The sequence below is a fragment of the Bidens hawaiensis genome, unplaced genomic scaffold (assembly GCF_021521415.1).
Source record: "Bidens hawaiensis isolate Kalapana, Puna unplaced genomic scaffold, B.hawaiensis_p1.1 tig00012327_1, whole genome shotgun sequence".
In the NCBI taxonomy this organism is placed as follows: Eukaryota; Viridiplantae; Streptophyta; class Magnoliopsida; order Asterales; family Asteraceae; genus Bidens; species Bidens hawaiensis.
Genome location: NW_027492002.1, coordinates 511676 through 583764, shown reverse-complemented (window position 1 = coordinate 583764; position 72089 = coordinate 511676). Strand labels below are relative to the sequence as shown.

Sequence of the window (72089 nt, the reverse complement as noted above, 5' to 3'; positions counted from 1 at the left end):
TGTAGACAACCTTACCTTTGACCCGTAGGAATAGAGAGGCTGCTTCCAGCGATGGTTAGATGGTTAAACTGAAACCATCACAACAAGAGCACACTGACTTTAAATATTCAAAGCTAGAATTGTAAAGGTCTGGTTCGGTTTCAGTTAAAGTCGGTTAACAACTTAACATACACATTAACTGTAACCATAGGCTGCCGGTTAGCCAGATTCACTTAACCACCATAACCGATCGGTTCATGGTTAATTTCAGTTACTATAACTCAAATTTGGTTGTCAAATATACAAATCATCAATTTACACATAAATGATAAAACACATCAACAATAGTATGTACATATATATGAATTAAAATGTTTGAAGCCAGTGGCGAAGCTTGGACTGAGGCAGTGGGAGGGCCGAGCTCAAAATGTATACAAAATTTCACAAACGAGGGGGGGGGCTCAAATTTTCGGCCGAAGAAGGCTAAACTTACACTACGTATAAAAATTTTCGACCGAAAACGGGTAAATTTACACTACTGCGCAAAAAAACAGGGGGGCCGGGGCCACCCCGGACCTCAATGAAGCTTCGCCCTTGTTTGAAGCTATAAATGGAGGTATAAAAGACGGAGATAGACGCACAAATTTTTTAATTTTTTGAAAAAACACAAACACACAACGCTCGGTTAAAGTCGATAAACATTAATGTTCAGCTACTTTTGGCGTTATTTTACTAATTTCGCGAAACGTCGTTAAAAGTAGCATAAGGTAAATCACGCATCACGTGGTGGCGTTGAAATCCGAAAGACAAAGGTACATGCACCAATCGGCCAGTGTCCGGATGGTTGACTCATGTGTGTCTTATGCCCAAGGTTTGATGCAAAACTACTATCGAGCTAGGCAACCTCTCTATTCCTATGGGGTAGAGGTAACTGGTAAGGGTTGTCTACATCTTACACGTATTGGTGGGATTTACTGAGACGATGATGAAGTAAACAAATTCATAATCAAAAGTATATACCTTTCAAGAAGAGGAGTGTTTTTTACTACCCTCACACTGAGGACTCTCATCAAAATTCTTAGACGGATACTTAGCCGTGACCATCCCAACTTCAAACACCAAATCATCACCACTAATCTTAATCCCAGTGATCCCCCACCACTGGAAGAAAGCCCTAACCCTAATTCCGTTCAACTCAGCGATCCGATTCTCCACGATCTTACCGGTGACCTTCTTGGAGTAGGTGGCGAGGTAGTTGTCCGGCGGGAGGATGAGGCGGCATGGGCGGCCGAGGTGGACGGCGAAGTCGCCGGAAGTGGTGTTGAGGTCGTAGGAGAGGACGTCGGTTGGGAGGAGTCCGATTGGGAAGCCGTGGTAGGTCAGGACGGAGTGAGCGGTGGGGAGTGAGTTAGGGTTAGGGTTAGGGTTAGGGTTAGGGTTTGGGTTTGATGATAATACAGAGATGATGAAGGTGAAGAGGATGAAGAAGAAGATGATGATAGGTTTGGACATGTTGAGTTTACAGAGATGAAGATATTATTATTATTATTATTGTTGTTGTTGTTTGTTTGGATAATGATGAAAGGAAAGAGTTTGTTTGTGTGTAGGTGGTGATGATATTTGTGATGATGGCATGTGCAAGTTTGACCAAGGCAACAAAGTTTAAGATAAGTGTATACTTTAAACAAGGTTTGAAAACGGATTTGATCTTGATAGTGACTTATAGAGGTTTAAATCGCTCATATACAGCCTGATACAAACTATATATTAGGGTGTTTTTCGTGTTTTTCGAGTCAGGTTTTTCGGGTTTTAAAGTTTTAAATCTTAACCCGAAATCCAACCCAAATCTTTCATGGGTTTTCGGGTTCGGGTAATTTGTGTTCGGGTTTCATTGGGTTGGGTTAATTGGGTTTCAAGTATCCTAGAAAACAAAACAAAAAACAAAAAACAAAATTAAAAACTTCAATGCTAAAATTAAAATAACATATTATTCTTTGCTCGTAACGCAAATAATCAAATAATAAACCAACATAACTTGATAAAACAATTCAAAAGAGAAATAAAACTAAGTAACTAACTCGAACCGTAATCTTTTTCAATCGGACATGATTTAATTGTTCGACTACGGTTGCTATTAGTAATAAATGGAAAACACAGATTAACAATAAACAATCGATCCATAATAGTTGGAATGACAAAAATCGATTAGGTTCAAATTCTGATAGATTTGTTTGCTAAAACTAAGCCTTACACCTAAAGATATATTTAATTTCAAAACTATAATTTTATTCGGGTTTTTCGGGTTGACCTGAAACATATAAATCAAACCTGAAAACCAGCCTAAATTACTTCGGTTCGGGTTCGGGTTAGTCTTTTCTCGTGTTCAGGTTTTTCGGTTCGGATTAGTTCGGGTTCAGGTACAAGTTTTTTCGGGTTGGGTTTCGGGTTTCGGGTAAAAGTGACAGCCCTACTAAACATAGCTTGGGTTCTATACAGTTTGTATAGGCGAAAAGTGATATGTACTGATCTATGATGGTATATAAAAATTTTGTGTCTTTGAAAATGTTAAAGAAATGCGTTAAGATGGATGTAGCCGAGACAAAGATGTGTGGGTAGATCATGGGGGTGTTTGGCCTAGCTTTTTATATTTTGGCTTATGCTTATATCCTTATATAGATAAGCTAAAAAACCATTTTCAAACAAATTTATTCAAATTAGCCTATATAAGATAACAAGTTTAAGCTTAAAAAGCTAAACCAAATATCAAATTAAACTTATTTTATAAAAAAAAAGCTAAAAAAGCTATAAGCTTTTTAAAAAAAGCTAGGCTAAACACCCCCAAGGTTGGACAGAGTAAGAAATGTGGTTGTGGGAAAGATTAAGTGTGAGTAGTATATTGTATTAAATAAGGGGTGACAGATTGAGCTGGTTTAGGTATAGAAAGAGGTGAGGAGACAATTAAGAGGCTGTTTGGTTCATTCAGATATGAATGAATCAGATCTCAATGAGCATCTGTCCCATTCAGCAACAACAGTAAGTCTGAATTATTCAGACCAAATTTTAACCATTCAGATGTTTTTCTGATTGGAACCAAACAGTCTGAAGTCTGAATGAAACAGATGTTTACATCTGAATGGTTCCATTCATATATAAACAAACAGCCCCTAACTCACTTGAAATTAGCGGATTAGGTGGGATTTGAGAGACATGCACCCTAAGGAGTATATGGTCAAGGATATTATTTTTCTAGGGGTTTATTATTATTATTATTATTTTTTATTATTTTGATGATCTTTGCATGTTACCTTCTACGTTTTGGTTTCATTATATGCCATATTTTATTTTAGTACTATTTGTGTTCCTGTTTTTTAGTTTTCTTCACTCCCATTATATGTTTCTAATACATTCTCATGCCCGAATATAGTTTTGAAGTCGAGGGTTTCATTGGAAGCTATTCTTAAGATAAATGTGTAGCTTGCCTACGTCACACCTTCTTTAAACCTTGTTAATAACCTAACTATGCATGATATTTTAGAGAATTATGGATTAAAAAATTAAAGATGGGTTAAAACTTAGTCGTTCAAATTTTACGTAGTAAATAGGAATAAATTTTAATGACTTAAGTACAAAATTTTTACAATAAATAAAAGTAACCAACCCACAAATTCACAAAAGATACATGTTGTTACTGGATTGCATTTTTAGTATGGGCTTGAAACAACTGAAGCCCACATCACTATTTGTAGGGCTTCAAGCTTTTAGTGTGTTCATCATGATTCATGATTATACATGATACTTATAGTATGATACAACTAGAGCCTAGAGGCGACCAATAAAAGTGATTAACAGCAGATATTATATAATGGATTAATGACATAACAATATAGCATGTCATTCGTGTGACATAAGTAAGTAGGTGGGGGTGGGGGGTTGATTCTCTCATTAGTTAACAAGTATCCTAATGGGGTACTCGAATGGAGCCCCTTCCTCCCTTAAGTTTAGTTGTCTTGAGTTTGTGAATGTATGTTACTAGTTTCAAGGACTGAGTACCCGAATCCGAATGGTGCTCCTTCCTCACTTAAGTTTAGTTGCCTAAGTTCGTGAATGTATGTTACTAGTTTCAAGGACCGAGTACCCGAATGGTGATCCCCCCCCCCCCTTAATTTAGTTGCTTAAGTTCGTGAATGTATGCTACTAATTTCAAGGACCGAACTTCACATTAATAAAATGGACATGTATAGAAATTTTCAAATCGTGTTCCTTGGTGATGTATGTTTAAAATCACCAAATTACATATAAATAAAACGTTTTACACGATTACATATTATAATATGTAAGCTAACGGACCTAGGTTATCAGGAAGAATAGATAAACACTTATCGACTACGTTTTTTACATCCAGCCACTACTTTAATAGCATAAAAAAGATGGACCTTTTTTAGTACTTACTGACGACAACCGAAGCCCACGTCAGTTATAGAGCTGCTACGTTTTTTGATACATTTGGGTCTCTTGCTCCCGATGCTGTTACGTTTCTAAAAAGAGTTCAGCGGTCGTGCATAGTAACTCAACGACGCCAAAGAACGATAATTTTATTTTCAGTAGGATCGATTTTGCCATTCAAAAGGGGGTGGCGGCGCAACTTGTTGCCCGCTTACCTGCCTCTTTATTGTAATTGGATCCTTTTATTTGAAATGACAATTTTTTTCTAATGAGTTAAATAAGTATTGTTCAGGTTTTATAGAGCTTGATGGCTTGTAATGTGTAGCTTGTAAGTATCAAACTTTGTTTTGAGTTCATAAGTTATAACATAACTATACTGGATCATACATACATAATAAAAGATGTTAAGCCGAAGAAGAAAGTAATTCAAACCATAATATATGGGATTTTATATATGTAAATAGATAAATAAAAGCAGTCACTAATATCAGTTACAATATTTCCAAATCTATGAGATAGGTTCAGTCCAAAGTTGTGCATTTTTGACCTTTGAAACACTCTCCAACACCTCAAATGGAACAATGTCTCCCATAACTACCACCATCTTGGTTTCCAGGTCCACTTGGTAGGATGTAACTCCTGTTTTTTATGACCAATAATTAAAAACTCTATTATTCTTATTGGGATAATAAATCTTAATAAATAGTTACATAAAAAGACAGAAAAAAAATCAATATTATATAAAAATGTATTTTATACCTTGGATATTGTTTTATTGTTAAAATAGTATTTAAATAGAAAAGATAAGATTAATAGAGAGTGATGATTTCATTTTCTATTTCTAATTATATCCAATTTAAAGTTTAAACTAGTGAAACGAGGGATGTTTTACAATCATTTTCATTTGTATCTTGATTTATTATAAGGATACTTTATATATTTATAATAAATAATATATATAGTGTTTAAATAAAACAATAAATGATTTGAAATGTTACCTTCCATTTTGGAGATGTGTTTTTGAACCTTCCTTGCACAACCATTACAATGCATGGATACCCTTAGCACGACCATCTATACACGATCCAAGATAAGAGGAAAGAAATGCATGACCGCTGCATAAGCATGTATTATATGCAATGCAATTTAATTCATGTTCGTTTATTAAGTTTTTATCTGACAAACGGACGGGTCACAAGCGCATAGCTTGAAAAATGTAAGATGACATATATTAACTTTTTAAACGAACGTAAACAAACATATATTAACCTGAAAATATAAATTAACATTGCTAATCTCGAACATTAGACATAAGTCCATAATCATCCAAAAAATAAATCAAGCTTAACTAAAAAAATACTTAACAAAATAAATCCTAATCACTATTTAAAAAAGTGTGAACGGTTTGAGTTCCCCAAAGTTTATATGATTGGATAATAAACTTAAAAATATAATATATAAAACCTTTAATAAAAGAATGAACGTATATAACATTAAATAACATACACAAAAATACACAAAAATGTCACCGAACGTTCATGGATATAAATGGACATAAATGAACGAACATGACTTTTGTTCATGTTCGTTCATTCAATTAATCGAGTATATTTTATTGTTCATGTTCAGCCGTTTACTAAACCAACAAAGGTAATTAAGTGAATTTCCTGCTAAACATTTCATGAACAATACGTTATTATAGTCGGATATCTTTGAACCCCTTTAGTAGTTTTACGACCCGAGGGTCAACAAACCCCTCACAACACCATCTGGTTGCGTTGATTACCCCATGTGAAGAATATGAGCTTTTGAATGCAACAAACCCAACTTGTTATGTGCAAAGAAGATAATGTTTAAATGTTTAGAATGGTTATGAAGTTCAAGTATTACCTTAGGCTTTAGAAAGAAGCCAAGCGTTTGAGGTTTATCTGATGCATCTTTGGACTGATCCACAAGTGGTTCTCTCTCAAACTCATAATCATCTTGGATTTCAAAGTTATTAATGCAACAAAGACAAGAACTTGCACCGCCATTTGTCAGACAAAAACTGTCTAAAAACTTGCCAAAACTCATCATCTTCTTCTTCCCCATTTCAACCAAGAAAACCAATATCAAAAGACAAGATTTGAAGTGAATATATATATAAAGATTTATTGAGGAAGAAAGCGGGTCAAGACCCGAGTTTCAAGGAGAAGATCAAGGTGTTTGATAAAGGGTGTTCATATAATATATAATGAACTTGTAAGTGTATATATATGTGTGTTTATGATTATATAAGTATAAGTATATATAATTGTGGTGTGATGAGGTAGAAAATACAAGTGAGAGAGCATCTAGTGTCATGTGGTTATGTGCTTTATAATAGGAGAAAGAATTTATAATGTTGCATATCTCACATGACCAAGTTGTAAAGAAAACCAAAGAGACAAGTGTTACAGCCTAGCTACCTTCATAAAAACATGTGAATATGTTTCTTCAACTATTTTATAAAATTAAGTCATATGGGTCATATTATCCTACTCTCCTTAATTTCATAGAGCCCTATACCGTTGAACGATTGAGTTATTTTACAAAGGCCAACAAAAATGAGAAGTGTGAGAAGGTATAATTAATTAACATGTGTCAGGTATGGACCAAAGGAAAAATGGTATAAAAGTAATAGTACACATTTTCTCTCTCCACATTCAAGTCAAATGTTAATTCCCCCATCATTTTTAAATGTCTATAATTTTTTCATATGATATTTTTTTAAAATAAAATTCATCATAATAACAAGCGTTTTTTTCTTTAATATGAGTATGATTTTGTTATATAAGAATTAAAAATAATTTACGTCATTGTGTCTTTTTTCGTCGTTGGGTATTTCTGTTTGTTATTGTGTTTTTTTGCCATTGTGTCTTTCAACTGATCATTGTGTTTTTTTAAATACAAACAACACTGTTGTGTAATAATATGTAAATATAATGAAAAATACCAACAAATTATCTAATACATAAAACACAACAATGACCTGAAACGTAAAACATGTAACGCAATGACCTGAAACGTAAAACACAATGGAATCTACATATTACACAATAACTAGAACGTAATACACAACGAACATAATACTATTTTTCTCAAATTAAGTGAATATTGAGCACAATGACTAAAACACAAAGATAAGTATAAAGACAAATGTTGAACACTAAGACACAATGACGAACGAAAGACACAATGACATAATCTTTGTTTTAATTTTTATATAATATGAGTATCGGTTGAAAAACACAACGACCAAGATTTATAACACAATACATTGAAAAACTGTCACACCCCGACTTAGGACCTATGCGTGTGACCAATAGTTGGTTTCTGTTTTGTAAATATATCAGAATTTGCGGTTATTTAGCGTAAGTCCTTATTAAGATTTACTTTGAAACATAAATTTATTTATAATAATAAATATTCAATTTATTTGAAAGGCTTCTTGGATAATAAATATCCAAGTGTTTACTTTATAAACCTTGTTTAAATGTTGTTTGCAATATTTTAATAATTTAAAAACCGAGTTATTTCTACCATGCGAGCATCTATCTTCTTTAATGACTCTAATTCCTTGCTACCTGTACTAACACGTTTCCCTGAAATATGGGGGAAAACTACGTCAGCGATATGCTGGTGAATCGTTGTCTCTAAAAACATTTTATAAATCTTTCTTTGACTGATAAGATAGTTTTCTTAAACAATCTCAGCAGAATCGTCTCTTATTTCTGAGATTTGCCACTGCCATACACACACAATTACGATTCTCCGGGAACTGATGCCCATTGGAGAAATTTTATTATGATCTCTACTATGCGGCCACGTAGCCTTGATTGAAAGACTAGATTAATTATGTTTGGATCCAGACACATGTGTACTCGGTCTGAGTTGCTTTTATTTTCTATATTATAAAATTAGGGATCACGTAATCCCTTAAATCTTTATGTAGAGATCACGTAATCTCATAAAATACTTGATTATCTTTGTTTGAGATAAACAACCTGTTTATCTTGAATGAAAAAGGTTTAACATATTCACCTGTGATTGTTTGTTCTGAATGATGTGGTGATCTTGTTTGAAAACCTTTATAAATGAATGATGATTGACCTTTAATAGAATAGGTTTATATAAATACCCGGATCGTCTCTTAATTCGGCTACAGTCCTTTAGTCCGATTTTGATAGCTTTAAACCTTGATTGCTTATTTGTTTGAATAAAATATTTTAGATTTGAAATCTTTCTCTTTGCTTGCCATGTTTCTTCTTCAAAAATAAATGTCTATGATATGTTTCTTCTTCAAGAAGAAACGTCATTTGTCTATAACCTTTGTATATAAAGTCTTAGGTTTCTTAATCATAAAGAAACACTATTTTGACTATAACTTTTGTATGTAAAATTTTACTTTTATTAAACATTTCAACTATATCATTTGTATGTAAAAGCTTAGGTTTCTTAATCATGAATAAACTATATTTTAGCTATAACATTTGTACGTAAAATTTTGTATTTCTTAATCATAAAAAATTATTATTTTAATAATTACCTTTTAATTTGATCAAGGTCTAGCTATACCCCCGACTAGGGTCTTAGTCATAATAATATTTTACTCAGACATAACCCCTACCTTGCTTAGCTTAATAATTACGTAGACTTTCGGCAGAACTTCCGCACTTGCACAAATATCGGGGTCGATCAACTTTTCTTGATACGCAAGTCGAGGTGACGTTCGGGGTTGCGGGTCACGCACGCACTTCGAGGAAACAGCAGGTATTTGGCATGAATTACGAGGTTCAGCACGCAAAACGAGGTAGAGAGTGAAAGTATTTTAAAGAGAGAGGGGTTTTTTGTATGAAGAGAATGAGCCGTGATGAGCCCTTTTTTATGGTCATCGCATATCGCGATGACTCATGTAACTTAGAGAGTGCCACGTGGCCTGTGACGTTTGTCACGTTTCGTCACGTGGTGGACACGCGTCATGATTCGTCAGACCACGTCATCGCGTATCGCGATGGCTTAAAGTCTAAATCCGTCGAGTATCGCGACACTGCCCTTTCTGGGGTTTGGTGAGATGCTCATCGCGTATCGCGCTTAGTTAAAATATCCGAATTTTCATTTTTAATACCTTTATTTTGATAACTTGTCATGTCTGGGTCCTAGTCGTAATGTCCAAAAGTACTTAGGCGGCTTTCAATGAAAATAAAAATCGACACTTATAAAATGAAGAAATGGAACCCTAAAATGAAGAAAATGAAGACCCGTCGAGTTAAATAAAAATTGAATAAGAGACATACCATTTTAATCACCCCACGAGTCCCTAATAGGTGCAGTATTAAATCATCCAAAACAATATTTATTTATTTATTATTTTTTTCCTCGCTATCGTAGGCTTTTATACACATTGTTCAAATAAAGTGAAATTTTTTGAAAATGCGAAGATTTAGCTATTGTTCATAATTTTGAGGGTCGATTGAAATATCCAGCTTCTTAGTCATTCCATGAGTCGTCGATAGCCCCGTTAACTAAAAACAAAAGCCCACCGGTTGTTGCTTGCCTCGCATAGTGAAAATAAAACTGACACTCATAAAATTAAGAAATGGAAGCCAAAAATGAAGAAATGAAGACCCGTCGAGTCAAATAAAATTTGAATAAAAGACCCACCATTTTAATCATCCCACGAGTTCTTACTAGGCGCATTATTAAAAAATTTCAAAAGTTATTTATTTATTTATTTATTTCTCACAATCTTGGGCTCTTATACACATTGTTCAAATAAAGTGAAAATTTTTGAATATGCAAAGATTTAGCTATTGTTCATAATTTTGAGGGTCGATTGAAATATCCAGTTTCTTAGTCATCCAATGAGTCGTCGATAGCTTCGTTAACTAAAAACAAAAGTCTACCAGTTGCTACTTGCATCGCATAGTGAAAATAAAACCAGGACTCATAAAATGAAGAAATAGAAGCAAAAAATGAAGAAATGAAGATTCGTCGAGTCAAATAAAATTTGAATAAAAGACCAACCATTTTAATCATCCCACGAGTCCCTACTAGGCGCAGTATTAAAAAATCCAAAAGATATTTATTTATTTATTTATTATTTTTTCTCACTATCCTGGGCTCTTATACACATTGTTCAAATAAAGTGAAAATTTTTGAATATGCGAAGATTTAGCTATTGTTCATAATTTTGAGGGTCGATTGAAATATCCAGCTTCTTAGTCATTCCATGAGTCGTCGATAGCCCCGTTAACTAAAAACAAAAGCCCACCGGTTGCTGCTTGCATCGCATAGTGAAAATAAAACCAACACTCATAAAATGAAGAAATGGAAGCCAAAAATGAAAATATGAAGACCCGTCGAGTCAAATAAAATTTGAATAAAAGACCCACCATTTTAATTATCCCATGAGTCCCTACTAGGCGCAGTATAAAAAAGTACAAAGGATATTTATTTATTTATTATTTTTTTCTCACTACCGTGGGCTCGTATACACATTGTTAAAATAAAGTGAAAATTTTTGAAAATGCGAAGATTTAGCTATTGTTCATAATTTTGAGGGTCGATTGAAATATCTAGCTTCTTAGTCATCCCATAAGTCGTAGATAGCCCCGTTAACTAAAAACAAAAGACTACCGGTTGCTGCTTGCCCCGTATAGTGAAAATAAAATCGGCACTCATAAAATTAAGAAATGGAAGCCAATAATGAAGAAATGAAGACCCGTCGAGTCAAATAAAATTTGAATAAAAGACCCATCCTTTTAATCATCTCACGAGTCCCTACTAGGCGTAGTATTAAAAAAACCAAAAAATATTTATTTATTTATTATTTTTTTCTCACTATCGTGGACTCTTATACACGTTGTTCAAATAAAGTGAATTTTTTTTAAAATGCAATAATTTAGCTATTGTTCTTAGTTTTGAGGGTCTATTGAAATATCTAGCTTCTTAGTCATCCCATTAGTCATCAATTGCCCCGTTAACTAAAAACAAAAGCCTACCATTTGTTGCTTGCCTCACATAGTGAAAACAAAATCGACACTCATAAAATAAAGAAATAAAAGCATAAAATGAAGAAATGAAGACCCGTCGAGTCAACGAGTTCCTACTAGGCGTAGTCTTAAAAAATTTAAAAAATATTTATTTATTTATGTATTTATTATTTTTTGTCAAAATCGTGGGCTCTTATACACATTGTTCAATTAAAATGAAAATTTTTGAAAATGCGAAAAATTAACTATATTTCAAAATATTGAGAGTCGATTGAAATAAACAACTTCTTCGTAATCTCATGAGTCGTCGATAGACAAGTTAACTAAAAAAAAGCCTACCGGTTGCTGCTTGCCCCACATAGTGAAAATAAAAACGACACTCATAAAATGAAGACCCGTCAGAGTCATCTAAAATTTGAATAAGAGGTTGTAAGGCCCCGGTCCCGGTGCCCTACTTTGGGGTTTGATTTACTTGTAAACACAGTTCTAAATAGCATAGTGAATTAAAACTTTTCGCGTAATAGATAAATGTCAACCATTCGTTACATAAATCTTAAAATTTAAACAATATAAAACATGTCTTTTAGTTTAACCATCATAAATAAAGTCTTCAGATACCGGCTTCTTTATTCTTTTTTCATGTGTCCCTCCTCAAGTCAGCTGTCTCATCCTATTCATCTGCGTGCGTATTAAAATGCAGCTACGCTAAGTGAGTTCTAATTAATCATGCAGCATACAATACATTCACATACTTACTTATACGTATCCGAAGACACATATTACTTACGTAACCTATTCGTCTTTCTTTCGTACATACATAAGTATATACCCTCATTCATACTTTCATTCTTTCTTTCTTTATTTCGTACTTTCATATATTAATTGTAAGGCCCCGTTACCGGTAGCCCTACTTTCGTGTTGGATTTACTCATAAACGCAGTTCTAAATATCAGAGTTAATTAAAAACATTCGCGGAATATAAAAACTTTAATAAAACATTTCATAACAATTCAAAACTTGTCTTAAACAACCAACTTGTCTTTCGAAAACTAAGTAATTAAAACATAACACGCCCTAAGCCTTCCGATGCCAGTCTCTTATTCAACGCCACGTGTCCCCTCAAGCGAGCTGCCTCATCCTACTCACATGCGTGCATACTAAAAGTCAGCTACGCCGAGTGAGTTCTAGTTAATCATACATTATACAATACACATAAACTTATATTCTTTCAATCATACTTTCATACTTTCTTTTGTACTAACTTGCTTTCATATCTTACGTTATAAAGAGCATTACGCCCTACATTCCTCGAGTATTATTAGGGCTCGGTACCCTCCTTCCTCGAGTATTATTAGGGCTCGGTACCCTCCTTACTCGAGTATTATTAGGGCTCGGTACCCTCTTTCCTCGAGTATTATTAGGGCTCGGTACCCTCTTTCCTCGAATATTAGTAGGGTTCGGTTCCCTAGTTCTCGAATATTAGTAGGGTTCGATTCCCTCTTCGTTACCATACAACCATACGTCATACCTCGAGTATTATTAGGGCTCGGTACCATTTTCGTAACCATACAACCATACAACCATCATTTCCTTCTTTTATTAACTTTATCACGTTCATACACATAAGCATACATATCATACTTACCTTATACATAGCGTTACAACCTGACGGTACGTGCAATATCCGAAGATCGTTCACGTACCATCAAGCCATCATTCATACATATCATTTTATTCACATAAGGCATACACTTATCTCTTAGGATAAGCGTATTAACAAACATATTGAGTATGCACACAGCCCCGAAAACATAACCCATAAATGGGGCTAGAAACTCACCTGGATCCTGTTACGCTCTCCGTTAATCGTTATTCCCTTATTGAGTTGTGCACGGCTAACTGTATAATATTTACATGTATCAATTAACTATCACTACTCATATCATCTTTCTAGTCTTAGCTACTACCCACAACGAACGGGGGTCCGGGGGCAGCGCCCCTGGCAGTGGGTTCTAGGGGCGGCAGCCCCTAGCAGGGTCCAAGGGGCAGAGCCCCTGGCTGGGGTCGAGCTGCCAGGTCAGCTTGGAAAAATTTTATTTCCACTAACTGTCTTAACACATTTTCCATTAGCATTTTGGATCATTGAATAATATGTTACCTAAAAGTTCAAGGGCTTATTTGAAATTAAATCATTCTTTTCTAAGTCCAGGGACCATTCTGTCATTATGTTAAACTTCTAATTCGTCCCAGTCCTTTAACGAATGGGGTTCATAACGAATGAACCCATTCGTTACCTTATAACGAATCGGGCCTTATTCGTTTGATCTGGTTAGCGAATTGAACCCTATGACGAATTGAACTCTTAGCGAATCAGTCCACATAACGAATTAGTCCATATAACGAATTAGTCCATCTAATTCGTTCTCTCTTCTAGCGAACTGGCTATAACGAATCAAGGGTGATTCGTCATCCCTTTCCCTTAACGAATTGAACACGAATTGTAATCGGTTCGCTATGTTCCCATGGACGAACTAGCTAGCGAATCACCTTTAATTCGCTATATTCCTGTAGCGAACTAGGGTTAGGTCAGGAATGTCAGAACATTCCCTGACATTCCCCCCTTAACCTCGTACCACTTTCCGGCGCCGTCATTGCCGGAAAGCCGCCGGAAAAACGCGATTTCGCCGGAAAAACGGTTTTTAGCTCGTTTTTCACCGTTTTTCGTCCCGTTCGATCCAGATCTGAGCTAGGGTGACCCCTAAGCTCATCATAGGTTCGGTTTATACCCGATTCCATCCGGATCTCGTGACTTAAACGGTTTAACGGTATCGGCTCGTCGTTTCGTGACTATATCTAACGAGTTTAAGCTAATAAAACATCATACTAGTATTACCTCGGGTCGGTGCTCGGTTTCCTTCTTGGTTTCGGTGTAGATAGGGAAGAACTAGAGAGAAATATTAAGTGTGTGTTTTGGGTGGTGTATGGAATGTGTGAGAATGAATTAAATGAGGGATTAATGGTTTATATAATTATGGATCATGGGCTTAAACCCATGGTCCTTTCCTTTATCTTTCATAATCCAAGTCCATAATCCATATCCATTTAACCCAACACTAGCCCAACTCGTATTCTATTTCTCTAAACCGATAACAACCCACTATAAAATAGACGATATTTATTCTATTAATAAAACCGAAATTAGGATGTTACATTAATCTTACTTTACATACATACTTATATGTAAAGTGCGCCATCAAAGCGCCACATTGTGCCCAACGCCCTTCGCCGTGGCCATCGTCCTCGTCCTCGCCTGTGAGCGTGAGCATCGGGTGCTCCGCACCCTCCGCTAGGACCACTGTGTGCATGCTAAACATAAAAGAATATTAATATGGAAATTTCATCTCTTATAAAGAGCTTCCATTTCATTCCCACTTTTTATGTGAGATGAGTTTTATCTTTCTTATTTATACTCATGTGGAATGTTCCACTTTCTTTTATCTTTCCATATGAGATGAATTCTTTTATGCAATATTTATATTTCCTTATTTTCTTTTTTTTTCTTCTTTATTTTCTTTTTATTTTCCTTATTTAAAATTTTCCCATTACTTATCTTTGAGAATATTTTTGATCCTTTAACTTTATTTAAGTTGTCTAATTTAGATCAAAATTTTGGGGATGTTACAAAAACCCAATTAAAAAACACAACTGACAACCAAATAATACAATATAAAAAAACCCACAAACTTTTTTTTATTTTTATATAACAACTAGTTTTTATCCCCCGTATTAAGGGGGTTGTTTTATATTGTTTGTTCAAATATTTATTAATTTTTTGAATTTATATTTTTTTATTGTATGAAAGTTAATAATATACTTATGGTTTGATGATAAATTGTTTCACATATACATGAGATTTTATAACTCGGTTTAAAAGCTATACGATTTTAATGAGACCAAAGACCCGTTTATATTTTTCACTATAAAATTGGTTTTTTAATTATAAATAATATTTATGAAAGTTAATAATATATTTATGGTTTGATGAGACCCAAGACCCGTTTATTTTTTTTACTATCAAATTGGTTTTTTAATTTAAATAGTATATATATATATTTTTTAAAATATATGGGATATTAATTTTATTATATCCTATTTTATAGGATTTTTGCATCAAAAATTTGGTGAGAATATTTTTTAATTTAATGAGATATTATAACCCGTTTAAGGAATATCTGGGTTTGGTAAGACCCATACCCATGAATTCGGGTCAATGCATGGTAAGCCTCTATTTAAAAATCAAACAAATCTGATGACTCCAAAAAAAGGGGGAGCGACCACATCGCGACACATAGGATTTTTATGTCTTCGTTTATATATATTATAGATATGACATTCATAGTAAATATAAGACTAACTTTATTCACAACCCAATTCAACCCAACTTTTTAATAAAAAAACTAATTTCTCTCTATTTACAAACCAACCTGATCCAACTTTTCATTTTTATTCACAACCCAACCCAAACTAATTATTTTAATACATATATCTTATTTAGATTTTATTTATTCTATAAATTTATTAAAATTAATAAAAAATTCCATTTCCATTCACAACCCAACTCAAACCTATTTTTTAACTACAAAATATGGTTTATTGTTTTCAAAATATATTTAAAAAATAGACGTTTAAGATAATAAGTTTACGAACTAATAATATTGTAACACAACCATACTTGAAAAAATACGTTTTTTATCGAAACTTCGTTTTTAGTAAAACTTATATTGGAATGTTAAAAAAAACGCTAAACAAGACTGCGTTCTTTTATCTTTTAAAAAGGTTAAATATTAATAGTTATTAAAGAAAAACTAGTTTATATGTGAAATTAATTTTTAAATTAAAAAAAATAGAATATATGGGCCAATTAGTTAGTGACATGTGACATATAATCAGTGGCGAAGCTTGGACTGAGGCACCGGGGGGCCAAGCTCAAAATATATACAAAATTTCATAAACGAGAGGGGGGGGGGAGACTCAAATTTTCGGCCAAAAAGGCTAAACTTACCCTATGTATAAAATTTTCGGCCGAAAATAGGTAAATTTACACTACTGCGCAAAACAACAGGAGGGGCTGGGGCCACCCTGGCCCCAATGAAGATTCGCCCCCGCATATATAGGTTGCAACCCAAGGTTGTCACCACAACATGGGTTGAGGAATAAAATTCATTTTATCTTTTATTTTAATTGATTGGGCCTAACACAATATAAAAAAACCCATCAATTTTTTTATATAACAATATGATATTTATATTAAAGATAAAGAATGCTTGTTATTATGGTAAAAAATTTTCTTAAAAAATGTCGTATGAAAAAGTTATAGACGCTTTAAAATGATAGAGTATTTGACATGTGCATTGCATGTGGAGAAAGAAAGTTATCATAAGTGAGTTATTACCTTCATGCCCTTTTCATCAATTTGTATTTTTAAATTAATTTTCATCATCCAAATATAAGATTAATGGATTAGATTTCTTTTCACCCTTCTCATTTGTGTTGTACTTTGTATTTTAACTTTACCCTATTATTGAAATGTATATTAAGGATTCCCACTCTTCTTGATCTCATAGAAACCTTAAAACATGTTTTTTAACTTTAAATTTTTATTAATGATTCTAGTTTTTAAAATTTTATACTTTTTGCATACAAGTCAACATGTTTTTGTAAAAGTATCGTGGTAGACAAAAATGTATAGATTTAGAGTAGGATTAAAAAGTATATCAGTTAGCCGGTTTTCTCTTAAAAGACTATCTCTTAACTCGGTTTCACCACATTCATCATAAAGCTATACTATATAACATAGTGTGTAACACTTAATTAGTTCTTTATATAATTATTTTCTACACGATGATTATTTATTTAGCTAGCATAAAAAATAGTATTTAACAATTCTTGAATAATGCAAGATTCTCAATTTTAAGTAGCTATATATAGATTAATGGGGGGTAGATATCTAATGATAATCTTAAATATTTGTGTGGAACATATATCTATAATATATATAAACGAAAACATAAAAATCCTATGTGTTGCGATACGGTCGCTCCCCCTTTTTTTAAAGTCACCACATTTGCTTGATTTTTAAATGGAGGCTTCTCATACATTTGACCCGAATTTATGGGTATGGGTCTTACCAAACCCAGATATTCCTTAAACAAGTTATAATATCTCATTAAATTAAAAATTATCTCCACCAAATTATTGATGTAAAAATCCTATAAAATATAATATACTAAAATTTAATATCTTATTTATGTTAAAAAAGATATATATATATATATATATGGGGGATGGATCATGCGAAAAGTGATTTTATAGCGAGAAGTGCGAAAAGTAATTTATAGCCATTGATAAGTTTGATCGATGGCCTACATTAGACATGGCAATCTTGTAATTATTTGATCATTTGTTTTAATGTCTTTTATTATAAAAGGGTATTGTTGTATTTTTCATTATACACAGATTTGTAAAGTGTGATTGAAAATTGTTCACAGAGTTCAAACCACCACCATCTTCCATAACATAATCAAAAGCTCCCTAAATTAAAAATGTGGGAAGAAATCGTCACATGCTCGTAGCGATTCATGCGATCTGCAATACTTTCTTGAAGATTAGTTTTAGTTTGTATATAAAAAGGGGTGTCTCTTAGATGGACCGCATCATTTTGAGGCTTTGCTGGTGTAGACATCTTCTATTGAAAAGGTTAGGTTTTCTTTATTGAACAATTTTCAGATTCAATATACATGTATTCATAATCTGAATCTTAATTTAAAATTTGTTGATTTAACTACTACTAGTATAGGAGGAAAAAGCTAGGGTTTTAGTATAATATAAATTGGGGAAAATTTCTCTGTTGTTCATCTAAACCTACACAAGTTAATCTTAATTATTTTTTTAATTTTAATTTCTTAAAAAAAATTCTTTAGTTGGAGAATAAGGCTCACAAACTGTTTATGTTTTATTTCATTTTAGATGTTAATCGATCTCCAACACAGCCAAGTTTTAATTTGTTTGTAAATTATATTATGTACTTACACATTATCAAACTCAAAAACTGCACTTTTACGTACACTGAAGATTTATGTAGTGTTACTTTGTGAATAATAATAATAATAGGTGAATTTCAAATGTTAGCAAAACACTTGTAATTGGTCCGCAAAGCCATACTGAAAATAGGTGTGTAGGTACAGAATACACTTCTTTTTGTGTTGGTACATGTATTTGTGTGTAGGTACATATCATTACCTATCTAGTTATAGTTCATCATGTGTAGTAAATTTTCATACTATTTTCAGATTTCTTAGTGTAAGTGGTTTATATTTTTATTTATAATTGTATTATGCAATTGTTCTTATATTCTTTCTTGATTATGTGTAGGATGTCTAAGTTTATATGTAACTGTGTAGATTATATGTATTATGTGTAGGAGTGTGTAAGTTCAAAGTTTAAATTGTGAAGGTAATCGGGATTTTGTTTAGTTATATATAAAAAATTGCGATTATTGTTTTGCAGAGAACTCGGCAGGATCAAAGACTATTGTGACTTATATGGGGACGTCTATAAGAAATTTGGACTATTGTTTTGCAAAGGACTCAACTGAGTAGGATTAACAACTATTAAGCTTAAGTTAAATCAGCGATTTTATTTTGTGTTGGAATTCTGAAATTATTTATATGTTTTGCGTTGGTCGTATAGTTTGTATTGTTATTTGAAATGGTTAAACATGAGCCATTGTATTTTGTGTAGCTTCCCAAATGGGCTGAATGGTATCTGTGGATATTGTTTAAGCCAATATATTATGACATTGATTTTTTTCATTTATGTTGTTATTTTAAATAATGCATTCATTTCTACTATGTGTAAGTGTAATATAAGCTTGTGTAATATAAGCTTGTGTAAAATACTTTTGCATTTGCCTTTTGCATTTGCCTTTTTCATTATCTATCCTCATTTTACCCGTTAAAATATTAGTTTAATATATTTTGCCTTTTTTGGTCCGTTTGATTTAATATTTACTACATCATACTGTGTTGCTAAATTTGACCCTACAAAAATACTTGTTTAATCCAACATTCTAGTGTAGCCATGAAACCTAACATTATTAAAAAAAAATGATATTGATTATGTTGGGAACTTTTTTTTTTTTTTTTTTTTTTTTTTTTTTGTAGTCAGTTAAATATCTTTGCCAAGTTTGTGATATTTGAGGTAGTAATTGATTATGTGAGACCTTATTTTTGATATATAGAACATATATACTTTATCCTAAACTGAATCATCTTGTCATGTGCAAATACATCGAAAATATGAGATAAAATTTATATTGAATTCTTGTTATGTGTAAATACATCGAAAATATGTTTCCGAGATTTAAATTTTATAACAAATTCTCTATAGGATAATGATATGAGATATATTAATGAAAAGTACACAAACATTCTATTATTCATACATATATGAAATAAATTAACTAAAAACTAATATTTGTAACTTCTTCAACAGTTATTATGGTTTACCATATATAAAAAGCCATATGTGTTTACTATTGTACCCCTGTCATTAAATAAATGATAAAACAAAAAGATAAATTTTGTTTGGTTGAATTTATTTCCCGCACCTCTCGCTACAAAAACACTTCTGTAAAGAACCAAATCATATATATATATATATATATATATATATATTATTTAAATTAAAAAACCAATTTTATAGTAAAAAAAATATACGGATCTTGGGTCTCATCAAACCATTGGTATATTATTAACTTTCATAAATATTGTTTATAATTAAAAAACCAATTTTATAGTAAAATAAATAAACGGGTTTAGGTCTTATCAAAACCATATAACTTTTAAATCGGGTTATAACATATCATTTATTTGTGAAACAATTTATCACCAAATCATAAGTATATTATTAACTTTCATTCAATAAAAAATATAAACTCAAAAAATAAATAAATATTAGAACAAATAATATAAAACAGCCCCCGTAATACGGGGGATAAAAACTAGTTTGTTATATAATTGACAAACCAACGTGATTGGTTCTACAATTTGAAGATATATATTTATTCTCATTAAGTAACATCAATTATCTGAAATTGCCGCTATAGGCCATGAGAGGTCTCATCCGTGTCATAATATGTCAATCAAGTACGTTGTTATAGACAATAGGCCTCTCGATCACTTATTCCTATTTATGTATGTTGAATTATATTTATGAAGTGTATTTACATATAACTCCATGTGACATATAATTGTTGTAGCCTGACACGACTTATTTTGTATGGACTCTTTTCCAACTCTCGGTTATGAAAAATTCCAGGCTTGTCAATATTGACACACAAAAAAAGTTATATTGGAAATAAAATTACCGCTTGACAAGTTTTTACTTACCTTAGTGATGGTGGTTTGTGCGTGACCAAGAACGATGGCGAGTCTGAAAAGATGGTATGGGTTCTGATGGTAACATAGTATATATTTTCCTTTACAGATTAAAGCATGCGCTAACAGTTAGAGTGAGGAGTGGCAACGGTGGTGTTCCTACACGAACCCAGCAAAAGATAGATTTTTTTGAAGTAGGTTTTTTAAGCGATTTATAGATTTTTTGATCAACTTTTTAGAAGCGGCCCAAAACCGCTTAAAATGATATTTTCACTGCCCCAAAAACAGTTGGGTACTAGTGTGTGTGTATTGTAAGGTTCGACTACAGATAAAGTTATCTCGCGAAGTGTACAAATCAAAGTATATATATAAAAAGGTCATGAGGTGACAAAATAGTACAGAACGGGATGTGTAATTAGAGTAATTATGCTATTTATATTAGAGCAATTACACTACAATTATAATTACTCTGGTTATAAATAACCTAATTATTGTAGTTATACAAAAAAACGCGTTATTTATAAATGGAGTAATTACTCGAGCATAAGAGTATATAACTAGAACACTTCCTATAAGTAGAATAAATGTTTTTCAAGTAATTACGCTCCTTATAAGTGGAGTAATTACACTAGGTTTTTTTTGGTTGTAACAAGAGCTTTAAGCGCCTTGTATAGAGGGTTTTCTTATACAAATAACAAATTTGTTGCCGCTATTTTTGTTTTCACATCTTCATTTCGCATGCTTTGTATAATACGTGTAAAGCGACTCTTCGTATATGACATGACCCTTGGCAATAAGATATAGTCAATGCGTAACACAAAAGATAACATAAAAATTATCTTCTATATTGAAGACAAAATTCTAAAATTTAAATAATGTATAACTTGCTATTCCATGATGTATAAACCCAAAATGAGGTGTATGAGTGGTTGAGACACCCTTGTCATGGCCCTCAATTAAAGCATAGTACTAGTAAGTTGAAATAGAGTATAGTAGTAGACAAATAATTATTAAAGAACATTGAGGTATTCAAGGTTCATTTAAACAATTATTGATGAATTGAAATAGGGGTTGTAGCTTTTTTCACCTTCTGTCTAGTGGGGTCTAATTTACATCATAATTTGGTATATTAGTTGGTCCATGTGCACATGGACTCTATGGTGGTAGAAAGAAAGAAAACAAGCCTTGAAAGATAAGCATGCTAAGTGACACACACACACATGATGAAAACTATTGACAAACATATGTGTCACAAATAATATGGTGCCTCAACTTAAATAAAATTGGGTCATCCAATGTTGCACCAAGTGAGGAACAACACAACACAATAGTACTTATAAGTCTTTACATTGAAAGATCTAATCATGACTTGCTTGATTTAACTATAGATAACATGAATTTATAAGCTCACATGACAATCGATACGACTTGATTTGCAATTTGCATGTTGTATAAAACGACAATCTATAATGTATCAAAATGAAATAGTCAACCGGCCATATTGTTTTGATAAGAAAACTCTCATTTAACTACATGTATAAATATTTTGCGCTAAGCCCGATCATGCCTAAACTAGAACTAAGCCAAAATCGGGCTCGTTCAAATTAATAACTTAAGCTATTGAAGAGGTAGGTCCCAGCAGAGCCCAGTTGTACCCGCAAGACTCACCTCAAACAGAGACGTCTGCGCAGTCGGACCCGCAAGACTCCTCAAAGAGGGACGCCTGCGCGGTTGGACCCGCAAGACTCACCTTAGAGGGACGTCTGCGCAAAGACCAACTGGATACGCAGGACCTACCATGCTCAGAGACGCGACGTCCTTACGCGCAGTACGCAAGCTGCTCCCGCAGGAAACGCCTCCCAATGGTCGACGTACTCCGCCTGTTCCCGCAGCTACGGATACTAGCCATCAGGGAAGGCAACCCGCACAGCAAGGCTACACGCACAAGGCACTAACTCTCAAATAATTCAGTAATGTCACCTGAAGAAGGAATGAGCAAGCCGGGAACACTCCCGCCCAAAGCCGGGAATACTCCCGCCCAAATGAGCCAGTCCGTACGATACTGGAGGATCTTTTGTACTGTACCTGCCAAGGTATGGACAAAAGATCTGACCAAAGCTGCGACAGCTCACTGACAACAGTACGACGGGCAGCACGCTCTAGTACTTAAAGTCACTATCAGCCGCTGCCTACTCACCAACCCCTGTCGGGGCACGTCCATAGCCTGCAGTTGGTGGAAAAGGAATAGTACACAGCCGGCCTGGTCACTATCAGCCGCTGCCTACCCACCAACCATCAGCATGGCACGTGCGTAGCCCACAGTTGGTAGAACAGGAATACTATTCAGCCGGCTGTACCTGCTTGGAAACCTACCTTCGGCTATAAATACTCCAACACCTTGGAACAGTATGATTATCTTATATCTCCATATATTATTTGATATCTGATCTAGTCATTTCTCTTAATATACACTTATATTCAAGAGCAATCTAGTCTGATTCTCACGCCGGAGGGTGGTCACAAGGAGGTACCCCCCCTTCTCAGTGACGAGCTCACGGTGTCTGTCTTGCAGGTCATCAGAAGAACAACCATCTTTGCCGGACCTAACCCTCGTGGGAAACATCTATTTAACCCCCAGATTATCCGTAATCTGCCCGGGGTCGATTAGTGTTTCTTCATTGGCGCCATCCGTGCATAAAAGCTAGAACTTATTCTCAGTTTTTTCAAACTTCTGGAAAGATGGTTAAGGTTACTCCGTTGCCAAGGCCAACGAGTGACCAAGAAACCCCGGTAACCACAACCCCAGCTACTGGGGGGAACACGGCGAGTACACAATATTTACGAACACTACCCCGTTACCCAAGCCGGGGCAAGTGCAGTAAATTTTACGAACACTACCCCGGTTACCCGAGCCGGGGCAAGTGCAGTAAATAATCCTTCACTGGGATTCACCGATGCCCAGATGGAGAGACAACAGACGAGGCTCCCCCGCCAAACACTCGATCAAGTTAAAGCGTGGGCCGAAGCACGTCAAAAGGAATTCCGAGCTGAGTTGGATGAACGCTTGCGTTCACTCCAACAGGTTGACGAATTCGGAAGCACTCGACAACAGCTCAACATGAGCAGTGAGTGCGAGTACTCGGACGATGATCGGGAGGAATCCGACACCGACGCAAACCCTCGTCATAGGGCAAAAGGGAAGCGTAAGGAAACGGACTTCCAACCGAGAAGGAATTTCGGAGACACCTTCAAACCAAGGAACGCGGGGGGAAACTCACGCACCTCGTGGCGTAATGAACGCTGAGCAGGCTAATGCGTGTTGAACCCCAGTTGAGAAAAACACGAATGAAACTGCAGCTTCAATGTTGGAGACTACATACTGCGTAAACAACGAGATTCCGAACCAAGTGCATATCGGCTCGAAAGGCTCGATGACACTCCCATCCCAAGAACATGGAAGGGAGCTCAATTACACAGGCTGCATGTAGATCAATTCCAAACTTGTAAAGAAACGGCCCAGAGCCACTTCTAATGGAAATGATTCTCCTTATCACATTGACGCTGATGATGTTACATTTATACTTATAAACTTTCCACACTGATATGCCGGTATTCACCGCATAAATAAGTGGGGAAGTAAGTCGTTGCGTGTGGACGGCGGCAAAACCCGCATAAACACAAAAAACGGCAAAAATTTCTAACAGATGAGGACAACCTTCACGCAGGTCAGTTATAGGTAAAGTTTGGTCATCCCACTAAATGAAAGTGCCGGTCCTATCCGCACAATCATGATAGAGGAAACTGAACTTTAACCTATTGACAGCCGCGCGTCAAAAGTGTAACACCCCGACCAAAGGCGGATTATACATCGGGGCGCCACATATTGTTTCACTACTCGTGACACTATTGGGTGTCAATATTTAATAAATATATTCATTCGCGCACGCGCAGAGTAAACACAAGATAGCATAAATCAACATAAATCATTATATTAAAAATCATAATAATAAAACAGCAATAACTTGTCTTGATACATTTTAATCTAGGTCCAAAATAAAGAAAACTTCCTACGTGTCCTCGAACTCCAAAACAGCTACTGCAAACCTGAACATGTGTTAAAATAAAACGTCAAACACTTGCGTGTTGGTGAGAAATCAAGTTTAATACAATACATAGATAACAATAAATCTGCGCGCAACATGTGTATGTCTGGTTTTCAACAAGGGTGTAATCTGATCGGGACCAACTCTAAGATTCATAGACTGCCAGTGCTCACAATTGAGCTCACAAACAAGAAAGACTGTGCAAGTGTAAACAAAAGAGAAAATCATAAACGATAGTTCTCCCGTGTTCATCTAATGGTACCATGAGAACTGCGGAATAGACCGACAAGACGGTTAATGATCCACACATACAAATAAACAGCCAAGTCTACGTCCTCAACACATGGGATACTGCGCGACTAAAGTTCATAAACAGTTTAAGACTCTAAGTTTGTATGAACACATGAACATCCCAAAACATTAAAAGCAAAAAGGGATTAGGTACGAGATTACTCACTTGATAAACGATGCGGTGTAAGATAAAGCAAGAACCAACTTTAAACAAGCACAAGTTAACCTATAAATAAGATTATTGTTTTAATGATTTGTTTTAAGTCTTGATTATAAGTTAGCATAATTAATAAGTAAATTATTATATATAATATATATTACCGGAAGAGCAGGGCAGAACAGGGAGGAAGACGGAGGCAGAGAGGAAGACGGCAGAGAGAGCAAGGAGCAAGAGAGAACATGAGAGATTAAGTGTTTTGTGTGTGTAGTGTTAGGAAAATAACATTATTATTTATAGAGAAACCCTAGGGAACACAATCCCTAGAAAAAGGGGAAAAGATCTCAAAAAGCAAAAGATTCCAAAAGCAAAAGATATCAAAAGATATGGCAGCTGCAGGGGGCAAGATAAAGCTGACAGGGAACAGTAAACAGGCGTGGGCGGGTCAGATAAAGGTACTGGTCAAGCATGGAAAAAGCAGATCTCCAAAGATAATGTCAGTCGCTTTTTCTGCCAACCAATGGGGTTGGTGCGCATGCTGCGCCGAAAGTAACTTTTCAGACATAAAGCAGATTAGGTCAACGGCTCAAAAGATAAGACATCACAAAAGCAAACGGCTAGATTAAACAGAAGAAAAGACTCAAGACATAGCGCGAGAGGGCTTGAGCGCACGCGCGAGGGCGAAGGCAGACAGAACAATCCTTAGCACGCCGCGGGAAGGACTATTATCCTTAGCGCGCCGCGGGAAGAACTACCATTCTTAGCGCGCTGCGAGAAGAACTACAATTCTTAGCGCGTCGCGGGAAGAACTACCGTTCTTAGCGCGCTGCGAGAAGAACTACAATTCTTAGCGCGTCGCGGGAAGAACCACCGTTCTTAGCGCGCTGCGAGAAGAACTTCAATTCTTAGCGCGCTGCGAGAACAGTTCGCCTCGCGTAACGCAGGAACAACTGGTCTTCACGCAGGCTTCCTTGTAAGGAGTCTGGCGCGTGGAGCTGCGCAGACAACCTTAGGCGGGAAGGAACAAAGAACAAGCAAAGAGTTGGAAGAAAAGAGGGAAACAAGGCGTAAGGGCGGGACGGCGACAAGAGGGAAAAGAAGGCGGAAAGAGAGAAGAAGAGGGACGGGACGGCGGAAAGAAAGAGAGAGAAAGAGGCGGGAAGGAAAATATATTATTATTATTAAAAGTAAAATATAAGTATAAATAAATACTAAATCATAAAAGAAAGAGATCGGGTCAGAGAAACGGGTACCTGGGTCGGGTCGGATCGGGGCAGATGTTACAGAAAGGTTTTAACTTATCCAAAACACTGATATGCCGGTATTCACCGCATAGATAAGTGGGGAAGTCGTTGCGTGTGGACGGCGGCAAAACCCGCATAAACACAAAAAACGGCAAACCTTCACGCAGGTCAGTTATAGGTGAAGATTTGTCATCCCACTAAATGAAAGTGACGGTCCTACCCGCACAATCATGATAGAGGAAACTGAACACTAACCTATGGACAACCGCGCGTCGAACGGTTAACTTATTCAAAACACTTGGAAAACTGCTAAGTTAAACTAAAGTATGCACGAGCGAATCATATATTGTTTATGCGGCAAAACAAGTGCCAAATTAAGCTATAATATGCATGAGCAAGTCATATAACGTTTATAAAGCAAGTCATCCAGTGAAATTGGCGGTCCTACACGCACAAACATTTATATTTCATAAAAAATTCAAGCATTACAAGAATGGCCGGGTACCTACCCGCCTACAGAAATATAAATCTATCCTAACGGTGGGAAGGGATCTCAAGGTTCAAACTTCAGGACCACTCCCTCCAAACCCACTTGTACCCGCACCATCAGTTGGCTATGGCAGTTCAAGGAAAGTCTTGAGAATGGTTAGCCCATCATCAGCAGCAGCAATTCCGTTCACCTTCTCTACCACCGGATGCGGGAAGGCAGCATACTGGTTCACTGCTTGGTCATAGGCAGCTTCAGTGTCCATGTTATAAAGAGGGAAGTTGGAAGGCGGGATGCCCTTCTCAACAAACCCCAGACTAAGCAAGAAACCGGCCTTTTTCCCCATCCTCATGAGAAGCGTTGAGGGCTGCACTCATGGCATCATCATAAGATGTGTTCGTGAAGATTCGATGCACAACCTACAACAAGAAAAAATACAAGTGTCAAAACCTTTTCTAAGTATCAAGAAAAGCGTAAAAACATTATGAAGCTATGCATACCTGCGACAACGCTTCTCGTAGAAGCCATTCCTTGGTAATCAGAGCTTCTTGGAGGGCAGCTTGAGCTTGGTTGCGGGCGCGTTCGGCTTCATTTTTGTTAAGGTTGGCAAGCAACACTTCCTTAGCAGCAGCCTCTTCAACGCCCTTCAGCTTACGCTCAGTATGGTCAAGCATACCCTCTCTGATCCAAGATCTCTTGAAGCTTCTTGGCTCTTCCATAGCCAAAGCATCATGAGCCTGCTGAAGCCTCTCTAGTTTGGCTTTAAGCTCCTCATTTTCGGCGCGCAGAGGTTCAGCAACGGCTTCAGCCTTGGTGGCCCTCTCGGTCGCGTTCCGCGCAGTTTCCTTAGCCAACCGAAGCTGTTCATTAACAGCTTGGGCAGCCTTGGAACGGGCCTCGAGCCGGGCCTGCACTTCAACCTCGAGGGCCTTGAAGGCCTTTTCCTTCTCCGCAGCAATTGCGGAAAGTCTCCTGTTCTCCTCCCGGATAGCCCGCGCCTGAGCCACTTCTTGGATACGCGCAGCCTTTAACTTTTCGTTTTCACGACAAAGCAACTCGACGCACGGTTGCATCCGGGCAAGGAGAATCCGAATCTCATTTGTCAGCCTACCCTCCTGGTAGCTAGACATGGCTTCCCCCAACGCGCCACTCGGGGCCGCGTGACGCGCCCACTCGACGCAGTCCACAGCCGTCCGAAGGGTTGTTCCCCGGCGGATGTTCCACCGTGGAACATACACCTCATTCGAATCCGACACTGCAAAGACAAAAAGCGGTTAGGAAAAGATGATACAAAAAAAGGCCAAAATAACTCTACGCACCTGTAGGGTCGACAACAGGCCGGTAGCCGCCAAACCCATCACCCGAACCTAAGGGATATCCATCCAAGAGGTCAGGCAGATGGGAAGGAGGCAGAGATTGGCTAGAAGCCCCAACGCTGAACATACCTGCTAAACCGGCCGGGGACGAGGTAGTCGCCGGTGCCGGAGGCACGGTTGAAGCCGCCGCGGTAGAGACCATCGGAGGTGAACTCACTGGAGGTGAACTCACAACCGTGGCCGCCGCTGCGGAGGAGCCCGCAGAAACAATCACCGCCGGCTCAGTGAAGGATGCAGTGAATATGGCACTGACAGCCGGCGGAGAGGACGTCACAATTGGAACAGTTGCCTCAACCGGATGAGCAACTGAACCAACACTTGAAACAGGCGCGGCCGCCTGGGTCATCGCCTCGGGTAGGTTGACCAAACCTACCGTCATGGGTCCAGAAACGCTCCTCCCCGCTCCACTCTGGAATGCGGTAGCATCCACGCCTGCACGAAGACAAGATATATAAGTATAATGGCGGAAAGATATGCAGTTAAGGTAAATGAAGTTTATAATTACGAGTCCTCTTGAGCTTGAAGGTGCGAACAGGCGGGGACGAACCCGATGGAACCGGCCTCTTCACGCAGGTCACCGTCGTCGTACGGGGCTGTTCGGAGGTGACAGCTGTCTCAACCTCCGGAACAGTGGTCTCACCACCACCAGGGTTCCCCGCCGCCTCCTCGCTCTCGGACTCCGAGTCAGACCGGCTCCCCGGATCGGCGGTGGAGGCAACCTTCGCCTTGCCCTTCCCGCCAGCAGCCTTCTTCTTCCTCACGAAGAAAGGACCATCTGCGGATTCCTCATCAGAAGATGACATAATTAGAGGAATTCCAGCAGAGGTTTGAGCATTGAGAGGGCGAGGGTTAAATAATCCCTTACCTCGCCGCTTAGCGCTCAGAATCTCGTGGCCCGGCGGGTATACCTCCACAAACCTATCCACCGTTTGCTCCAAGATGGGCAACTCGTTCTCGTCGAGAGCACGAGTACCCAGCCGAGCGGGACCACCGCTCTCACGCGGTTGCAGAAGCGACTGCAAATTGTTCCCCTCTGAAAATAAACAAAAAAGCAGTTAGAAGAAAAACCCTAAATCAACAAAATAATATGAAGCATACCCTAAGGGATAGAGTTCAAACCGTATTCAAGGACGATGGGAATCTGTGGCGCCTCTGCCCCAGCATCTTTCCATACCGGCTCATCCCAAGCATCACCATCCCAGACTCCGCAAAGCGGTAAACCGGAGTCTGGATCTGGGAGATCTTGGCGAACCATTCCGCCTCTTGGTAATTGGAGGCGTGAAGGCTAGGGAGTGCCCTCCCGTTTTTGAACGTCATTGCAATGGGGACGACACGGGCAGAGATGAAGAAAAACTCCCGCTTCCAAGACTGAAGACTGCGCTCGGTAGCGCAGATCTTCAAACCCTTGATTCGAGTGACCAAGGTATACCAGCCCTGGATGCACCTCCAGGAATAGAAGGTCATCAGGCAGTCGACGCGGGGATCAACGCCTAGAAAATGGCACACCCATTCAAAGTGGCGAACCTTTGCGATCGCCATCGGGTGCACCTCCGTCAGATATACATCGTGTCTCTCCAAAACACGGTACACAAACTTCGTCAATGGGAACCTGAGATTCCCATATACGAAGAATGCAGCATACACCCCTATCTTGCCCTTGGGGGCATCGTACACCGTCTGATGAGACTCAGGAAACTCAGGCTCGAAAGGCTCGAGCATGAACTTCCTGACGATGTACTGAAAAAGGTCGACGGGAAGAGCACACTGGCACTCGCCAGCAGTACTCTTATCGTCCTTATCAGAAGTGGACGTCGGGTTCTCGGAATACACGTCCGACTCTTCAGCAGTAACTTCAAGATCATGAGTAGAAGACATGTTTTGGAGGATGGAAAGAAGAACGATTTCAGGAGAATGCTCGACGGAAAAGTTAGAGTATTCGCCGGAAATCTCTTAGAAGAAGAAGGAAGTGAAACTGTGCAATGAAACTATGACACTTGGAAAAAGCAAGCTGGCAACAGCTGTCGACAGGACGCGCGCCGTAAACTTTGCGGCCACGCGCCCGAAAACTCGCGCCCACGCGCCTGAAAAAGCGTCTGGAATGACCATATACTGTCACATCGCCATAACTTCATGCACGTCCTGAAACTGTCAAATGAAACCGTCAGGCCACGCTGACGTCCCTTCAACGGTTAGACTGTTCTTATCCTTTCACCAACTCTTCGAATTTCAAAAAGATTCAAAAAGATTCAAAAGTAAGCAGGACTATACCCCTTACCTTGGCAACCAAGTAACTATAAGACGGATGCGGGTACAGTGTCAAGGCAAAACCCTTCACATACTTAGCACCCGCAGGGAATTGAAGCCAAGAATACCTCGGCAACCAAGTAACTATAAGACGGGTGCGGGTACAGTGTCAAGGCAAAACCCTTCACATACTTAGCACCCGCAGGGAATTGAAGCCAGGAATACCTTGGAAGTAAAGTAACTATAAGACGAGTGCGGGTACAGTGTCAAGGCGAAACCCTTCACATACTTAGCAGTCCGCAGGGAATTGAAACCAAGAAGGATCTTATGGGCCATGCTTGCGGAAAGGGATATAACATCCCCGCATAGCGGGAACGTTGAGAACCAGATTGTTGGAAGCTCCAAGATGGAATTGGTTGTTTAACATAATTGATCACTATGTTTAAAACTACCAAAAACCCGTGGAGAATCTACACAAGCGAAACTCAACGCTCCCGACTTGCGAGGAGGTTACACACCTACCCGCATCATACCCAAAGATCAAGCAGAACAGTGGGAAATTCTGCACGTGACATTAGGAAACCCGCGGGAAGAATCCCCGCGGAGAACCTTAAAACTAAACCCTTTTCAAAACCCCTTTGCTTAAGTCCAAAAGTTCACCTCACTTATTAACAATTCATGAGAAGAACATTGGACTGGGGGACTTGAAGAGGTAGGTCCCAGCAGAGCCCAGTTGGACCCGCAAGACTCACCTCAAACAGAGACGTCTGCGCAGTCGGACCCGCAAGACTCCTCAAAGAGGGACGTCTGCGCGGTTGGACCCGCAAGACTCACCTTAGAGGGACGTCTGCGCAAAGACCAACTGGATCCGCAGGACCCACCATGCTCAGAGACGCGACGTCCTTACGCGCAGTACGCAAGCTGCTCCTGCAGGAAACGCCTCCCAATGGTCGACGTACTCCGCCTGTTCCCGCAGCTACGGATACTAGCCATCAGGGAAGGCTACCCGCACAGCAAGGCTACACGCACAAGGCACTAACTCTCAAATAATTCAGTAATGTCACCTGAAGAAGGAATGAGCAAGCCGGGAACACTCCCGCCCAAAGCCGGGAATACTCCCGCCCAAATGAGCCAGTCCGTACGATACTGGAGGATCTTTTGTACTGTACCTGCCAAGGTATGGACAAAAGATCTGACCAAAGCTGCGACAGCTCACTGACAACAGTACGACGGGCAGCACGCTCTAGTACTTAAAGTCACTATCAGCCGCTGCCTACTCACCAACCCCTGTCGGGGCACGTTCATAGCCTGCAGTTGGTGGAAAAGGAATAGTACACAGCCGGCCTGGTCACTATCAGCCGCTGCCTACCCACCAACCATCAGCATGGCACGTGCGTAGCCCACAGTTGGTAGAACAGGAATACTATTCAGCCGGCTGTACCTGCTTGGAAACCTACCTTCGGCTATAAATACTCCAACACCTTGGAACGATATGATTATCTTATATCTCCATATATTATTTGATATCTGCTCTAGTCATTTCTCTTAATATACACTTATATTTAAGAGCAATCTAGTCTGATTCTCACGCCGGAGGGTGGTCACAAGGAGGTACCCCCCCTTCTCAGTGACGAGCTCACGGTGTCTGTCTTGCAGGTCATCAGAAGAACAACCATCTTTGCCGGACCTAACCCTCGTGGGAAACATCTATTTAACCCCCAGATTATCCGTAATCTACCCGGGGTCGATTAGTGTTTCTTCAGCTATATAATCAATTTCATATCAAAGAAATTAAACCAACCATTTTTTTTTAGTTACCATTGTGTTGGTTTAATTGTTTAATCAACCTTTACCACCGTTAATTATATTATTTGAAAAATAAGTTAAATATTAGAACTAATCAACTAAAGATGGCAGCATTTTTTAATAAGTTCTTAGTAAATAAATTGTAACAATGTATTATCATGGATTCATAGATGATAAAGGAAACTTGTCGTAATCTATATCAAAACACTTTTTAACAATATAAAAGAATGTATTTGTTGGCTATTTTATTTATTTGTCGGTTATATAAACAAAGTTTAGGATACATTCAAAGAATTAGTCGTCCAATTATTATAACTTGATCTCTTAAGACAAACTTTAGTGGCGTTCATTATCTAATTTGTTACATATCATTATCACGAAGCGTGACAACTTATTTTTCTCTTTAGATACACTAGATATCTGAGAATTTGACAAAGTGAACCAGGCCAAAAGTAATTTGTAATTTAAGAAACAACATATTTAGAGCAAGTGTAGTGATATAACGCTCCCCTGCCACAAAAGCATACAGGGCGTTAAACACCAAAACATTGTGGGTGTCAAGCCGTCAAGGGCCGATATGGGTAAGGGCCTAACCATGTTAGTGGGCGCGAAGGCAAGGGTGCATGAGGTCCACCAACTCTTAACAATTCTCTTCACACACTTATTTTTATTTAACTTACAAGTTAAACCATTTACACATAAACTAATAAAGTGAAAAAACAAGTGAGCGAGAGCCCCTTGCTTGCATGGCACTAACGTAGTGACATGTTAATAACTTTTTGACTTTATAGATATACCACTATATATAATCTTACATATATACTTGACTATCATGATAATCAAGGTTTTCCATCTTGATGTAGGCTTGACTTACACACGTCACACAACACACGGAAGAAATGTATAATAACACAAGTGCTATAAGCTATGCGAGTTTTGACATGTTTATTTACAAATGAAACAACCCCGGACCACGAACCTTAAAGTAGCTCACTAAAAGTGGCACACCCAACATTTATAGCATAAATCATCTGACCCCCTAAAAGCAAAATACTGTCTATGTACATTGTTATGAAATTAGTTTCGTGCCGTGTTAAAAGATATGGTAAAGCAGATAGACCACGCCAAACCGACCATAATAGAAATGTTATTGAGTTCGTTACGAGTATGATGAAACCCACCCTTATTGAAAGTGAAGTTATATTATATAACTTTTGTGGCGATAAAGGTGTCGAGAATAGAACGGTTGATGGGTGATGTTTGTCGCAAATGAGGTAATAAAGGTCAATGCGACTGAGTTGAGTGTCAGTAAAGATCAAATTGTTGACCAGACAAAATAAAGAAACCTACTTCCACTTAATGTTAGTGCCTAGAACTTGTACTCAATGTGATGTCAAAGGCTGCATTCTATTTCTATTTCCACCGTCAGTTTATATATTATTTTATTAAGCCGAAACATGTTTAGATTTTTTATTTTTAACCACCAACTAACTAACGCCGAGTACTCCGTACGCGGCCCCCATTGGCTAAAGGTAGCCCGAGCCAGCCACTAGTCCGAACGGACGGAGACCCTAGCGGTCCACCTATTGAGGGATTCACCGGATAAAACCCGACCCCCACGCCCGCCAAATGACACGACAACGAGGAGTCGGTAAAACTGTGTGAGATCAGGACTCGAACCCTGGCAAACCAGGGTCATCCCTCATATCTCCCGTATAAATTGATGATAGTGAGGTTTGAACCCCCTACCTCTCACTAATAAAGTGAGTGCTCTACCATTGAGCCACATCCAATTTATCGAAACATGTTTAGATACATTCAACTTTTTGTAATTTTATTTTTAAATGCCATGACGTTAGGGTTGTTCACGAACCGAACCGAACGCGGACATGCTCATACTTGGTTTGGTTTGAAAGCGAGCCGAACCGAGCGGATTGAATTTGAAGAAACGAGCGATATCTTTATGCTTGAACTTGGTTTGGTTTTGAAACCGAGCGGCTTGGGTCGGTCTGGTTTTGCTTGATTTCATACAAAGTTTCCAATTTTAAATTTCTAAAACTTCAAAATATCATTAATTCACCTTTAAAATGTATAAAACTCATAGTTAACAACAAAACATATATAAAACGAGTGGCTATGGTTTAAATTTGAACTTTGAATTCAACACGAAAGGGGAAAATTTTAAAAACTTTAAACAGTATACTTTTATATATACACATAAAGATTATATATAAAACTAATAAATAAAAAATAATTCGAGCAAAACGAACCGAACCAAACCGAGCGAGGCTTTGCTCGTGCTTGGATTGCTTTTAAACCGAACCGAGCCGAACGGTTCACTTCCAAACCGAGCCGAAATCGAACGAGCATTTTTCGAGCAAAATTCGAGCGAACGACGAACGAGCGGCGAGCGGCGAGCAGTTTGGACAATCCTACATGACGTAGAGAAGTAGAATAATCAACTTGTTTTAATATTATGTTTGTTGTAGATGTGTACACTGACGAAGCTTGGAAGAAAACTCGAGGGCTAAAATTGTATGAAAATTTCATAAACGAGGGGGCTGAGCTCAAATTTTCAGGTGAAAATAGGTAAATTTACACTACGTATACAAATTTTTGAGAGAAAAACATGTTAATTTACACTACTGCGCAAAAAAACATGAAGGGTCGGGACCACCCCTGGCCCTCACTATGCTTTGTCCTTGGATGTGTACGAAATGTTGTAGATGTGTATCGAGGATTAAGTGGACATGCATAAGAAGAAATCGACTTTCAATTTGCAGATGTGTAGGAAAAATTTATAGACGTGCAGGAAGAAATCAATTTTCAACTTAAGAAAATTATTATAGAAAAGTGTTGCTTTTTAGTTTGTAGGTGTGTAGGAAGAAATATTTCAAATTGTAGGAGTAAGAAAATTGCAATTGTGTAGGTTGCTTGTGTGAGAAATACAAACTTATCATAATACCACTATATACAATAATGTCACTATCTACCAATAACATTGATTAATGAAACATAACATTCATATGTCATTCTTTTTTCTTGAATTACCTTGTGTAGAGATTTTATGAGAACTTCATTTCATGTGACATCTTTGAGAAGTCATAATGACCATTAATCATGGTTGATCATTGAATATGTAGTTAGAAATCGACATAAGTTAACATTAGTCGTTAAGGGTAGTATATGAAAACACGTTTTTCGGTTTGAAATTACCACTAACATAAGAAGGATCCCAAAATTTTTACCACACTTTGTCGTATTTAGTGTTTCTTCTGTATACCAAATTAAAACTAACTTTAAAAATCGAGTCTAGATCCTTCTCATTGAAGAATTTGTAAGACATTTGTAGAACATTTTGCATATATGTAAATGATTATCTTACATATATATAATACACAAATGTTTACATATAGTTAGTTAAAACAGATGTATTCATGTTCACGAAATAAAAATGAAAAATAGAACATAAGTCTCTGAAAATGATATAAACCATAATATATGAAAAGATGCATTCGTTATGAAATTAATATTTGTAGATTTTAAACGTTCGCACCTCACCCCATCACATTCATCTCATGTTCAACCCAAACTTCCATTGGTTTCTGGTATATGTGTTTTACCTATCTTACTGCTTTGGTTAGCGGAGTATTGATAGCAGGCTATGTTCTCTAAATTCGGGCACAAGAAGATGGTAGGTATTGAAATATCGAATGCCTTCCAATTATATCGTTAAATTTGGGCCTATCAAAGAAGAATTCACTAGCCCAAACACCTATTTCTGGGCCACTATTTATATGACTGTTTCTGACCAAGCCCATGGAGATTGGGCTTGCTTCCCCTATTGACATTTGACAATATGCAAATCAACACGAGCCCATCAACTTTATACGATTCAGTTATAATGTATAGTCAAAATTTAACACACCTTTTAGGTTTTAGCAATGATTTATACGACTAATCAAATTATAACTGTATATGTCAAAAAAATTGAGGCAATAATATTAAAATATACAATTAGGGTAAAAAGGTAAAATGCTGAAATTATATATAAACTAAAGGATTATCTTCAAATTATTTAAAAAAAAAACTTTAGCTATTTGAATTAAACATATTATAAGTAGATCATGCTATCTCGATTGTAAATAATGTTTATCTCGAATATTCTTAAATCATATATTCATATCATTCATATGTACCATGATAATCAGTTTTGGTAAAGATATATGTGTTAAAAAATAAATAATATTATTTACTTCCTAGTATAGCTTATGTTTACATTAACTTAATACATTTATACCAACATAACTTTCATTGTTATTATTTATTTTATTTTTGAAACAATTTATGTATTAGCCCACCGTACTTTCCAATTTAAAGAGTTTCGTGACCCGACTATTATTATAATAATAATAATAATAATTATTATTATTATTATTATTATTATCCACCTCCTATGACACCTCTATGTATATATAACCCCATACACCTCATGTAAACCCTAAACCCCCAAATCCACATCACAAATCCATCTTCTCCGATCACAAATTCACCGAAAACAATATGTCGCAAACCGTTACTATCGAACAAACTATCGCCGCAACTGAAACCCTCACCCTCAAGCTCAACGACGCTTCGTCGTCGAACGAAAACCCTAACCCTAACAACGTAGAATCCAAATCCCCAGTCGACGCCACAACCGATCCCAAACCAGAACCCGATCATGCACCGATCCCAATCCCGGACGTGGGTTCAGCAGTTATCGAAGCGGTGAAAGAGTTCCTCAAGAAACAAGAGTCTTCGGACGAGGAGGTTCGCACTGAGGCGACAAATGAGCTGAATAGTTTCATTGAACGTGAAAACGTTGCGATTCAGACGTTGTTGGTGCTAATTAAGTATGCTCATGATCTTAACAATGCTGACTTGTTGGGTGTGTTTTGTCAAAGGGTGGCGGATTTGATCACAGACAAGAAGGTGGAGGAGATTCGGGAGATATTCAAAATAGAGAATGATTTCACACCCGAGGAAGAACAGGCGATTCGCGATGAACATCCATGGGCTTTTGAGGATTAGGTGTTTGGTTGAATATATGATGGTTTGGTTGATTAGGGTTTATGTGTTTTTTTTGAACTTTGGTTTGAATGATTATATGCTATTTTAGTTTTGGGTTTAAGAATCTGAATTTGTTTTTTTGATTATTTTTTATTAAGGGTTTTGATTAATTCTGCTTCATTATAATATATCATCAACGAATGAAGAAAGATTTATCCTTGGGTTAAGACCCTGATTAATATCATGCCTTGATCAAGACGATTCACGAGTATGATAATATATCATCGAAGAAGGTCTTGTATCGATCTATGAAAAAATATTTATCATACCTAGATCAAGGCGATCCACGAGTATGATAATAAACGATTGTCTTGTATCGATCTATGAAGAAAGATTAATTTATCCCTGGTAAGACCCTGATTAATATCATACCTTGATCTTCTAGTTTTTTTTAAAGCCACAAGTCACAAGTAATCTCTCTTAACTCTAGTTCTAAACTTCTAATTACACCTTTCTATACGATCGATATATATGATACTTTTGTATTGGCAGGTCAAAGGCACTTTTGGCTTACTTATTATGTAGTTGCATATTTTTTTAGAATGACTAAATCACAAGCTTTAGTCTTACTTTTTAATCTTACATCTTTTGGTTTACTTATTATGTAGTTGCATATTTTTTTCAACTTCCCTATAGGGATAGACTCTTTTGTTCTAGTCACTTTTATAACACAATGGTTTTGATAGATCAATTTATTGGAATCTTGAACTTTTAAACAGGTGGTATATGGGTTTAATTATAACTCTATAAAGTTTAACAATTAATATTAGCACCTAAAGTTAATGTTTAACTTTGTGGAGTCTCAAATCTACAAATAGTCAAAATCGCAAAAACAAATCTTGCCTGACCTGTTGAATCCAAAATGTTATATCTTCAATCCGTTTAATTCTTAACAAATTAGTATTTGCAGTTTGTGAAGTTATCGGTTTGATTAGCATTAACCGGTTTATATGAACCGAACCGATGATCACCACTTATATAAACAATATTTATTTTTACTTTTTCATGTTTTAGATGTTTCATAAACAACGTTTTTAACTTCTTTATATATATTTTTTATGAAGTTACATATATTTTGACATGATAACGCTCAACCATAAAGATTCAACAAAAATTTGTTTTAGAATATGTATAGTGAGTTGGTGACCTCATATTCATGACATAATAAGAAAGTCTGGTTATAAGTTTACTAGTAAAAGTTGATTAATTTTGCCTATAAAAAGAAACTAAAAATAAAAAGTAGACAATGATTGTAAATAAAATGGAACCCCATACACAAAGGAATCCTGATCGGGATTCATCCCAATTAATGATAAGGGTCGTGAAAACACCTTTTAAACAATAATACAATATTTTTGTTTTTTAAAAGTTATGGCTTAAAGTGAATCCTGAGTTGGTTTGGGTCCTTTGTGATGAGTTAACTATTACTTAACATTTATCAATATATAATGGGGTATACATACATATTTATAATTTGTAAAAAGTAAATAAAACAATGCTTATCTACTAAAGGAAGTCTCAAAATAAAGTATTCCAGCTCAGTTATTAAATAAATATACAAGAGAGAGAAAAAAGAAAAAGCTTAGCTTAGGCGATATATTATGTAAAGAAAATACTATTATCAATGTTTTGAAAATAGATTACTAGATATCTTTTTAACAACATTCTTTTAAGATATCTATTTCATTTTTACCTTGTATTTATAAAGATTTAAACTCAAAATTTTGCAATTATTATGAGGAGGGACATCGTACGACTATATTTATACATCATGGTTCAGATTACTAGACCTATACATCATGATTCCTTAGGCGTTGGGTTGGACTAAAGATATTTGAAGAGTTGTGTCATTTTGATGCGGGTGGGATGTGACATGTTTCATGACCCTTCTCTCAACAGGTTGTGGACGAGCCCGATACTACCATGGGAAGGAGAATCTTGAGGGGTATTATTCATGTCTCACTTTGATTCATTTATAATAAAAGGAACACGGGAACATTCAGCCATAGATGTCTTTCTACGGAAGATATTTTGAAAGAGATTGTGATGAATTTTTATGTTTGGATAAAGTATAGATTGTTCTACAAGGCGTTTGTTTTGCTGGATTGGGATTCGTCTTTGATTTACTTTGTGTGATTTAATGTGTTGCTTCTTGTTGGTTCGATCCAGTTGCCGACTGATGGTTCCTTTTTTTTATTATTATTAAAATTACTTGTCGTTCAAAAAGAATAAAAGTTGATTATCAATCTAAATATCAAAATATTAATCATAAGACGGTTGTACATGAACTTTCTTTTGAACTACTTTTAAATTTTTAATTTTCCTTTCGGATTACATTTGATTTTCTACTTGTATTCTTTTTCTTTTTTCTATTTAACTCACGTATTAATCTAACAAAATAACCGATTGGATGACTTAGTTCTTTAGTGAATATTCAAGTTTGATCATCACTTGTGTCATTTTGAGTGGCCTGAGTGGATACGGGCAATGAATGATTTGAACTAAGCCTATTGAGGTTGTGAGTTCGGATCCTGAGTCTACTCGGGTTTTCGTTCCACCGTGTGTTACGTCAGAGAGTTCTGCTCTTGTGGCTTCACAACGACTGTTAAGTGGCAGCCCGTGATATATATGGTTTTCCTAGGAAACGTCTTGTAATAGTGAGGCAAAAAGGTTATCCAAATTAAAGAGTGCGGTGACCTAAACACAAAAAGAAAAACGTCATTCTAAAAAAAACTAAACACGTTAATTTTTTGGGTTTTATATTTTATTTGTTATCCGTCGTAGCGTACGGATTTTGTAACGTGAGTTTAAACGTTACATAAAAAGACAGAAATAAACATGTTTTAGTACCATTTTACTTATTCTATAACTACACTTTTCGGTTTTCTCTTTCTTTTGCTAAAACAAGTACATCAAAACCGAAAAACGCGCGAGTTTTATTATAATCAATAATCACTAAGTATATAATATTTTTATAAATCATAATAAAGAAGATTAAGTTGGATGTGGCTCAATGGTAGAGCACTCACTTTACTAGTGAGAGGTAGGGAGTTCAAACCTCACAATCACCAACTTATATGGGAGATATGAGGGATGACCCTGGCTTGTCAGGGTTTGAGTCCTGATCTCACCCGGTTTTACCGGCTCCTCGCTGTCGTGCCATTAGGCGGGTGTGGGGGTCGGGATCCGGTGAATCCCTCAATAGGGTGGACCGCTAGGGGCTTCGTCCGTCCGGAATAGTGGCCGGCTCGGGCTACCGTGGCCAATAGGGGCCGCGTACGAAGTACCCGACGTTACGGTCGTTAAAAAAAATAATAATAATAATAATAATAATAAAGAAGATTGAAATTAGTTTATACGGCAGAAGATAGAGTGCAGTCATGATCATGTGCATAATAAAGTCACCCCAGGAAGACCGTCAAAAGGTGGACTTGTATTATCAGCCCCGCATTTTGTTTTCCAAATTCCAGTCCAGTGTGTCTGCGCACACCCTATCTTTCTCTCTCTAACTGAACACACACACACACACACACACACACAAAACAGTCTCTCAATTTTCCCTCGGAATCTTACGATCAGGTCAATTTATATATTGTATTTATACCTGTATATGTATATACGCCGATGTGTGTTATTCATAACATAATACTTACATGTAGTTAGTCTCTCTATGCATTCGATCTGTTGTTTATTGTTTAGTTCAAATTGAAGGCTGTTTTGGATTCAATTTTGCATGTGTTAGGTTTTACTGTTGGTAGTTGCTAGTTCAGTTAGTGAGTTTAGGTGAAGGAATTGTGTTTTTGATAATTGTGTATGTATATATGCCTGTTTTTAACAATAGTTACATGTAATTTGACTGTATTTGCATCCGATGTGTTTCGATTTGTTGTTTAGTTCAAATTCAAGGTTTCGATCGACTCGTACGCTGTTCTGGATTGAATTATACGTGTATTAGGTTTTACTGTTGAAAATTGCTGGTTCGGTTGGTGATTTTAGGTAATTTGTGGAAGGAATTGTGTTTTTGATACATGTAGTCAGACTGTATATGCATTAGGTGTGTTTAGATATGTTGTTGGCTCAAATTGAAGGTTTCGGTTGACTCGTACGCCGTTCTGGATAGGATTTTGTATGTGTTAGGCTTTATTGTTGAAAATTGCTAGTTCGGTTGGTGATTTTAGGTCATTTGTGGAAGGAAATGTGTTTTTGATCATTGAAGACTTGCTGTGAGTATGATTTGGTTGTTGATTTTATATGTATTAGGCTTTACTGTTGAAAATTGCTAGTTCAGTTGGTGATTTTAGGTAATTTGTGTAAGGAATTGTGTTTTTGGTACACTCAATCAGACTGTTTGTGCATCGGATGTGTTTGTATCTTTTGTTTCTTCAAATTGAAGGTTTTGATCGACTTATACGCTGCTTTGGATTGAAATTTGTATGTGTTAGGTTTTATTGTTGGTAATTGCTAGTTCGTTGGGGATTTTAGGTCATTTGTGGAAGGGATTGTGGTTTAAATAGTTGATGACTAGTTGTGTGTATGATTTGGTTGTTGAATTGATGTTGTTTTAGAACTTAGGTCTTGGATTGGAGTTAGGAAGTGTGTTTTTAGTTCATTTGTGGAAGGAATTGTGTTTTTGATCATTGATGACTTGTGTGTATGATTTGGTTGTTGATTTGATGTTGTTTCAGAAGTTAAGGCTTGGATTGGAGTTAGGAGATGACGAGTCGGTTGAAAGAGGAAGAGAGAAACGAGAGAGCCATAAGAAACCTGCTTAAACTTCCAGAGAACCGGAGGTGTATTAACTGCAACAGTTTGGTACAATTTTATTTTTTTTCCATTGCAATTTGATTTGATGGTGTTTGTTGTTTATGTTAATAGTTTATTTTGCTAATCTACTACAATAAGCTACTTTTAGTTTATAGTAATAATAAGGAAATAAATGGAAACATAATGCTGTTAGTACATGTAGTATAATCAAACAAAGGCATTTTTGCTCTACATATAAGAACTATTATAGTTTTCTAAGAATTTAAGAGAAAAGGAAGATTTATTATACTTCAGCCACTTATTAATGTCTGTGATACCGAACCTTAGTATTCACTATATCTCATGTTGTATACTAAACAGGGACCTCAATATGTATGCACAAACTTCTGGACATTTATTTGCACTACCTGCAGTGGAATCCAGTAAGTAATTACATGCTTTTAAACTAAGAATGTCGTTTAAAACAACGTTTCACTTAATTTGAGCTCCTATATTGATCTATGAGTGTACACTTTCTGCAGTCGAGAGTTCACTCACAGGGTAAAGTCAGTGTCCATGGCCAAGTTTAATTCACCGGAAGTTAGTGCCCTTCAAGGAGGGGGAAATGCGGTAATATTCTTGCATAATCTGCATACTAATCAAATCTTTCACAACTTGATGTTATGATACAAACTAGTGTTACACGTGTGACTCCTTTTGGTTGCAATATCAGAGTGCCAAGGAAATTTATTTTAAAGAATGGGATTCTCAATGCCAATCTTTACCAGACAGTAGGTCTGTAACTATTTAATGCAGTGCATTCGGTTGTTCACAAAAAAATAACATAATGCAATATGATTAAAGCTCAATTCTAAATTTGATTCATGTGACAGTAATGTTGAGAGGCTTCGAGACTTCATTAAACATGTCTATGTGGATAAAAGATATTCTGGTGAGAGAAGCTTTGACAAGTCTCCTAGTGTGAAGATGGTACTGCTGCTTAACTTAAAAAAATATTAGAAAATTGCCAACAAGGTAACTATGGATCCCAAATTTTTTCTCATCATCAGGAGTGTGTAAGTTCAGTTTTTGACAAAAATTCCCTATTTTTTATAATTTGAACTTTCACCAAATTTTTTCTCATCAGAAGGAGTGTGTAAGTTCATGCCCCATGCTGTTCACTTTGGGATTTTTAGTTACCTTCCTTACCAATTTGCCTTCTAAAATGGGCAAATGTCATAGAATAGTAACTCACTTTATAAAATGGTCCACTTGTGTAATTATACTCTTTTTGTGCCAACCTAGTTTTAAAAGATTTTAGAATAGGCTAACATGGTAACTATAATTGACTAATTTGAAAAGGATTTTGCTTTTCTATAATTTTAACTTTATAAAGGGGGAATCAGTTCTGCTGTTACCATCACACAAGTTGTGTTCAGATAGGAGTAAATGAAGGGGCATTTATGTATACTAGCTTGAATAGGATTTTGCTTTTCTATATATTTAACTTTATAAAAGGGGAATTAGTTGTACTGTTACCATCACACAAGATGTAAATTATGTTTTGTTTAGTCTTGACTGCATGCAACTTGTAAGCTGCTATCACTATAGATGTTTTATCTAAAAAAAAAAATCTTAAATACGCCCCTAAAAACATAAAGCAGAAATATTAGTGATTTGAAAATTGATGAATGATGATAAATTATACTGGCTTTCTAGTTAAGAGCAATATGCTTCTGAAGTTCTGATCTTTGCTTTGTTTTCATATCTGGATTATTTGCATATATAAGCAGGGGGGAGCAGAATCATATCAAGGAGGTTCTAGAAGTCCGCCATTTAGGGATGGACGGAATTCTGAAGACGGGAAGTTGTCTAATGGAGGATTTAAGGTTGAAGGTAAATCTCTTGATCAACAAAGAGATCCAGATATATCTAGCCCTCCTATAATAAGACCCGTTAGGGATATACTGGGGGATAAAGCATCTCCTGTGCGGATTATTGAACCCCCAAAATCCAATGGGTCTAAGCCAACAGATGGTTCATTGCATAAACAGGTCAGCTTCTTCCTTCATAAGGTTATATTATGTGGCCTTTTAGGGAGTTATTGGGATTGCTTATTTAAACAGCTTTTGGTTGTGGTTTTAAACAAACAGATAACCAACTCATTGAAAATGTCTTGTTTCACTTTGGATCCACCGAGAATAGTTAGTTTGAAAAGAGCAATTACACTGTTTACCGAACACAAGTCGTTTCACCTAAATAAGCAGATAAGCATAAACACATTTATATATTTAAACACTTAAACATGACTTATCTGCTTCTAGAAAACACAATAAGCAGATAAGATTTTCAAATTAGCAAATCCCGAACAACCCCTATTTACTAAGAATAAACTTATACATTGAAATTAAAAGCTTACCTAGCAAAGATATGCTGTATCACTTGATACAATATACAAGAAACTTATTTTGTTTTTTCACTATAATTATAATCAGAATAAGCAAATATGGCCAGTGTATTATGATATTAAAAAAATTGCTCATGTTAAAGTAGTGTAAGACGAAATTGTTTCTGGTTGCAGAGAACTCTATCTTCTAGTAGCTTGGGTTCTTCCAATGGGAATCCAACCGAACTTAAAACAGAAAGTTCGCTAATTAACTTTGATGCTGTTCCTGAACCTCCTCCAACTGCCCAAGCGCCACCACAACAACAACAAACTGCTCCATCAGTCACTCAGCCAACAACACCATCTAATAATAATTGGGCTAATTTTGATTCATTTCAAGAAGTGAAGCCAGTTCATACTCCTCCTCCAACTACCAACTTGCTAGACGTGCTTTCGGAACTGTCAGTTCCAGCGTCCAATGCTACTCTGCCAGCTAGATCATCTGGCAACACACAGTTGCCAGTTTCCACACCAACAAGTTATCAGTCAGTTGCTCCTGGGCCTAATGTATTTGGTCAGTGGCAAGATGTGCATCCTCAACAGAATCAGGCTTTTGCCCAGTCATTTAATCAGCCTGTTGGTGGGCCCCAAAACAGTCAGGTACATCCTTCGGTTTTTGTTACTATTCTGCTCAATTACTTGTATTAGGACTTAATGGCGGATTTTACAATTTTGTACTCCGGTCAACTTTCTGCAGCAATGGAATCCTTCACTTGGGAATAGTAATACTCAAATGTTTTCAAATTCTCAAGTTACACATGGGGTGGATGTTAAACCGACAAACAAAGAATTACCAGCGGTAATGGTGTTTATTTTATGGCTATAAATTTCATCTCATGTATGGATAGCGGTTTCTACCTTACCTACAAGTCAGTCAATTTCGCTTATGTTTGATCTTAAATGCGTCAAACTGGCCAAGTTAAACCCTCCTAAACCGCTTTATTAAAAAAATAGATCATTATTATACTAATACAACTTTTCTAGTCAAATATTACATGTTAAATAGTTATTAAGTTATAATAAGAAATGAAGTGTTTACTTAACGCAACTTATTTCATCATAAAGGCAAGCTTTTAGTTTTGAATCTACCGATAATAGTCAATTTGAATCACGAAATCTCAAATTGCTTACTGAAACAACTTATTTCACCCTAAAATAAGAGAACACAATAACTTATTTTTTATCATACAAACATTCAAAATGCGCTTATTTGCATTTAAAAGTCACAATAAGCGGATTAGCTGGTTAAATCTTATAGAATTCGTTCTATGTGCAGGATTTATTTTCTTCCAATTTTTCGTCTTTTGCTGCTCCAGGTCCCGTATGGTACCCTGCTCCACAATACGGCATGGGATTCAACATGCAATACAATGTTGCAATGGTATGATGAAACCTGCCAAAGGCGTAAATGCCCATTATGCCCCTGGTTCTGTTTTAAATTTGAGATGTTGCTGATTTGATTCTTTTCTGTTGTTACAGCCTATGCCACCAGCTTACTTGCAGCAATCAAAACCTTCAAATCCATTTGATGTCAATGAATCACCTCCAGTTCAAGCTACAACAGTATGCCTACTTAAATCAACTTTTTTTTTTGGTTCTCAATCACCCGTAGTAAGAATTAGTAATAAAAGATGCATGCGTGTAACACAATATTGGTGTGCTGGATTAAGCCCTTAAAAACTATGCAACTTATTTCATCAAAACAGCTAATTGTTATTAACAAAATACCAGTCGTATACAACCCGTAAATTGTTTATTTGTTTATTTAGTTAAATCTGTGTTTTTCCTAGAAAAAACAAACTGATAGCATGATTAATTATTTTTACTTGTGTTGTAGTTTCCTTCAATGGTACCTTTGCAAGGGGCTCTACCAAACATGGTACCTCAATCAAGCATACACCGCACCTCGAGCCTCGGTACTGTATCACCATCATGGATGCCAACTCAACCATCTAACCAGTTACCACCAACATCAAGCATACAACGTACCTCTAGCCTTGGTACTCAATCACCATGGATATCCACCCAACCATCTAATCCATTACCACCAACATCAGTCATGCAACATACCTCAAGCCTTGGTACTCAATCACCATGGATGCCTACGCAATCATCTCATCCATTATCATATGGACAAGTAATGCCTTCTGGTAATGTTTCTTTCTGTTTTTTTCCCTATTCAAATCGTTTAGTTATTAGTTGGTTGATCCCGGTTATGCTACAACTTACATCTCTTAACATGTCAAACGTGTAAAACTGCAAAGATTTCTTAAAAATGAGATGGTTCAAAAGTCAACTAGACCTGCTTTGACCCGTTTTTACATAAGTTTTCATTATTGCAATAGATTTTGTAAACATATTTGATGCGGTGATTATTTGTAAACAGAAAGTGTTTTTGATTAACCCAACTACACCGGTAAGTAGGGCTGTAAACAAACCAAACCAAACCGAACCAAGCTTGTGCGTTCGTTTACCATTAATTTCATGAACGCTTGCTGAACGGAAAATTTTGTTCTTGTTTGTTCGTTAAGGAATTGAACTTGTTCACGAACGCAAACGAACATGTACTATTTAAGAAAATAAAACAACATTTTTAAACGAAACATTAGACATAATCAGCTTAATTAAGTATAAAGTTAAGCACTTGAGATAATAATAATCATAAATATAGCCATCCCCCAATCGGCGGTTTATTCAAATAATGTGAACGAAGCACAAGTTAGATTTGTTAGTTAAAACAAGACTTTATAAAACAAACCATTAATGAAACGAACTTAATATAAAGATAGGTTATGAAATTTAAATTTTAGGTTGCTTATTAGAAATAAAATATTATAGAAATATAAAACAATTCTTCAACTAACAAACAAAAACAAAGGAACATAAATGAACGCATTACTGAACGTTCACGAACACAAATGAACGAACACAACCTTTGTTCATGTTCGTTCATTTAAGTAAACAAATAAATTTTTTTGTTCGTGTTCGTAACGAATGTAAACGAACTATTTGCTGAACGTTTGATTCGTTTACAGCCCTACTGGTAAGATTATCCTTTTTGAACCATTGTTCAGCCTGCGCATTTTGCCACAACTACTTTGTCCCTATGTTACTTGTCATAAAGTTGACTGTGTTTTCTAGTATTGTTGCTTTACATCGCCTTGGGTTGTGTTTAGGTCCATTTATGGGACAAGTGCCTCCCAACATGCATCCTTCATACAGGTAATTGTTTTAAGGTTTATCCATTTTTTTTTCATTTCCCGTGAGTAGATCAAAAAGGGTTTTGTCATTGCATTAAGAAAACGTGAAGATTTCACAAAATGTAACACTTGAATTTTGTCATTGTATGTAATTAACTTTTATTTTACAATCTGATGCAAGTTTTATTTACTACTATTTGATGCAATTGACCTTTTATAACTGGGGTCATGCCATTCATGTTTGACCTATTATAGCCGGTAAAAAATGTGACTTAAAGTGTTTTTTCTAGGTCAATTGTATCAGCTGGTAACCAAATAAAAACTTTTGACACCAAATGGTAAGGAAAAGTTAGTTTATAAATTGGTATTTTATGACATTCTCTCTATGACAAAAACATGGAAGTTGATTACAACTTAGGCTTATCCTCTTAGCGGTTTTCATAATGCAAAAACATAAAGTTCCATTCCATATATAATACAGGCCACAAGCAGCAGGTGGTTATGGACCCTTTCATCAAAGTCAACAACAAAGTGGTTCTGGTGGAGGAAATCCATTTGGTTAAACCGGATCACATACGAGTCGCCTTTTGTAGATTAAGTTGATAGAAAATATGTGTTTATTGGGGGTTGATGAGTTTCTGGTGTTGCTTCGTAATCCATATTTGACGTTCAAAAGTAGGAAGCTGAAGACCGTCTAGACTGCAATTTGTGTTGTATTTAATTTTTGTATTTATATATATGGGCACGCTAAAATGCTTAATACAAAACCAAATTAAATTGGAGTCTCGCGAGAGCTACATAATGCATTTGTATGTAGTGCCTGGATATATCTTATGTATCATGGCTAAAGCATTACTTACAAACACATTATGCAGTTCCCGCGGTTCTTTAATTTAAGTTAGTTCTGTATTGAACGGCCCTCTGTATTTCTAAAGAGAGTTGTATATATTTTTTCTTTTGAAAGCCTGTATCAAGAGACGATTTTGCAACTCTAGATTGCTGCTGCTGTCTATAATGTCTACATAGGTTATGCATTGATTAATAATTTACATAAGTTGGTTTGGTAATTGTGTAGTATATATTTCATGCAAATATGATATGCAAATAACGAGGTTTGGGGTTGTCATATTTAACCCGTACAATAAAGCGGGCCATGTTTGGGTAAGCATGTTTTTATAACACGTTTGATTAAACAAGTTTATTCATCGGCAAATTTAATTTTTCGGATATCCAAATTATCCGGTATTTTAATTTTAATATTTTTTAATTTTATTTTATATTATAAACAAACCCTAGAATGTATCACATAACATTAACATAACCGTCCATCATCTTCCACTCTAAACAAGTACCTCCGGCCGGGGCACCATCCCATGTAAGCGTCCATCTATTTCCGGATATTCGGTTTTGAACAGTAAGCGTCATACTATCGAAACATACAGCCGACATATGTTTTAAATTAATACTTATAACTCCTCTCTCTGCGTTGCATTGCATTGCTTGAACACATCACCGATAGGATAGACGATACAACTGATGTGGTTTGCTTTGAGGAATAAATGGTCGGTATAAACTGCCACATTACACATGGAGACACAGATCCTAAAATACTTCCAGGTCTGATTTATTTATGGTTTTAAAGTTGTTTTTTATGTAAAAGATAAGGCCAACAGACCGTGGAGTTCTGAAATCGATCGTTAGAAAAAAACTAAATTGGACCTTCTAATTACCGCACACTTCAGGTGGTGTACGGTTAGCTTTTGAGACTTTTGGGTTTCGAGGTTCTTTATAAGTGAAATTGAAAATTTCAATAATGACATCGTTCGATTTGTTAGAAAGAAAAAACAAGACATGTGTTTAGGGTCATTTTTATGGATTGAAATCCAGAATATGTTTTTTCTTTAATGTTTTGCCCTTTGTTGTTATTGTAGTTGATAGATTGAATGTATGGTTATAACACGTTTATGAGTGCTTTCTTGAAGACGTTTTGCTGTGTGATTGAAACAGATTTGGCGTGCCTTTGAAAGTGATTAGCCGCCATGCATTCTTTAAGGTACGTACGTGATCAATAATCATCGAGGAGGACAACTGAAGCAGGAGGTATTTGTTAAAGAACATCAAGTTTGCAAGTAGCAAGTTCAGAAGGCATACCAATCAAACAAAGTTTCCCCCGTCCCCGGTGCATAGCCAATGTCTCTTAGGACTAAACTCAAACACCTTACCTGCACCTTCTCACACCTCTCTACTCCCCACCGCCACCGTCATCAACAACCACCCAAACAAGACCCACACTCCCTCCCATTTCAAGTCCTCTCCGATTTATGGATCAAAACCTTCACGACCCGAAGCCAAACACACTTCTCCAACCTCACCGGTTTCATCTCCAAACTCGACCTATGGGTCCTAGCGTACCAACGCACCTGCGCCCACTTCGCCGGCTCATACCCAGCCAGACACGCCGTCCAGTCCCACGTCCTCACCAACCTCCTTTCCCTTCGAAACGCCGTCGTACAAGGTCAGTTTCAATGGAACATGAAAACCAACCCTTACATTCAAAACCCTAAGGATAAAACCCATGTTTCAAAGCTCTCAAATCGAAAGCTTCGAATGATTTCGGCATCCAATGACCCTCCGTTTCAAGATTTTGTGGTCCAAGAATTGCTTTTGATGATTCTCGATCCGGTCTTTGAGGCGGGGTTTTCCCCTAAATCGCACGCCTTTCGCCCGAAAAGGAACGCGCATACGGTGATTCGAACGATTCGGAGTAATTTTGCAGGGTATGTTTGGTTCTTGAAAGGCGATTTAACCGAAATGTTTGATAGTTTAGATGCCAATTTGCTGATTCAGTTCGTTGAAAAAGGTGTTATGGATCAGAAAGTATTGGTTTTGATCAAATCCGGGTTAAAAGGAGCGCCAAAGTCGAGGCTTGATGATGAAAAGATTAAGAGGAAAAGAAACAAGAAAAAGGGTTTGAAGAGGAAGAAAGTTCTTGATGAAAACGAGGCGAAACCCGACCCGTATTGGCTAAGAACATTTTATGATTTTGCACCTGTGGACGCTGCAAAGGTACCTAATTATGGTTATTGTGGAATATTAAGTCCTTTACTTGCTAATATTTATCTTAATGAGTTAGATCACATGATGGAGGACAAAATCCAAGAATTTTGTTCTACATGCAATGATAGTTTTGTCATTAATGATCATGGTAATCATACGCCGTCATGGCCCGAGTTTGTACGCGGGGGTGGGAAAGATAAATCCAAAAAGATGGATTACATTCGTTACGGTGGTCATTTCTTGATAGGAATTAGAGGGTCAAGAAAGGATGCGTTGGAGATTAGGGATTTGATAATCGAGTTTTGCGAGAATAAGTACGCGCTAAAGTTAAATGAATCAAAGATCGAAATTGAACATGTAAGCAGAGGGGTTCAGTTTTTAGATCATGTAATCGGTCAAAGAGTGATATATCCAACTATTCGATTTGCGTCAAGAGGTGGTCATATCGTGAGTCAAAAAAGTGTTGGGATTTTGCTTTCGGTTACTGCGAGTTTGCAGCAATGCATAGGACAGTTTAGACGGCTTAAGTTTGTTAAAGGGGATAAAGATCCCGAGCCATTACCGTGTACTCCAATGCTTTATTGTGGTCAAGCACAAACGAATGCACAGATGAATAAGTTTCTTGAAACAATGGCTGATTGGTATCAGTATGCAGATAACAGAAAAAAGGTTGTTGGTTTCTGCGCGTATGTTATTCGAAACTCGGTGGCTAAATTATATGCTGCTAGGTATAAGATGAAATCAAGGGTTAAGGTGTTTAAGAAAGGTTCACGCGATCTTAGCCGTCCACTTAGGCAGAGCATGGATAATAGGACTCCCGAGTATGCTGATTTGTTGAGATTGGGTCTTGCTGATGCGATTGAAGGGGTTAGGTTTTCGCGTATGAATATGATTCCACCGTGTGATTATACCCCATTTCCGAGGAGGTGGGTCCCGGATCATGAACAGGTGTTGCTGGATTATATAAAGTTGCAGGATTTGAAGTTGTTTTGTGAGTTGCAAAGATCAGTGAAAGAAGGAAGGTTGTGTTTGCCTCAAGACATGCTTGGTGAGATTGTGTGGGATTATAAAACTATTGGAGCGCGAAGTCTAGGGTTTCAAAGAGGAAGACGGAGTCCTTTCGAATCGGGATACTAAGTTTTGTATGAGGTATGGCACATGTTAAGAGTTTTAAAATTGACTGTATATTGTCATGTTGTAATGTCATCGAATGAGTTTTAACTGTTTTAAGGTTAGTGTTAGCTCATAAGCCTATAGACAGAAGTCTCTTTTAGTTACAGAATATACAAATTTTGGCTTTAGAGCTGTAATTTTTTAGAACAAAAAAAAGCATCTTATGTAGCATATACAGCCAGTAAATTGTTCATCTGTTTATTTAATTAAATTTTTTCTGTTGCCTAGAAAAAAGAAATTAATAGCATAATTAATTATTTTCTATTATGTTGTAGTTTCCTTCAATGGTACCTCTGCAAGGGGCTCTACCAAACATGGTACCTCAATCAAGCTTACACCACACCTCGAGCCTCGGTACTCCATCACCATCATGGATACCAACTCAATCATCTAACCAGTTACCACCAACATCAAGCATACAACGTACCTCGAGCCTTGGTACTCAATCACCATGGATACCCACCCAACCCTCTAATCCATTACCACCAACATCACACATGCAGCGTACCTCAAGCCTTGGTACTCAATCACCATGGATGCCTACTCAATCATCTCATCCATAATCATATGGGCCAGCAATGCCTTCTGGTAATGTTTCTTTCTCTTTTTTAACTAGACGTGGCGATTTCAAAGCATCTAGTTATCAGTTGGTTGATTTGGCTATGTGACAAGTTACATCTCTAACATGTCAAACATCTAAAGCTGCAAAAATATTGTAAAATGAAACGGTTCAAAAGTCAACTAGACCTGCTCTGACTGGTATTTACATAAATTATCATTATCGCAATAGATTTTGTAAACATATTTGAACCGATGATTATTTGAAAACAGAAAGTGTTTTTGGTTAACCCAACTAGACCAGTAAGATTCCGTTTTGAACCATTGTTCAGCCAGCGCATTTTGCCACATTTAGTTTTTTCCTATTGTTACTTGTCATAATATTGAGTGTATTTTCTAGTCTCGTTGCTTGACATCGCCTTGGGTTGTGTTTAGGTCCATTTATGGGACAAGCGGCTCCCAACATGCATCCTTCATACAGGTAATTTCTATTGTTACTTGTCATGAACTTGAGTGTATTTTCTGGTCTCGTTGCTTGACATTGCCTTGGGTTTTGTTTAGGTCCATTTATGGGGCAAGCGGCTCCCAACATGCAATTTGATAGCAACTTAGCCTTATTCCCAGAGTGGTTTTTGTAATGCAAAAACGTAAAGTTCTATTCCAAATATATACAGGCCACAAGCAGCAGGTGGCTATGGACCCTTTCATCAAAGTCAACAGCAAAGTGGTTCTGGCGGAGGAAATCCATTTGGTTAAACCGGATCACATCCGAGTCGCCTTTTGTAGATTAAATTGATAGCAAATATGTGTTTATTGGGGGTTGATGACTTTTTGGTGTTGCTTCATGATCCATGTTTTGACGGTCAAAAGTGGGAAGCTGAAGACCGTCTAGGCTGCAATTTATTACAACCTTTCAACTCGTTTACCCTACATCTACAATGTGTACTAATGGTAACCAAACTTTACGACGCGGGTAACAAAGACTGAACTTTTACTCCTTTATGTAGATGTTACTTGTATAAAATACGGGATCTTGTTTGTCTTTCTTAACAATGTGAGTATATAGTATCAAAAATCCATAGTACACCCAATGTAGTTTTGGACCATACTAACATCCTTAGTTTTCAATTAATGCATACAATTGACATTTTTAGCTCCATGGATGCCATTTCTTGTTCATCTCTTTGGCTTCTATATCTTTTGATTGTGTATAAATTATGTTAGCGTACGCGGCGAAGAGTGTCTTCTTTGCGTTTACTTATTTGGTTTCTTCAACCTGTCTACCTTTCCATACGATCGGTTCTACCAACATCCACACTACATTTAAAAAAAACAAGAAACAAGTTAAGATAACTAATAAGCAAATATGAAATAACAACAATCACTTCAAAAATGTGTACTATGGATGTAATGCTTACAGTAGACACAGACCGCAAGCCACTCATTTACTATTCTAACCCAAGTACTGGTCCAACCAACGTCAATAGTCCACCTAAGAAGCGGGGCATTTAGGTAAATATACATTTGAATAATTTGAATATTCGTATACTTTTGCGAGATCAAAGATAATGGCTTACTTTGCCATGGTGTGATGAGAGTTCCATCCAATTAATAACATTGCAAAGTACATAACTCCCGAGGCAAAAACAAGATGGAAGAAGCCAAAACAATAAGGAACATCATCTTCCTCTTGTTTCTCATCATTTCCCCGCTGCAAATATAACTTTTAATGTGAAAAAACCGTCTACTACACGTTTAAAAATTTGTTAAAACGAGTTTTTTTACCTGAAAGCATTTATAATTAATTCCTATTGAAAATGTGGCAATAACCATTGTAACTAGGGCAATAACAAAGCTCTGCAACAATGATATGTAAATGAATATTTATTAATTAACTTGAAATGTAAGCTTTTAAATGTGCTACGAGTTGGAAGCTTACAATGATCGTTAGCCAGTGTCTTGAGGCTCCCCAAGTCCTCGTACATTTGTTATCTGGTGGTTCACTGTAAGCACACGAACACGAGCATAGTCCAAATTAAAATAATTATAATTTCCAAATAAAATATAACAATTTACATAGAATCGTTCAGACGTAATATAATAGCCAAAATTATCTACACGTGTACCATTTTTTATAGTTTTTTTCTAAAGCTAGGCTATTAATCTATTATGCCACGTCATAGATAACTTTGATAACTTTTAACGTGCTAGAAGAATGAAAAATATACATTATTGTTTGTCTATTTACCCGCTATAACTAAAAATAATATATGACCCATATAGAAAAATGTACCTTCTAATTGCGGACCAACATAAGAATACAATGTAGAGTCCCATAAGACCTGGAGTCAGGAAGCCAGCGCGAACCTGTTTAAGGTTTAAAATAAAAAAAAATGATTAATTTGAAAAAATATACATATATGATTAGAAATAAGATTTTGATGGTTGAACTTACTTTTGGGTGAAGAGAGACACTTGTCATAAGTTGGAGGAGAAAAAGTGTCCATGTAATGAAGGCAATGTTATACACACAAGAGAGTCGTGGTGTGTACCAAATATACATTAAAATGATTCCAAGTATGCACACAAAATATTCACCAATTGCAATCACTGTGAAATGGGTATGGCTGGAAAGAAAAAAATATGTATATCATTAAAATAACAATAATAATAAATACTTAAAAATGAGAAGTAAAAGATATGCTAATGTGGCATTTGGTTGATGCCATGACACTCATAACATCATATGCCATATATGGAAAAGCCTTAATTGCAATGTATTCATTACCAGACATTTTATTGATTGGGTTTATCGGTTTTAGAAATAGCTGATTTCTTAAATAATTGAAAATTTTAAAGTAAAAATTAAAAATATATAACTGGTTTTATACAAATTGCGTGGATTTGTAGTATTAGTGCACTATAGAGGTTTAAATAAACAAAATACGCAGTCTGGAGTAGTAAATAAATCGGGAAATGAGATTTTGAAAAGAGAAAAATCCGACCAGTTAAATAGTTAGTAAATGTCGTGTTAAAAAATGAAACGCAACATAACATGTCAGGTCAACAGTTTTGAAAACTCATGAAAACAACTATAAATTATTTCTATTTTGCATATTAAAGAAAGTCATTACCATCTCTCCGCATATTTTTCCGATAAGCAGCGCTCATTCAACCATGTAATGAAGCGGATAATGCTGATTAGTTGAATAAACAAAAATACCCTGCAAAATATCATAAACATAAACATGATGATTAAGAATATTTATTTAATGTGGTACAAAGGGAGTATAGGAAATAAAGATACAAGGTTAAAAGATTAACTTACCCTGCACCAAAATGTGCAATAGACCCTGCCAAAAAAAATGATAATTTATCGTCAATCATTGCCAATATCAGCAAGTTTGTTAATCAAAATACATATCTATATCTATATATACAATATATAGATATGTATTATGATATATTGCATATATGCATTAGTATATCATAGAGAATTCCATACTACATATATGTCTTATGATATATTGCATGCATATTTATAGTATAGAGTTACGTAGTTCTCCAACGAAGAAGAGTTCTGTCATGATCCATCCCCTATGATATACATAGAATATGTTTATTTGATCATTTATGATTGAAATAAGTTATATAAATTACCAATTTGAAACTAATTGATACGTACCGTTTGTTTCGATTTTTTAAACGCCATAGAGTAGAAAAACAGTTTTTAATAAGTCCTTTAGTTGCATGAAGAAATATTTTTTTTAAATAATAATAATAATAATAATAATAATAAATACCATATGCAAGAATGAGTTGTGTAGGGAGAAAGAAGGGTAGCACAACTAATATGATCATGAGGATGATTTTAACAGACCACCAACTAGAATGCCACAACTCTTTTCTTCCATGTAACTTTTTTGTGCCACTAGTTGAAACAAACATTATAAAGAAGAATATCTTGTATATCATTAAGGATATATCAAAAATCTTTCAAGGTTTACTTAAATTTGATTAAATATATGTAGGGAGAGATATTTTGAGAATTTTATGAGTTTTAAGAACTTTGATAACTCAATTTTGAACCAAACATTTAATTAAATAGTATGAAATATGTGGTTGAGATTAAATTTAATTAAAAAATGAATCAGGAGAGAGAATAAGTATTTTTGATAATTACACAAGTTTAAATGTTAGTTACACATGTGTAAAAAAATGGTTACGATGAGTTCTTTCGAGTTCTTAAAGCTCAAAGCGGTTCTCAAAAGAAATCAATCCAATATATGTAAATAGTTTATAAGAAAAGGATACAAAACATCCCATGCTCACTCTTAGAACTCCTTGTGTGCCTAAACAGTCTTCGCCACCTTCGCAAGTTTTTAATTCTGCAAACACCATGTAAAATTATAATCCATAAATTATATCATGAGCTCGGTCCGTTTAATTTAAGAGAGTCCGAGCTCAGACCATTTAAAGGAGCTCGAGCTCAGCTGATGAATGGATTTTCAAGCTAAGCCTCGATTGGGCTCGATTTATTTATTATTTATTAACTATTTAGTTATTTTCTTTACATGAAATTACGATTATAAATTTTATGTATAACATAATATATATTATCTGAATACTACTATCTAAATTTACATGTGGCAATAATAATTATTATGTATATACATATATATTTAAATTTATTATTTAATATATTAAACTAAGAAAATAAATAGTTGGCTTGTGCAATGCTTGCCAATCTTTATGTGAAGCTTTGACTTGAGCTCGTTTATTAAATGAGCTTTAACAACTAATTACAAGTGGCTCGACTTGTTTAGACTAATGAAGATAAAATGTTGAAAGAAAGTTGGTTGAGTTTATTTATGCAATGTATATCTTACTACTCATTTGGGTCAATGCAGTTCCGCCATAATCACGAACGGCCCACGCAAGCAAGTTCGCTAACAAAAACATGACGCTATACACATATCGCGCCATCCAAGGATTTGATTCGTATCTGAACTGGGCCCACCACGAGCCCGTTAAGATCTTGGCATACCGATCACTAGTAGTATTGTTTCCTAATCCTTCTTCCATCCCAGCTTCAAGTTTTACTGTCATGATAAATTATTCACTTCTCATCTGCAATCTGTAAAATTATAATATGTTAATATTACTCAAAGCATCAATATTTTAATATATCTTAATAAAATTATTATAACCACCTAAAAGACCAAGTAATGTCTATGTGCCACATGTGGCTTGGCCACCATCTCATTAATGGCTCAAGGGTTCATATAGATCCGTGACTTTTTTAATTAAAAGTACATGTTCATATTTACATGTGATACCAAAAAAAAGTATGATACAAAAGTATTATTGAGTATTTAACAAATTATTAAATATTAAATATTTTCTACATGATATTAAATATTTTCTACATGATATTTCAAATTAAGCAATTTATTTATTTTTGTGTCTTGTTCTTAAAATCGTATTTCAAAAAAAAATATATATATATATATATATATATATATTATACACATCGTACTCGTGTGTGTGATTAAGTAAAAGAAGAAATCCATACACTAAAGACCAAACCCGCAATCAATTAAGATGACAGGGGTTCATCTGTTTAAAACTTTCATTTTAAGCCGAAAGGGTTATATGACGTAAACCACATTAGCCAAAAAAAAAGCAATTTACTTTATATTCTTATTTAATTTTTTTGAAGTACCATATGATTCCTCCATATTCTTATACGTTTTTATTATTATTATTATTATTTTTTTCGTTCCCATCTTATTCCTCTATATTCTTTATATTTAGATATTGGAATGTTTGATACGAATGAATAAGCATCTAATGTTAATCTTATCTCTACATATTGGTGCAAGTTTCGTTTGGGACTCCAAATTGCTTATAGAATGTGTTCGATATGGCCACAAGGCTTATTCTAAAACAATGATAGTTTGTTACTTTGTCTTGTAACAATTATGTTAACCTTAAATGATATACATAACCACATCATCATAGTTATACCAATATCAACAAGCACTTGTATGTATATAATTAAGTATAGACGCTTATATAGTAACTTAATTTAAAACTTTAAATAAATATAAGAAGAGTTATAACTTTTATGAAACATATTTTAATAGAAAATTAATATTTTTAATTTGGTTTTAAACTTTTATTATTTGTAACTTAAAACTTCAACAAATATTAAGAAGAGTTGCAAATTTTAAGAAACAATTTTTTTCATAAAAGCATTAACAAAGCATTCAACATGGACACCAGGCGTTTCTATACGGCTCGTATAGAGGCTATAACAGCCGTATAAGTGTAAAATTTTGTCATTTGTGTCAGAGAGTGTCAGGTGTTTGAAGTCTATACAACTTGTATAGGGGCTATACGATACAGACTGAAAAGTTGTCATCATGTCTCCGCCGTACAATAGTTAGTCACGTGAGGGCTATATGACTCATATAGCCCCTATATGAGCCGTATATGATTATTAACACACCAGAGGGTGGTGTTTGAATATAACGACCCATTCATGCACATGAATAACTAGATGAACACACACAAACATTTCATTACATCAAACATTCCATAACTTAAAACTTAAACGTATCAAACAAACCTGAGCTTTCGCAATGGCAAATCCGATAACTAATAAACTCGATTAGCTCAAGTTTTTGCTTCCGATCACTAAACCAAAAGGAGAACAAAGCGAGAGTTGATAGCGGACCGGAATTGTAACGAACTCTTTGCTCTTGTGTTTCTAGATATGTTTCAATCCTTGCCTCATGTATATAAGTGCACAGATATATATATATATATATATACATATATATATATATGTATATATATATATATATGTATATATATATATATATATATATATATATGTATATATATATATATGTATATATATATATATATTTGCATGAATAGGAAGAGAGAGTGAGATTTGTTCTCTTTTCCGCCGAACGATTTTTTGTATGTTGTTTTTTTTTCAGGTTGAAGTTATGATTATGGAAGTTGATATGATATTTATTTCTGTTTTCCAACTTTATATTAAAAATAGGAAATAAGTCACTTCGAAAAGGTAAAATAAATCATTTTTTGTGGTGAGGGAAAAAGTGAGGAGAAAAATAATATTAAAATATCTAGTGACACTTGATGACGGGTGGCTGGACTTGTCTGGTGTCTCTTATTTAAGTTTTTTTTAAAGGAATGATATATGGAGATAAAGTGGTGGGTTAATACTTAATAATTAACTTGAGTGTTAATCGTGTTGGGTTTGATGGGTTGAAGGGTTTTGAAGTAGCATATTGAATTGTTCAATTTTAGTGTGATTCGTACTTTTTTGTCAAAACATAAACCTAGCATGCACATGTTTAAAATCGTTTAGCCTCAACATGGCTTGTTTAACCCGCTTATACGAACATGTCAACCGAGTTGGTGTGTAGTTTTTAAGTTGTAAACGTGTTATCGACATAATTAATTCTCGTGTTTGGTAAACATGTTATGCACCGCCTACTTACTAAACCGGTTATGTATGAATCAGAAACCAGCTAATTACTATGTCATGTTGAATATTGACACCCCTATTTAATACAAAACTAAGTTGAATAACAAATTTATAATTAATAATGTGTTTCACTTATGTCACACGTAAAAGAAAGAGAGAGAGAGAGAGAGAGTCATATTACAAACCGTCTATTTGTATTCACTAAGGGGAAGAAAAGCAAACGTTTAATTATGTCCTTGTTAGAGCTTCCTCAATGTGGATGTATGGATCCGACGTAGAGCAAAGGTGGAGGAGCGATAGAGGCGAAGGAAGAGAGAGGGTGGAGTGTATACGGAATTCAAGGCGGAAAATCGGACATCCGGATGGATTTTGTGAAGGGGGAGGACGACGAAAGGAGAGCGTAGAGTATATAGAGGCGGGCGATGGGTTCGTGTTGCGGATGCTCCTAACTCATGATATCTAAATCATTATATTAAAACCACTTAAATAAGTCGACTACTAAAAATAAAAGTTAGTTATGAAAGTAGGACCATTTAAAAAAAGGCTATGCAATTAGAATGATCATGATTCAATGATTCATGAATTCTTGAAACATATTAGATGATTTTGTGGAAAATAAGATATTCATGTTGACATAAAGTAAAGCAAATTAATCATTTGCATTCTCAATTGCTACATTAAATTGATGCCTTATTGTAGCATTTTCAAACTTGGTTAACATAATCACATTATACTTATTTTAAACTTATCAATAATATCAACAAATGAAAAGTATAGAATCGTACATCTTTTATCAATAATTAGTATCTTTAATAACTATTCATGATTACCACCACATGACACTCATTATCTACATACTTTTTAAAGATTATATTAGTAGGGTGTGCAATGTCGGTTCGATATTTATAAAGGCTTAAACCAAATCATAATCGAGCTTCGGTTACAAAAGATTATCTAATCATGACAAATTCGTTAAACCGTATACATAACAAAATCCGGTTGTATCTCAAAATAGAAAATCAAACAACTTGACACTTCTGGACGATACAATTTAATATATTTGGTAGGAACATAGGAACAATGATGGTTTGTATTAGTGTGGAACGATGTCACGCTTTCATATGAACTTAGGATGACGTGCTCACTTATACACCACACCTTGTGCTTTTTTAGCATATTCATTTTTTTTAATTTATCTCTATCAATCTTTTTCTTTCTTTTTTTAACGATCAAAAAACTTCAGGATTCCGGATAAACCAATTAGCAAAAGGTCACCCATGCTTACAGTTGCAAACAACGCTGGTGATCTTGTCCTCCATTATTTACAGAGGAAACCTTCCGTCTGAAGGTCCAATGTGAAAAAACCCTTATTCACGCACACAATTTTATCACGAACGAGACTCAAACCGACGATCTCTCCAAAAGAAAGCAACCGAGTCACCGCTAGAGCACTGTTTTTTTGGTCGCTATCAATTTAAATGCGAATGATTTTTTTATTAAAAGGCCAAAATTATAAATAAAAAATCCTTGTCCATGTATATATTCTTGAGTAAACTGGTCCATGGATAAAGATTTCAATTGGGTTAATTCCACTACCATATATTATGACTTATGATTCCAATTCCTTTTTACTCTACCATTCATATTCTCAACTATGCATTTGTATTAATATGACCAGGAAAAATCCGATAAAGAGAATTTTGAATTGATTTGTTGTATAATTTATATAGGATAATATCGAATTGAATAGACAAATTAAAACCTAATTAAAACTAACTAAAACATAAATTAAACCATGAAACAAAATTCTCAAGTCAGAATGTTAACATGACCTCCTGACAGCCAAGGATCATCATAAACCGACCTATTGACTGGACCAAGAACAAATTATTAATTTTGCACTTGCCACTTGCCGACTATCAATTGTAATATGGTACATAGTTCACAATTGTTAATTGTTAGATTTAAAAAAAAAACACATGTTTAATCCTCTTGTAGTTTTATGGTTATGGTTTTTAATAAAATTATCATCTTTTTGTATGTTTAATATTTGGTTAAGTCTTTGTATTTAATTTTAATTAGTGTGTTTAAATTTATATATTTTAAAAATAAATAAGAAAACCGATAATAAATAGGACACCATCATATTTGAAGAAAACTGAAAAGAATCAGGAAAAAACTAATGTGGCATCTGCGAAAAACGGAATGACTCCAATGCTCTAATACCCTTTTGACAAGTTTAAATCATTTATTATTTACTTTTTTTTTTCTAATGACGACTTTCTTTTTATGTTTAGGCCACTCTTTCCAGACTATGTTGTCTTAATCGGGTCTATACTGACTTTAGAGTTTGGTTAGGGTACGTCACCTTTTGATTAGTCTAAATGATTTATTAGTTATTGTATTAATATATATTATACATAAAACTATATGATTATTTATAAAAGTTAGAAGTGAAAAAACGAATTTTAATTTGTACTTTCCAACATAACCATATGCATGTGTTGTTTACCTATTGGCTAGAGGTATATCATAATATATGTGGTTATTTATTTAGTTTATTTATTCTGAACAATGAAGAGGGAAAATTTCATTAAACAACAAAAGCCAAGGAGAGGCTATAATTGCAAACCATGAAAGTCCAAAATAATATACACACACACAAAGCAAAACTTACCCATTTCTACATCTTACTAGATGACATGCAAGTTGCAACTTATTATTATAGGTTTAAATCAAACTCAAAGACACATAATTTTTTGTTAATATAAATGTAATTTGGTTAAGTCAAAGTGTCAAACTCAAAGACAGTAAATAAGTTCTAATACTATATTTTTGCATATTCAAGTTATAAAAAATACAGAAAATACAAATCTGGTATTTTATATCTCCAAATTTCAAGATATATCTAGCAATTTAGCCTCTTGTTGCCGATGTTCCATGGCTCAATTGGCAAATGCTAGCTGGGTTAAGGCAAGAGGATGTAACGGGTTCGAAACACACAATGTGACAAGAATTATGTGGGATCTCTTGGGGTCCCGGTTCAATTCCAACAAATGAGAACACAACTGTTTTAGGTTTCGGATTCGGGTACGGTGAGTTGTATACGGGTAGTAAGCCTTTCGAAATCGTCTAGCAACCAGTTTGCACAAAAGTCTCAAAAAAGAATCTAGCATGTTGTTGAAACAAGGTGGTCAACGAGTTGGGTGCGCCAAGAGTCCAGGACAACTTGCATTCTAACACATGCTACGCAAAAAGGTTAATGTTTATCTAGGTCTCCTTAGACTATATAAAGCAAGACAGTGATATGTGGAATCATATAGGTTCGACTCTTGGTCATCTAAAAAGTCATTTTGATTTAAACACAATTTTCATAATGCTTTTTTCTATTTTGTGTATAGGTTCAAAAAAAGTATTTTACCCGGTTTCACCCGCCCATTTTCCGTCCCAATAACAAAAATTCATGAAACGTCAACATTGCGCACCAAACACTTACAAATTGCCTAACATTCAATCGACCGGAAATGCTTTTGTGAGGGTTTTTCTTTTTTCAAACCAAAGGTTTTGAACTATTTATTTCCAATTTTCCATTGTTCTTGATCAATAACATGCTACTCCCAAACTTGATATATGTGCGCATGTCATGTGAGTTTAATTTTGTGGGCTATATCAATAAGTTTGGGCTGCTTAGCCCAACTCAAGTTGTTAAAACTTACAGATCTTTGCATATTGGGCCACATATTCCAAAAGTTGCTATAAGATCAATATTTATTTAACACTTGTATATGGAAGTAGTCTCTATATTTCTACGGGTTAGAGATAAGGTTGTCTACATTGTATCCTCATCAGGTTTTAATATAGCTTTACTATTGGTGGGTTTTATTGAGTATCGTGATGATGATGATGACATGGTTTATTAATTTAAAATTTTATTCTTTTTGTAAATAATTAACAAAGTTTGTAATTACTAATTATTGACTTTACCAACAAAAGCCACACTAACATTCAACAATGGAAGGAAACCTTTTTCTTGGATTAGAGATGCACAAACCAAGTATTGGGCCAGAGTCATAACCGGGCATTCCCAATAACCAAACCCTATTATGAGGGATGAGATTTGATACCCACAGGAACCACCGAACTATCCGGGTAAGGTAGGGTCGGGTCCATTTTTTATGCCCACGTCCACTCAAATGTAATTGTAAAATCTCTCTACCCGGGTAGGAACCCATTTTTTAAAATGAATGAGCCCAAATTTCCCCCCCCCCCCCCCATTAAATTTATCTTTTTAGATTTCAAAGTCCGTGTTGGCCATTTTACCAATTCACTAGGCCAAGGTCGGCTCTTAAGGAGGATAGAGCGATCGACAGACCCTGGCTCAAATTTCTGCTAAGCCAGAAAATTATTTAAAAAAAAATTATTTATGTTTTTATAAAAAGAAAAATATGTATTTTTGATTTTTAAACTTAATTACTCGACTTATTTAAGCCTATATTTATACAAAAAAAATTGTGCACAACCCAAATTATAACCAAGTAAACCCATTTAAAAACTTAATTGTTTCAATCCAACCAGAAACGTTTTTTTACTTTAGACCCAAAAAATTTATGCCTTCAGCTTAAAAAAGTTTTACAATTCTCGAAAACGGTCTTGCAATAGACAAATATGTTTTTAAATCGAATACGGTTATAATCTGTTGGAAATAAAAAGAATATAAAAGAACATAAGAAAACATATGATAAGTTACACATCAATCATATTTAATATAATAAAATTTTAAGCTCAAACAAGTTAAAAAATCATTCATGAAAATTTAAACATATACAAGTTCTTTTATAAACAATCTAACCAATCTACTAAACTAGAATGATAAAATACATACCAATTCAACTATTAACAACACGTAACACAATTATACATGTATGGTGCTTGGTAGAATGTAGAAATCATTGAGATTTGGTTAGTGGCAATATAAAGGTCCCATTGACTATTAAAACAAAGTGGGTGATCACTTAATTGCTATGCCCAACTTACACTCTCACTTGCCCATATAAATAAATACAAATAATGATCTTACCAAACAACCGATATTTCATTAACTACTGGATCAAAATTATTAGTCAACAGTGCTTATCATTAATACAATGTTTAGTAGCCCATGTTTGATAAACAGGGCCCATTTTAATATCCTCTTAATTCTTTTTTTCTTTATTTATTTTAATTATTATTAAATTTTATTATGCACATGTTTTTTTATTTTATTTTTCAAATTGTAATTTGATTTAAAAGTTTTTCTGTTTTTATTATTGAATAACAACCTTTTCATTTAACATTATGTAACAAAATTATTATTTTGCTAGCAATCTACCACTTTATACAATTAGCATGTTATAACAGGTAAAAATCCATATGAACATTTGTTACAAGTCCAGAATGGGGTGGTGAAGAGGTAGGTTCCAGCAGAGCCCAGTTGGACCCGCAAGACTCATCTTGAACAGGGACGTCTGCGCAACGACCAACTGCTCCAGCAGGACCCACCATGCTCAGAGAACCTTACGCGCAGTACGCCAGCTGTACCCGCAGGGAAAGCCTCCCAATGGTGAAGTACCCCGCCTGTTCCCGCAGCTGCGGATACAAGCCATCAGGGAAGGCTACCCGCACTAACAGCAAGGCTACACGCACAAGGCATTACCTACTTCAGTAGTCACATGAAGGAATGAGCAAGGCAGGAATACTCCCGCCTAAATGAGCCAGTCCGTATGCTTCTGGAAGATCTTTCGTACTATACCTACTAAGGTATGGGCGGAACAGACAATTTGACCAGAACAGCCCATGAACCAATCACAGGGTGACAGCTCACCGACAACAATACGAGGAGGAGCACCCTCTAGTACTGTTTGTCACTATTAGCCGCTGCCTACTCACCAACCCTTACGATGGGACGTGCGCAGCCTACAGTTTGTGGAACAGTGCGTAGCCGGCAGTAAAGGAACAGTGTACAGCCGACCTTTACTGCTGGCCGTAGCCTATTCACCAACCAGCATGGCCTGTGCGTAGTCCACTGTTGGTGGAACAGGAATACTATTCATCCGGCTGTACCTTCTAGGAAACCTACCTTCGGCTATAAATACTCCAACACCTTGGAATGGTAAGGACATCATCTGATATCTCAATCTTATCTAGCAATCTCTTAATATACACTTATATTCAGAGCAATCTAGTCTGATTCTCACGCCGGAGGGTGGTCACAAGGAGGAACCCCCCCCCTTCTCAGTGACGAGCTTACGGTGTCTGTTTTGCAGGTCATCTGAAGAACAATCTTCTCTGCTGAACCTCATCCTCGTGGGAAACATTACTTAACCCCCAGATTATCTATAATCTGCCCGGGGTTCACTTAGTGTTTCTTCATTGGCGCCATCCGTGCATAAAAGCTAGAACTAATTCTTAGTTTTTTCAAAATTTCTGAAGAAATGGTTAACGTTACTCCGGTCCCAAGGCCAGTAAGTGACCAAGAAACCCCGGTGACCACAACCCCAGTAACTGGAAACACCGGCGGTTATACAAATCTTAAGAACACTACCCCGGCTACCCAAGCCGGGGCAAGTGCAGTAAATATTCCACTGGGGTTCACTGATGCCCAGTTGGAGAAACGAACGAGGGTCCCTCGCCAAACACTAGATCAAGTTAAGGCGTGGGCCGAAGCACGTCAGAAAGAGTTTCAGGCTGAGTTGGATGAACGCTTGCGTTCAGTTCAACAGGCTGACGAATTCGGCAGTACTCGCCAACATCTCAATATGAACAGTGAGTGCGACTACTCAGACGATGAGCGGAAAGAATCCGATACCGACGCAAACCCTCGCCATAAGGCAAAAGGGAAGCGTAAGGAAACGGACTTCCAGCCAAGGAATTTTGGGGAAACCTTTAAACCAACAAATGCGGAGAGAAACCCGCGTGACTTCTCCAAAACCTTTAGACCAACTGCTGCAAATGCAGGAAAGTCTAAGTTCGCAAGGGACATTGCGGAAGCAATCGCCCCGAGAAGTGCCAAACAAATGTCCAACATCGGCACTTATGATGGTCTATCCGACCCAGACGACCACTTGAACAGATTCATTGCGGGGGCAACCGTCAGTAACTGGATGGAACCCACGTGGTGTTATATGTTCCAGATGACTCTGGTTGGAGCGGCCAGGGCATGGTTCGACCGTTTACCGGTCCACCACATTTATGATTGGGCGGACTTTCAGAACAAGTTCAGCCAGCACTTCAGCCAGCAGAGGAAATATACTGAAGAACAGTGGACGATCCTCAACTGCGTTAGAGAGGAGGATGAATCTTTACTAGACTTCATCACTCGCTTCAACTCCAAAAAGCTAAGTCTCGGCAACATAAGTGAAGATCTTGTTCGCGCCGCTTTCATCCAGGGCGCCGAATACCCAGAGCTTATCCGCACATTGACGGGTAAGGATGGCATGCCATCAACATGGGATGCCATCATGACGGCGGCCAAGCGCTTTGCCGAGACGGAAAAGCAGCTGGGAAGGGATCTTCCCCAGAGTACACACCTCTACACGCAGAGGACTAGAGAAAACAATGTTCGGATCGCCCGGCAGAACAAAAAGAGGAAGCTAGGTATCTGGCAGTCAAGGGTAAACTTTGACACCTCATCCAGCTCTCACCCTCTTGTTGGCGGAAGAAATCACACACACCCTTCAAGCCAAAAGCACCGGTGGACGCCACTCACCAAAAGCGTCACGGAGATATTTGCCACTGAAAAGCTACCATGGCCAAAAGCTCCAATGATCCGGCAGCGACCTAATGCGGATCAGAGCAAATCCTGTGACTTCCACGGGACAAAAGGTCATGGTACGGAAGAGTGTACATCCTTGAAGGATATTGTTGAAGCATTCGTCAAGGATGGAAGACTGGCACACCTGGTGGCATCAATCAAGAAGGGAGGAAGGAATGACAACCGGTACCGAGGCAACGGACGAAAGCCCGTTGACATCAGCATCAACATGGTTCATGGTAATATCAGAGGAAGAAAAAGGCGAACGACAGAACCATGTGCGTGGAAGGAAGCTGAGGTGCGCTTCCCGCGAGTGCCAGGAGGACCCAGCAAAGAAGGCCCTATCGTCATCAAAAGCCAGCTGGGGCACTACATCACTTCTCGCACTCTTGCTGACAACGGCGCCTCGTCAACGGTGATGTACAGGCAGTTCTTCGACAAGCTAGATGACGAAGACAAGGAACGCCTGGAAACGATCTGCGCCTCGATGGAAGGGTTTGATGGCAGCACAAACACCCCCCTGGGTATCCTATCTTTCCCCGTCACTCTTACGGATGGGAAACACTCCCGCACAGAAGATGTGGACTTTGTCGTGATGAGGAAGCCACACCACACATACGACATTCTCTTCGGGAGAGACGGGATGGCAAGATTCAACGCCGTGGTATCCTCAGTCCACGGCATGATGGGATGGCCAACAGCTGAGGGTGTAGCGATGATCACCGGCATTCCCCAGGTATGCATCGCATCTGTCTCATCTAAACCCAAACCAAAGATGGCTAAACCAACCATCACCGAACCAGAAAGGTGGGCCTTCAACGGCAAATATCCTGACCAGGCCGTCTCCATTGGCCCAACAGTTGTTGATCCCACACGCACCTTACTCAAGCGCTTATTACAAAAAAACGCTGACATCTTCGCGTGGACACCAGCTGACATGACTGGTGTACCCAGAAGTAAGGCAGAGCATAAGCTCAAATGCGATCCGGCTGTTACGCCAATCGTACAAAAGCGCAGAGTAATGGGGCCAGAACAAACTAACGCGTGTAGAACCCAAGTCAAGGAACTCCTTGACGCAGGCATCGTACGCGTTAGTAGATATCAAACTTGGGTTGCAAATCCCGTTATGGTACCGAAGAATAACAAACAATGGCGCATGTGCATAGATTTCAAGGACTTGAACAAAGCATGCCCCAAAGATTGTTATCCGTTACCTGAAATTGATCTTAAGGTGGATTCGTTGGCACCGTTCCGCCTTAAATGCTTCCTGGACGCATATTAGGGGTACCATCAAATCCGCATGGCCGTTGATGATCAGAACAAAACCGCTTTTCGGACGCCCGATGGCACATTTTGTTATCAAATGATGCCATTCGGACTTAAGAATGCCGGGTCCACATACCAACGCCTGATGGACAACCAGTTTCATGCCCAAATTGGGAGGAACTTGGAAGTCTACATGGATGACTTGGTCATCAAAAGCCCTGACCCAGAAGCGATGTTGAAAGACATCGAAGAAACTTTCAACACGCTCAGGAAGATAAACATGAAGCTCAACCCGAGCAAGTGTGCCTTTGGAATGGAAGAAGGGAAGTTCTTGGGGGTCATCGTTACTAAAGATGGCTTCAGAGCGAACCCTGAAAAGGTCGAAGCCATTATCAAAATGGAATCACCTACTACCATTAAACAGGCTCAGACACTGAATGGACGACTAGAGGCACTTAATCGCTTTTTGGCAAACCACGCGGATAAGTCGTTTCCCTTCGTGTCAACGTTGAGAAACTGTTTAAAGAAAACGCACTTTCGCTGGACACCAGAAGCGGAAGCAGCTTTTCAGGAGATTCGGTCACGCTTGATCGAACTCCCAACGCTCACAGCACCAAGAGCGGGAGAGGAGTTAATCCTATACCTTTCCGCAAAAGATAGAGCAACCGGGGCAGTCCTGCTAGTAGAGCGAAAAGGCATCCAGATGCCAATCTATTATGTCAGCCGTATCCTAACAGACGTAGAAACCCGGTACTCTACCCTCGAAAAATTAGTCTTAGCACTTATACACGCTTCACGCAGGTTAAGACGATATTTCCAGGGTCACCCAATCACCATTCTCTCCAACTTCAAACTTGCAAACGTTCTAGGCAAACCCGAGTTATCGGGACGCCTAGCCAAATGGGCAATTGAGTTGGGGGAGTACGCGATAAAGTATAAGCCAAGACCAGCCATAAAAGGCCAGGTTTTGGCCGACTTTATTGCAGAAGTGCCTGCATCGCGGGAAAAAGAGTGCCAGGAAGAGGCTCAACCCTCTCCAGCACAAGACATCAATGATGTCTGGCGACTCTACACTGATGGAGCAGCCAGTAACGAGGGTTCAGGCGCAGGGTTGAAACTAACCAACCCAGCAGGCCAAGAATACACTTACGCTATTCGACTGGATTTTCCAAGTACGAATAACGAAGCCGAGTATGAGGCATTCTTGGCTGGGTTGAGAATTGCGCGTAAAATGGGAGTGAAAAACTTGGAAGCCCACGTGGATTCCATGTTAGTAGCCAATCAAATCAACGGGACGTACACGGCCGTAAACGACACAATGGCTCTGTACCTCGCACAAGCAAAATCCCTTATGCGCGATTTCAACGACTGCAAAGTCATACACGTCAAGCGAAGTGAAAACAAATCTGCGGATGCGTTAAGCAAGCTTGCATCATTAGCCTTCACCCACTTAGGAAAGGATATCCGCATTGAACTCCTCGAGACACCTTCGGTCCCGCACAAGGAAATTTGTGTCATCCAAACCGGCACGGAAACGTGGATGACACCAATAATAAAATACCTTGCGGCAGGTACACTACCAGAGTCAAAAGCACAGGCAAGAAAACTACGCTGTAAAGCACTGAATTATCAACTCATTGATGACATCCTTTACAGACGTAACTTTCTTGGCCCACTCTTGAGATGCGTGGACAACCAAGATGCTGACTACCTCCTAAGGGAAGTACACGAAGGCATCTGTGGAATACACGCAGGTCCCCGCGCTGTTGTAGCTAAGCTAAACAACGCGGGATACTTTTGGCCGGGGATGCATACGGATGCGCTGGCATACATCAGAAAATGCAGGTCTTGCCAGCTCTACGCACCCAACACGCATCGCCCGAAGAATGAACTTGTTCCAGTCACCTCTTCATGGCCATTTCAGAAGTGGGCCATCGATGTGACAGGCCATTTCCTACAGCAGCAGGAAATGTTCAGTTCCTGGTGGTAGCCATCGACTACTTCACCAGGTGGATAGAAGCAAAACCCTTAGCCCAAACAACCGCAAAACATATCAAAAAATTTATTTGGGAATTTATTATTTGTCTTTTTGGACTTCCACAGAATTTGGTGAGCGATAACGGCACCAACTTTGCTGACAAGAAGCTACAACAGTGGCTGAAAGAACTTCAAATCACCCACACCTTTACATCAGTGGCACACCCGCAAGGTAATGGTGAGGTGGAAAGAGCAAATAAGAGCATCGTCGAAGGCATAAAGAAAAGACTCTTGGAACACAGATCCGGCTGGGTGGACGAGCTTCCGCACGTCCTTTGGGCAAACAGAACACTGAAGAAGGCCAGTACGGGAGAAACCCCGTTCAGCCTCACTTATGGCACTGAAGCCATGGTCCCGGTCGAAATTGGTTTACCCTCACCAAGGGTCTTGATTCAGCCAGAAGACAATGATGCGGAAAGACGGTTGGACCTTATGCTAACCGAGGAACGCAGAGACTTAGCCGCAGTGCGTGAAGAGAACTACAAGCAACAAATGCAAAAGTACTACAACACGCGGGTAAAACTCTGCAACTTCAATATAGGAGACTACATACTGCGTAACAACGAGGCTTCGAACCAAGAACGCCCAGGAAAGCTGGCC

At 36.9% G+C, this 72089-nt stretch overlaps 3 protein-coding genes, 1 long non-coding RNA gene and 1 pseudogene across 7 annotated transcripts in view; 2 read left to right on the top strand and 3 right to left on the bottom strand.

Moving 5' to 3' along the window:
* Nucleotides 1-1501, bottom strand: part of LOC143540712 (uncharacterized) — a 3903-nt gene extending 2402 nt beyond the window's left edge. The window contains exon 1 of the long non-coding RNA XR_013136632.1: nucleotides 1000-1501. This is a non-coding gene — a long non-coding RNA (uncharacterized LOC143540712). The remainder of the gene's footprint in view (nucleotides 1-999) is intronic.
* A 3336-nt stretch (nucleotides 1502-4837) lies between these two features.
* On the bottom strand, nucleotides 4838-6617 carry LOC143540711 (protein SODIUM POTASSIUM ROOT DEFECTIVE 2-like). Its single transcript, XM_077033698.1, has 3 exons — nucleotides 6313-6617; nucleotides 5421-5496; nucleotides 4838-5061 (listed from the first exon to the last, which is right to left on the bottom strand). Exons 1-3 carry the CDS (start codon nucleotides 6511-6513, stop codon nucleotides 4931-4933), a joined length of 408 nt encoding a protein of 135 aa, XP_076889813.1. The 5' UTR covers nucleotides 6514-6617; the 3' UTR covers nucleotides 4838-4930.
* A 34548-nt stretch (nucleotides 6618-41165) lies between these two features.
* LOC143540728 (uncharacterized) lies at nucleotides 41166-53738 on the top strand. Of its 4 annotated transcripts, none has more exons than XM_077033711.1 (14): nucleotides 41166-41271; nucleotides 42378-42504; nucleotides 42817-42878; nucleotides 42978-43065; nucleotides 43169-43230; nucleotides 43329-43425; nucleotides 44226-44489; nucleotides 45017-45481; nucleotides 45579-45680; nucleotides 46158-46262; nucleotides 46361-46444; nucleotides 46719-47031; nucleotides 53305-53350; nucleotides 53544-53738. In XM_077033711.1, exons 2-14 carry the CDS (start codon nucleotides 42406-42408, stop codon nucleotides 53623-53625), a joined length of 1869 nt encoding a protein of 622 aa, XP_076889826.1. In that variant the 5' UTR covers nucleotides 41166-41271; nucleotides 42378-42405; the 3' UTR covers nucleotides 53626-53738. The 4 variants fall into 4 exon arrangements, with proteins under 4 accessions (XP_076889826.1, XP_076889827.1, XP_076889825.1 ...); XM_077033712.1 differs by lacking the exons at nucleotides 53305-53350; nucleotides 53544-53738 and adding exons at nucleotides 48058-48103; nucleotides 48563-49034 and having other exon boundaries at nucleotides 44229-44489; XM_077033710.1 differs by lacking the exons at nucleotides 53305-53350; nucleotides 53544-53738 and adding exons at nucleotides 48058-48103; nucleotides 48563-49034.
* On the top strand, nucleotides 50272-52275 carry LOC143540729 (nuclear intron maturase 1, mitochondrial pseudogene; annotated as a pseudogene).
* Nucleotides 53739-53915: 177 nt separating the features above from the next.
* Nucleotides 53916-59709, bottom strand: LOC143540710 (uncharacterized). Its single transcript, XM_077033697.1, has 13 exons — nucleotides 59504-59709; nucleotides 57759-58006; nucleotides 57184-57257; nucleotides 56673-56832; nucleotides 56198-56222; nucleotides 56004-56093; nucleotides 55325-55496; nucleotides 55163-55236; nucleotides 54809-54872; nucleotides 54655-54726; nucleotides 54447-54580; nucleotides 54288-54361; nucleotides 53916-54186 (listed from the first exon to the last, which is right to left on the bottom strand). The coding sequence occupies exons 2-13, from the start codon at nucleotides 57976-57978 to the stop codon at nucleotides 54128-54130; spliced, it is 1218 nt and encodes a 405-aa protein (XP_076889812.1). The 5' UTR covers nucleotides 57979-58006; nucleotides 59504-59709; the 3' UTR covers nucleotides 53916-54127.
* Nucleotides 59710-72089: the final 12380 nt, after the last annotated feature.

Coding starts and splice junctions, on each gene's coding strand:
- LOC143540710 (XM_077033697.1), bottom strand. CDS start 57,978: ATGACAGTAAAACTTGAAGCTGGGATGGAAGAAGGATTAGGAAACAAT. Junction 56,223..56,672: donor ACAACTCATTCTTGCATATG/GTATTTATTATT, acceptor TTTTTTTGGCAG/GGTCTATTGCACATTTTGGT. Junction 54,187..54,287: donor GCTTGCGGTCTGTGTCTACT/GTAAGCATTACA, acceptor TTTTAAATGTAG/TGTGGATGTTGGTAGAACCG.
- LOC143540728 (XM_077033711.1), top strand. CDS start 42,406: ATGACGAGTCGGTTGAAAGAGGAAGAGAGAAACGAGAGAGCCATAAGA. Junction 42,505..42,816: donor GTATTAACTGCAACAGTTTG/GTACAATTTTAT, acceptor TATACTAAACAG/GGACCTCAATATGTATGCAC. Junction 46,445..46,718: donor CTCCAGTTCAAGCTACAACA/GTATGCCTACTT, acceptor CTTGTGTTGTAG/TTTCCTTCAATGGTACCTTT.
- LOC143540711 (XM_077033698.1), bottom strand. CDS start 6,513: ATGGGGAAGAAGAAGATGATGAGTTTTGGCAAGTTTTTAGACAGTTTT. Junction 5,497..6,312: donor GCTTCTTTCTAAAGCCTAAG/GTAATACTTGAA, acceptor GATCGTGTATAG/ATGGTCGTGCTAAGGGTATC. Junction 5,062..5,420: donor ACACATCTCCAAAATGGAAG/GTAACATTTCAA, acceptor CATAAAAAACAG/GAGTTACATCCTACCAAGTG.